At 35.5% G+C, this 70,456-nt stretch overlaps 5 protein-coding genes across 10 annotated transcripts in view; 3 read left to right on the plus strand and 2 right to left on the minus strand.

Annotated features, from left to right (window-relative positions):
• The first annotated feature begins 2,948 nt into the window (after window positions 1-2,948).
• Window positions 2,949-6,802, plus strand: LOC136818049 (uncharacterized). The gene is made up of 7 exons (XM_067074412.1): window positions 2,949-3,334; window positions 3,610-3,871; window positions 4,150-4,495; window positions 4,751-4,978; window positions 5,354-5,500; window positions 5,815-5,963; window positions 6,497-6,802. Exons 1-7 carry the CDS (start codon window positions 3,012-3,014, stop codon window positions 6,659-6,661), a joined length of 1,620 nt encoding a protein of 539 aa, XP_066930513.1. The 5' UTR covers window positions 2,949-3,011; the 3' UTR covers window positions 6,662-6,802.
• Window positions 6,803-7,521: 719 nt separating this feature from the next.
• On the plus strand, window positions 7,522-12,342 carry LOC136818052 (small ribosomal subunit protein mS26-like). The gene is made up of 4 exons (XM_067074414.1): window positions 7,522-7,722; window positions 8,365-8,543; window positions 9,037-9,160; window positions 11,998-12,342. The coding sequence occupies exons 1-4, from the start codon at window positions 7,543-7,545 to the stop codon at window positions 12,256-12,258; spliced, it is 744 nt and encodes a 247-aa protein (XP_066930515.1). The 5' UTR covers window positions 7,522-7,542; the 3' UTR covers window positions 12,259-12,342.
• Window positions 12,246-13,638, minus strand: LOC136818050 (G-protein coupled receptor 26-like). Its single transcript, XM_067074413.1, has one exon. It carries the CDS (start codon window positions 13,440-13,442, stop codon window positions 12,357-12,359), a length of 1,086 nt encoding a protein of 361 aa, XP_066930514.1. The 5' UTR covers window positions 13,443-13,638; the 3' UTR covers window positions 12,246-12,356.
• A 2,594-nt stretch (window positions 13,639-16,232) lies between these two features.
• On the minus strand, window positions 16,233-48,309 carry LOC136818053 (uncharacterized). 5 transcript variants are annotated; one of them, XM_067074418.1, is made up of 30 exons: window positions 48,198-48,309; window positions 36,160-36,426; window positions 35,857-35,988; window positions 35,530-35,577; window positions 35,153-35,231; window positions 34,727-34,754; window positions 34,300-34,376; window positions 33,635-33,871; window positions 32,221-32,498; window positions 31,790-31,954; window positions 31,042-31,354; window positions 29,699-29,889; window positions 29,241-29,417; window positions 29,093-29,125; window positions 27,604-27,726; window positions 26,369-26,514; window positions 25,275-25,714; window positions 24,562-24,675; window positions 23,756-23,861; window positions 23,424-23,497; window positions 21,073-23,022; window positions 20,554-20,745; window positions 20,253-20,348; window positions 19,721-19,768; window positions 19,379-19,423; window positions 18,909-19,016; window positions 18,106-18,448; window positions 17,694-17,783; window positions 16,990-17,093; window positions 16,233-16,623 (listed from the first exon to the last, which is right to left on the minus strand). In XM_067074418.1, the coding sequence occupies exons 2-30, from the start codon at window positions 36,384-36,386 to the stop codon at window positions 16,249-16,251; spliced, it is 6,339 nt and encodes a 2,112-aa protein (XP_066930519.1). In that variant the 5' UTR covers window positions 36,387-36,426; window positions 48,198-48,309; the 3' UTR covers window positions 16,233-16,248. The 5 variants fall into 5 exon arrangements, with proteins under 5 accessions (XP_066930519.1, XP_066930517.1, XP_066930516.1 ...); XM_067074416.1 differs by having other exon boundaries at window positions 19,403-19,423; window positions 26,246-26,514; XM_067074415.1 differs by having other exon boundaries at window positions 26,246-26,514.
• Window positions 48,310-57,279: 8,970 nt separating this feature from the next.
• LOC136818064 (uncharacterized) overlaps window positions 57,280-70,456 on the plus strand; it is an 18,159-nt gene continuing 4,982 nt past the window's right edge. Inside the window, exons 1-20 of one of the 2 annotated variants that reach the window (XM_067074426.1) lie at window positions 57,280-57,553; window positions 58,995-59,103; window positions 60,035-60,269; window positions 61,958-63,295; window positions 63,590-63,648; window positions 63,846-63,939; window positions 64,238-64,495; window positions 64,753-64,811; window positions 65,657-65,715; window positions 65,982-66,439; window positions 66,747-66,815; window positions 67,074-67,121; window positions 67,226-67,284; window positions 67,592-67,664; window positions 68,470-68,498; window positions 68,613-68,647; window positions 68,866-68,948; window positions 69,684-69,721; window positions 70,126-70,160; window positions 70,356-70,411. In XM_067074426.1, the coding sequence (XP_066930527.1) occupies window positions 57,291-57,553; window positions 58,995-59,103; window positions 60,035-60,269; window positions 61,958-63,295; window positions 63,590-63,648; window positions 63,846-63,939; window positions 64,238-64,495; window positions 64,753-64,811; window positions 65,657-65,715; window positions 65,982-66,439; window positions 66,747-66,815; window positions 67,074-67,121; window positions 67,226-67,284; window positions 67,592-67,664; window positions 68,470-68,498; window positions 68,613-68,647; window positions 68,866-68,948; window positions 69,684-69,721; window positions 70,126-70,160; window positions 70,356-70,411 (3,457 nt within the window). In that variant the 5' untranslated portion in view covers window positions 57,280-57,290. The remainder of the gene's footprint in view (window positions 57,554-58,994; window positions 59,104-60,034; window positions 60,270-61,957; window positions 63,296-63,589; window positions 63,649-63,845; window positions 63,940-64,237; window positions 64,496-64,752; window positions 64,812-65,656; window positions 65,716-65,981; window positions 66,440-66,746; window positions 66,816-67,073; window positions 67,122-67,225; window positions 67,285-67,591; window positions 67,665-68,469; window positions 68,499-68,612; window positions 68,648-68,865; window positions 68,949-69,683; window positions 69,722-70,125; window positions 70,161-70,355; window positions 70,412-70,456) is intronic. The other variant, XM_067074427.1, reaches the window with a different exon arrangement.

Raw genomic sequence — 70,456 nt, forward strand, 5'->3', positions numbered from 1 at the left:
ACCAGACATCCAACTTCCTTAAGTCCAGTGTAGAGATTGTCCGGTGGTAAAGAAAATTCTCATTTTACACCGGACTTTCGCGTGTTGGGTGTTCGTTAAGTCCGGTGCGTCGGCAGGGTCCTGCTCTAAGCTCTAAGATGATTGACAGATTGATTGCTGCAAGTTCAATCAATCATTTCAATCAATCTATGATGAATGCTTAAGATTTGGAATAGACACAATTGCTCTAATATAAAAGTTGACCTAAGCTAAGACCGACTGACTGTCTTTTCAAAGTCGTGGTGACAGGAACCAAGCTATTTTTTACAAACTGCCTAATACAATGTTGATATCCCTCATGTTATTTTGACACCCCTCTCAATAGGTAGGATTAAAAGAAAGGTCAGAATCTCTGATTGTGGCAAAAAATATGTTTTCCTCTCTGACCCTTTATCAGCAATTCCGACCTTTTATTATTTTATTATTCCCAGGTTTAAAGAAGGGTAATTTGAATTAGGTGAGGGATGTCAACAGGGATAATGGATGACAAAATTATGGTTATATTGATTATGAGAACCAATTGATTGGTTATTGATTTAAAAATGTATCTGTGGTTTTGTATAAGATTCTCATTTCCGCACTAAGATTCCTTAGCCACTTTTCTAGCAGAAAAAGACCAGGAATTAGGGTTTGAAAAACAAGCTTCTGAAAGTTTTAGGCAATTTTATTAAAGATTATCATTACCTTTAGAAATAACCGCTTTCAATCTTAGTGTGGTAATGAGAATCTTACCTTAAGGGAAGAAATTTTCGTGGTAAACAGCTCTGGAAGTTTCGCAGTTGAGAGAATTTTTATGGTCCTAAGAAACACCTCCATAGTTTTTGACCCAAATATTTTCCAAAGCTGAAATATTCGACTTTGAATTTTCAAATTTTTGCTTGAAAACAATAGAAATTCAACGCAGAGATTTAGAGATTTCAAAGTCATACCTCAGCTTTGGAAAAAAAATTGGTTCAAAAGATTTAGAGGTGTCTCTCTGAACCATAAAAGGTATCCCTAAGCCAAGTATCAAATAGGTCAATAGGTAGGTACAAATTAAATGCCTGCCAAGGTTGATTGTATTTGATTTTGTTCGATTGAGGTAGTATTGTATCTAATACCATTTAAAAGTATGTGGGTATATACTTCACTTTTTAAACATTTTCTCAGGACCCATTTATGAAGTAAAAAGTTATTCATCGTTTGAAAAATATATGAGAGCTGAATAATCGAAAACATTAAATGTTTTTTAAATATTGAGAAATTATATGAAGAAAAGTGAAAGAAGATTGAAAAATGAAGATTCTTACTTCTTGCTTGCGATGACACATTTGAACATGAGGGTTTTGAATCTCTCTCTCTGCACAAATCTGACAAATTTCCAAATTTTATCGTATCTTACTAAGTTAAAAATTTACTCGAACCCTATGAAGTAGGGCTATAACACTCAAAAATGACCGAAATATAGCAAGATATATAATTTGAGTTTTTAAAATTTAGGCAAACTTTCACTTTATTTTCGATATTATTTTCTTTTTTGTGTAGTCCCTGAGTGTTTTTTCGCCTGTCTGAGTTTTTGTCCCCAAATTCGGAGTCATTTCAGATATTTTCTGGCTGGTCTTTTTGGTATTTTTGCATTTCTATCTATATATCCAGTGCCTTAATATTTAGCAGATTTATTTTGACGAAGATAATTTTTCTTTAAAGTCCGTCTCAAAAGTATGCGTATATGTCCAAGAATATCTTAAAGTTTTCTTGGTATATACCTTAAGTTTTTTGACATTTTCACAGCCCTCATTCATGCAATCTGCAATCCAGATTTCCGTATCTTTCTGGGATAAAAGTAGGTCTAAGACGGTCAAAAATGACCAAAAATAGCAAGAATATCCAACTTCAGCTGACTTCAGTCGTTTCATATTATTATTTCGTTCTATGATCTAATCTATATCATCTATGAATAATCGTGCACTGTGCGAAATTTTCGACTCTATCTAAGTCGTCTTGTTTCTGCTTTCGATTGTCGTCTTTTTTGTATGAAATTTGAACTTTTTGGTAAAATGTTGTGCTTGTTCAAGGATTATCATATGTTTATGCTTGATTTTGTCAACCTCATCTAGTTTCATTTTCATGATGCTATGTTTGTTTCCTTTTTTTGATTTCACGGAAATAAAGTTAACTTCGAGTATATTCCTGTGTCTTGTTTTTTGGAGTTTGTTGTCCAAAAAAGGAATACTTAGAGGTATGTTGGATACGAGACGTGTACGGGAATGAGCAATTATAGCAGTTATTTTTAATGCGTTATATAATTGATTTGTTGGTCTCATTAAAGTGAAACTAAATTGTTTCCTTTTATGTCGTGTGTTTATGTGTAACAAACCTATTTCTTTCTTTCATAGTATGATGGGTTGTTGGTTGATGTTGAGATAAGAGACAACCTCTATCATATAAACTGTTGATAAATATACTTTAATGGAGGGTTCGTATGGTATTAATAAAATGATCAATTGAATGATGGGTTCACTTTCCATATTTACATAACAGTTTGTTTCGTAACAGACTTGATATATAACTCACTCATAGGTCCATAATTTTTTATTGTCCATTCCTTTTCACATTATTAAAAAATGAATTTTTGTTGTGGATCTTTAGTGTGTTGTCTGTTAGAGTGTTTTAGCGTGTCTCTTTAAAAATACTTTGTTAAGAACTTTCTGTGTCACCTTGACAACTTAAGGTAACACTTTGTATTTTTTGGAATGTACTTTCTATCGTAAGATTACATTAGTGATGAGGAAGAAAAATAAAGAAGTAGAATTTCTTTGCTGTACACTTTTTGTCAAGTTCTGATTTGATGATAGATGTTTTAGTCTTATGAGTTAGAGAATGAATGGCTTAAAAATGCTTTTTACTGCCTTTAGTTTCTCTAGGAAAGGGTAAAGAAACCTTTAATTTTCTCTATAGAATTTACCAGTTAAAATTAATAATAAAGCAACAAAATGTCGAAACATATTCTGATTGTGCACGGCTTCTTACTCAGTGGAACAGGCTCCAATATTTACAGTTGCAATGTAGCAATGCAATGGAAGAAACAAAACCATGCTATCACCATATTCTGCCAGGATCCTGATGCTGGGACTTATGATTGGGTTGACGAATTCTACACCAAGAATGACGAGTTGCCCAAAGAGCAAGTGGCTCCTGGTAAAGTTCGTGTCATTTTGCCAGACATTGCTGACCTTCTCCCCGTTTATCAATACGATGAATACAAAGGATACACCACTAAAACAATCCCTAACTTCACTGATGAAGAGATCGAAAGGTATTTTGTATAATGTATTCATGATATTCATTTATACTTTAAACGAAGCGTCCGTAAAAACACTTTTTTCAAAGTAATATGGCAAATGCAAGGTGTCTGTATAAAAAAGAACCTTTCGGCCTGAATGTCGCAATAGTCGCTGCTTCAAAAATATATTTTGCTTAGTTGTGACAAAGTTTGTATGTAAACTAGCCGGCATGCAAATGAGAGGACTAAATAACTAATAGCTGAATAACTCGCCAAGTATACATAACTTATTATTCTCGTTTATACAGACATATCAACATGATGGCAAAGGCAGTCAAAGACGTCTGCACACGATGGAAGGTTGATAAAGTTTTGTCTAACCATGCTCTCTTGCAGCCTATCAACGTCAAAAGAGGGTTAGAAGGCCTCGACATTCCATTCGACATCAAAATCCATGGCAGTGCTATTACCTTCATCTTAAAGAAGTTTCCGAAATATATGCCATACGCCGTTGAAGCTATAGAAGCTAGTAATAAAGTCATTGCTGGAACCCAACACGTTGTTGATCAAGTAGGTTTTCAATAGCTCGTAATCCCATTGTGTTTTACTCCTATAGGTTTGGTTCTCCAGGGTTTGAGGCCCGAATTAGTTTCCCTTGGTGTGATATTTGGTTAGATCTTCGTTTTCATAATATACAATGAGTTGAGTAAATATTACAAGAGCAAGAGAGAGCATTCTCACAATGCTCGCCAAATCTATTGACGTTCGCCATTGTAATGAATATAAATTTGTTTTAAACAGTTGTTAAAATAAGGCTGGATGTGAAAAACCCTTTTGTTTCGTTTTAGGTGTTATCAACTTTCCCAGACATGGATCTTTCAAAGAAGTTGGTTATCGTCCCCCCAGGTATGGACCCTGACGTTTTCGACCTTTGCACAAGCATCGACACAAACAGCAAAAAGTTCTTACAATTGTGTGAAAAACATGTTAACGCCGACGGAACAGGCCGTGACGCTTCAAAAGTAACCTTACCAGAGAAAGGAAACACGACACAAGATTTTCATAACAAATTGGTGGAAATGTCCAAAGATTGTAACCAACGTGTTGTCGATTCAGACATTTTGAAGAAATTCCCAACCATCGCTGAAGATGAACCTGTCCTGATTTTCTTCGGAAAATTCCTTTACACTAAAGGTACATTTTTGTTTATCCATCATATTGGTACTTCAGTTTTTGAGAACATTTCCTATAGCTTACTAGTAGAATTTTAAAACTGTTGAAGTCGTACGTTTTCGCACTTTTATATAGATTTGAACGAATAATTTTCACGACAACCGTATTTCTCACAAAATCCTGAATTTACTTTATTGAACTCTTAACATTAACTTGTGGCATGAATTTGTAGTCCTTCTATATTGACATTGAGTTTTTGAAAACCTTTTAATCCAGGTATCGGTGAAATTTTGATGACGTTTCCAACAATGGTCAAGAAATATCCCAAGATGCGTTTGATCTTGGTTGGTTTTGGTATTTACAGAGAACACATCGAGATTATGATTCGCTCAATGGTGACAGGAAACAAAGAATTATTCAAATCAGCTGCTCACTGTGTTGATGAGCTCGGCTGCTCTTTCCTTGAATCGTCTGTAGATATTGATCAGACATTCCAAAAACTTGGTAAGGAGTCCTGTTTTTTTAGAAATTGAAACGAAGCTTATTCATTCTAATGATCGTGGATTATATGATATGACCACTTTACAAGTGATATAACACTTTTCAATAATTGGCTAAATACCTTCAGCGTAGTAAATTTGAGTTAAAAAAGAAATAGCCTTCAAAGTAAAACTACTGGTAAGACAGGGTTTGTAGATTACCCTGTCTCAACATATTAACGGCTTTCATTCATTATGATGAAAACTGTCTATATGGGGACTAACAGGTTGATGGATGGAGCTCCAAAGTCATAGTGTTCTTCTTAGCCAGTCAAAAACTACAAAAATATTGAAAATAACCTTTTTCCTGATAATCTCTTGTTTCTTTGTTTTGATATAGATCAAGAGCAAGCAGATCGTATCTTGGTGACAGGATGTTTAAACCACAAAGAACTTGGTTTATTGCTTCCCATGGCATCCATTTCCCTCGTTACATCTAAAGCCACCGAAGCTTTCGGAATGGTCTCCGTTGAAGCCATGTCTGCTGGTAAGTGCGGTTCTCAAGGGCCAAAATAATTCATTTATTTGAACAAGTAACATTATAGAAAGGAAGCTTGCCAATGCGAATGATTCCTTTCTATATTTCTGTAAAAGATAGAAAAAAGTAAACCAGGACCGAGGCTATTGTTCTTTTAGAGAGTTTAATCATAGTGTCTCAACCTATCGCTAATCATCTTTTCAAATCCGACCTTTTTATGTGTCACTTCGTTGATGAAATACAGCGCGGCCACTTCTCTCTCCTTTCCTGAGTAATGAAGACGGTAGGAAAAATTTAAACTCCCCCCGATTTTCTTTTTTCAGGTGTTCTGCCACTCTGTGTATATCATTCGGGTATCAAAGATGTTTTGGACAAGCTAAAGGAGACAGAACCAGAATTGGAAGATTTACTTCATTTACCAGTGGAAAGTGGAGGTGATTACTCTGCAGCCAACGGTGCACATCTCATTAAGGTAAGATCTATCCAACTTTTAAGTATTTTTCTTCAAAAATCAATACCATCAGATGCCTAATGAAAAATGACGGGTTAAAGATTTTCTTCTAAGTAGTCCAAATGAAGGCATAATTAGGCTACTTCCAAAAAAATATTTCTTTGAAAGTTGAAAATATATTTGAAATATTGATTGCTTTCGTTTTCTAGCATTTCTTTGCACTGAAACCCTTCATATTGATAAAAATGTATCAAGGCAATATAACCAGAAATTTCGCGCGGATAAATTTTAGCGATCTGGCGATTCGGCGTAGGGAAAATAGGGAAAATTCGCTAAAACGCTAAAATTACTCTCGCTAAAATTTCTACGATTAAAGTAAAATATTTAATTGATGATAACGGAGGCTTAATCAGGCACCTGAGAGCAAGAGAGAAAGAAAGACAAATGATTCTGTGCAATTTAATTGTGTAGCTAATTATCTGTGCAATGTTGAAGATAGTATGATGATCAAAACCCTCTTAACTCGCTTTACTAATTCAACTATTCCAATCTAGATTTTACCGGAAAGAGTGTTTGCAGCTTTGGAATACCTATACCCTTCGTCTAAATCACGTGACGATCAATTGGCCAATAGACGTGAAGTTGGTCAAAAATTACGTAAAGTTGCTTGCGATGTTTGGTCTTGGGATGGTATTTGTACTACCCTAGCCAATTTGTAAAATTGAAGGAATTGTTTCAGTCCTGTTTTGTTTTGTTTATTTTTTTGAGGTGATTGTGTTTTGTTAATGAATGAGTGAATGAGTGAATTATTTATGTGATGACGATTTGAATTATCTGATATTTCATTGATTGATTGATTGATTTATTGATTGATTGATTGATTGATTGATTGATTGATTGATTGATTGATTGATTGATTGATTGATTGATTTGATGATTGATTGATGATTGATTGATTGATTGATTGATCGATTGATTGATTGATTGATTGATTGATTGATTGATTGATTGATTGATTGATTGATTGATTGATTGATTGATTGATTGATTGATTTGAAAAATAAATAAAAGTTAAATTCTCCAATCAAATATTGAACTGATATCTCGGTTAATTTTCTTTATACTCGAATGCTATGTATTTGTCTAGTATTTGTCTTTTGTAATTTTCAAGAATTTATTTAGGAAATTTACTAATTATATTTATTTACGAATTTTTTAAAAAGTAAAAAAACATTATTTTTGATAATTATTTTTATTTCCGCATGCTTTAGTTTGAATTTGTAATAGTAGTGGAAATAAACATTTAGAAGCTACAGTATGTTTCATAGAATTACTGAAAAAAAATCATTTTTTATTACTGTATATACTGTAGTCCGTCCATTTTCACCTGGATATAGTTTTTACAGACATTTTGTTTTTTTTTCGATCGTGAATACAAAAGGTTTGTCCTTGAAAGTCAGTAACGATTATTCAGGTGAAGGTACACGGACTAGACATGTGCGTTTTAGTTGTGTATACTGAGTCTACAGTTATTATTTTCTGATTCATCTAATCTATTTACATTCTATTTTCCAGAAACTAAATAAATAAATAGAGAAAAATGTTATGTAGAAATAAATTGGGATTAACTTGTCGTGCGCATGCGCGTATGATATCTACGTCATGTTGTCGAATGAGACGGAAGCCGAAACCTGAACGTGACATGTCCAAACGGAATTTACAAGGCGAGGCATTGGAGGAAAGGTTAAAACGAAGAGAAGCTGACATTATTCGGCAACAGGTATTAGCAGCCTTCTTATCCCTCACTATTTAGCTTCCATGACATTCAAAGAAAAGTGGTTTTTCATATTTGGAGACGATATTTGTTTCAAAATGTTTCAGCCTATCAAGGAAATGTTTATTGTGCATAACTTGGATATACAAAACGCTGTCTCACAGCCTGGTAGAAGTTCTAGTGTTTTGAGTTCAAAAACGCCAATGGGGATGGTTGTGGAGTGCAATTTATTTACATTGAATTTTGAATGGGGGTGAAAAGTCAATTACCATGGAGCTGAATTTGTAGGGTATTTTCCCACCAGGGATGAAATTAGGCCAAATTTTCCCGTAGGTTTGGGTTTCCACTGGGTCTGTGACACAGGGGTGTATAATAGGTTGGGGACTGCAAATTAATAACCCTTTAATTAATCAAGGGATCAGTGGTGTAATGGTCGTTGCTCTTGACTCCCGTCTGAGAAGTCCGAGTTCAATGCTCACCGTATTACCCTGATTCACTTAGCAAATGAAAGAACTTCTTTCGCCCGGGTCAACCAATACCATGTGAGGGAATTCGGGTACCCCTACCCCTACCTAGACAAGAGTGTGGATTCCAGGTATTGTGACATGCGATCTATCAATAACTTAAGAGCCAATTTTTTATCCATAGCCATACAAAGAAGCAGTAGCGCGTGTGGTACATCGTTTCACACAAGAGATCGAATCGGAAGAACGGAAGAAACACGACGTTCAAGGTGAACTCGTGCAAAGAGAGTTGGCTGAACGTCAGCAAGCTCTACAAAATCTCGCCATACTCTCCAAAAGCAATGAAGAATTGAAATTAAAAAGGTATTTTTGAGTATTTTTTATGAATTAGATTCGGGTGGTTTTATTGTGGTGATTCTTTTCACATACGAGAGGAGGGACGAAAAGGGACAACATGGCACGAGTTATTGAAAGAATATTACGTATAACTTCAGTGCTTTTTGATTTATTTTAAACAAAAGATATTGTGATTTCTCACCAATCCAAACCTACGCCCTTTCTTTGACTACTTTGAAGGAATTTTCTCGTAACCCCCTATGCCTGCCTAGGCTTGATGATTATGTTCTCGGATATAAATCGTTCATTCACTACAACCCCTACACTTTTTATTGAATTACGCTGATCCCAGCTTATGTCAAAGAACAAGGTCTCTTTTTCTAAATATTCCAGATTTTTCTTTCTGGTATTTATATGAATCTCATACCATTTCAATTTCTTATATTACTTGAAACAAGAACTAGTAGTTCTGAAAATTCCAACAATAAGTTAACGTTGGTTTAAATTTGTTGATTTCCAGGGAGAAGCAAAGTTTGTTAGACGAAGAGAAACTTCGTTTACAAGAAAGAGAAGAAGAAACAAGACTAGAGCAATTAAAAGCAGAAATCAAAGAACGAAACACCAATATCGTACTAAGAGTAATCGTGAGTAGATTGCCCTTTTTTGTTTCCCCTCAATTTTTTTTTGCCCCTTTCTTTATCTGTAAGGGCTAACTGAATTAGGGGAAATTATCCCTGTTTCTTTGGACAAATATTTCAATATTTTTGTGGGAAACTTGAAGCTTTTGTTTGCTATATTTGGGACCCAATTTAGTCTGTGATTTCATAGCTACTATGTTTTGAGCAACCTTTGGTCCAAGTAGTCTTCAATTGTATTATATGGTACTGCCCTCCCTTTTTTATAAAATGGGGTAGGAGTTGAAGCCATCTACTAAATAAAAGGGCTCCTAAACATCTTTTTAACAGTTTCTTATAAAATTCTCCCAGAAACAATATTAGGAGTAGTACTCACACTAGAGTCTGCTAAATTGCGTGGGTTGCGTGGGTGCGTGGGTACGTGGGTCGATATTTTTGCGTTGGTCATTTTTTTGCGTGGGTGCGTGGGTCAAAATATTTTTTGCGTGGGTCAAAAATTTTGCGTGGGTCAAATTTTTTGCGTGGGTCATATTTTTTGCGTGGGTCAAATTTTTTGCGTGGGTCAAATTTTTTGCGTTCATATTTTTTGCGTGGGCCATTATTTTTTGCGTGGGTCAAAATTTTTGTGTGGGTCAAAATTCTCTCTGTAATTCGAAAAAATGCCTTCCCTTGAAATTCGAACGGGTCACATCCAAAATGTTGGATGTGTTTTACATAGCACGTTTTGGTTTATTTTGTTTATTTTGCATAGCTGTACAGTTCCGTACTTTCTGAATAACAATATGGTGAATTAGTTCCAATAAACGAGGTCGGAAAGAACTTTTCCAACAAAGGAGTGTTGTTTTATAAGAGGAAGCTTTATAAAATCTTTTTGGAAGCTTTATAGCTTCTTATAGCACGCTTTAATCTTTTGGGTTTCCTTTGAGTGTTAAAGAACAAAGCAAATGGCGACAAAATCTGAAAATTTTTCTACAAAAGTTATATTCATTAGGCGACCGATTATTAAACAATTTAATCGTTGTCAATTATTTCGTCCACCCCACTTGTAATTTCTTTGATTTAAGTACATTAAAGGCCAATTTAAAAAATTGGACGAAATAAAGACGCTGTACTTTTTTTCAAAGCAAGAGAAAAGGGAGGAAAAAATTCCATAGAAAGAAAAGAAGCGGTCATATCTCATTTTTTTGCTTAAAGTTATAGTGTTTATTTCCATGACACTGGAATCCTGAAATATAGCATGCTAAAATTCAAAAGTGTGATCCTGAAGTGTGTCTACAAAAATTAGACGGGTGTGTGTTGATTCTGTATAATGTTATAGTAAGTAAGTGCAGCTATGTAAAATAAACCACAAGGTGTTACTACATAAAAATTGTGTGCCTTTGTTTAGTTTATAGTAGATATATACACAACACATTTGTGTATAAGATAACTTGAAAATTTAAATTTGACAAAAAAAACGTCTTAGCTAACTCGAAAGTTTTAATTTGGTAAAAAAATCGAGTTAGCTAAAAAATCACCAAAAAAATAGTGACTCACTCAAAAATTTTGACCCACGCAAAAAATATTACCCACGCAAAAAATAATAACCCACGCAAAAAAATATGACCCACGCAAAAAATATGACCCACGCAAAAAATTTGACCCACGCAAAAAAAATTGACCCACGCAAAAAATTTGACCCACGCAAAAAATATTTTGACCCACGCACCCACGCAAAAAAATGACCCACGCCAAAATATTAACCCACGCAAAAATATTGACCCACGCACCCACGCAACCCACGCAATTTAGCAGACTCCTCACACTAGACAGCGCTTGCCAACACATGGTATTTGTTCATTATATTAGAGGTGTTTATTCATGACGTAACATTTTGAGGTGTCAATTTTTATGGCAAGGTCGAAATTTTCCAACTCATAATTTTATTTTCAAACAATTCCAAATTGCTGCCATATTATGGTGTTGACGAGTGTCTCCGTTGTTTAAAACTTTAAGTCATTATACTGGAGTTGTGCACTGAATGATTTGTTGATTTCATTGATTTGTTGAGTCATTTGAAGGACTTTTTTTGAAATCGTTTTAAAAATGACCTTTGCACACCAATTTAAAAAAAGTCTTGATCCTGTCATCATTGATTTTGATATGTAATCTGTAACTTGTTTGTAAAGTTTCTTTACAAGGGCTTGTCTTTTGAGCTTTACCGGATCTTTAACCTCTTGATAGTTTCTCAATCAAATGAAACACCTCTGCGTTTCTTTCTCAATGTTTCATTATTTCGAGGGATGAGAAAGAAAACTTTATAAGAGATATTATTTTGTCGGATGGTCGAGATATCCTGCAGGCAGATGGTAATTAATGAAACATTGTGTCTCTCATTCAACCAACAATATCATGAAGTGTTTTCACGTAATGGATCACGAAAAAATAAAACTAAGATATATCTTTGACCTCGCCAAAACAACTCCTACTTAAATTAAAAAGCTCAACAATAAAAACCACAATGTATTGACTTGCTTTGAATACTAAATTTTGCCGGAAAATCATTTTAAGTCGATGGTTGCACAAATTAAAAATATATTTACGTAATATAAAAACTTTAAATTTTGATAAAAATACTTTTATGGAATGACTTAAATGTTAAGAAAAACTTAGGATAATGATATAGGAGAGCTAGGCTGTCTATTTCAGATTTAATTAAGCACCAGATTCTTTGTGGAATTGCGTAAAATTGTCATGTCTATTTGTGGTTTTTTGTGATTGTTCATTAGTTTTTCCGGGTTGAAAGGAGGGGCCTGAAATTGGACCATTTTAATGGTTAATTCTTTTCTTTCCAATATCATCTTCAGGAGGAAAGCAAGTCGTTCGTTACCAAAGAAAACCTCGATCAAAAAATCGAAGAAGCACTCGAAAATCCTGTTAACTACAATTTCGCTTTGAAAACCAACGGTGAAAAGATTATTTCTACTAAACCACCTGGTAATTTGGACGGGTGGAAGGGCGCCAATCCAAGTGCGTACGCCCTGGGTGGAATACAACAAGGAAGCGGTGAGTGGAATTTCATTTTTCGATCACAAAAACCACAACAAGAAGAAAGTCAAGATAATTAATATTTTTTATAAGATAATGAATGATAGAAATGTACATACTGTTTTGCAAGAAAAATATTAAGAAAATATATCTCAAATGAAATATCTGAAATAACATGTCATTTCTTCTGAAATTGAGTAACAGTAATTCTTTGTTGGGTAACATTCTCTTGTGTTGAGATTGAACTTCTATGAATTACCATTGGTTGCACTGTATTACGCATGCGTGAACTACGTTTCGAAAAATTACTATTCAGTGAACTTTTTGAGGGTTGAAAAATTCTTGAGAAAGCTTTTCGGAATCGTTTTTGTTGTAGAAAATAGATGAATGGGTTAAATGAACTTTTCGAAAATGAAGCCCATTTTGATGCCACACTTAATGTCATTGAGATGCTTTCCAGATGGTCTGTGTTTTGTTCTTTCAACTCCAAAATACGTAAACATGCGTATGGTAGATGACAAATAACGAAAGCTCCAATAACGAATAATATTTTACTAGCTGTTCGAATTTCACGTTGACGAAAACTTTCATGTCTTGATTTTTGATTCATGTTGAATATATTCACTGGTAGTATAGCACGTGCAATCCTTCGATTGTGTGAGCGTGCAACACGAAAAATGTACAAATAAGTCGCTAAAATCACGCACAAAGATAGCAAGAAATTGCATGAAATCAGGAAAGCCGTATAAATATAAAATCCAGTTTCTTCACTGTATGAATAAAAAGTACATGCTAAGTATCTTTGATTGAATGTATACCAGTTGCAAAAGACTGGGACTAGAGAGAAAACAATAGATTGCACCCAGATGTAAATGTTACATTGCGACGCTTTACAAATTGTCATCCTAGCTTTATAAGCTAGTGGTTTCATCACAGCGGCTAGTCGGTCTAGACTGATAACTGCTAATGCTAACATCGAGGCCAGTTCAACAGACGTTCCCATAAATCCGTTTAGTTTTTGTAATGCAACGGGTGGTCTCCAAGACGCTGATACTATGGCAACGAACGAAAAAGGCATGACGAATACAAGGTTTGTAAGATCGATAATCAATAAATTAATCAAAAAGATACTAGCGATGTTTCTTCGTAATTGTCTTTCCTTTACTAATACACACAACACAACAATATTAGCTAGCGTACCAATCAAAATGATGGCTCCCAAAAATACTGCAAAAATGATCTGGTTACTCGTCTGTAACTTCATCTTCACCAGATAAGAATATATCTTCAGTTTTTCTTTTTATTGATAATCTCAAAACACCAAGACATCAGTCTAGAATATTTGTTCTCGTACTAATAAAAATTTAACCTTTTTTCATCGGGCTCGAATTTCTGCTCAAATTAAACAGCATAAGAAAACTTTTTTCGCGTTTGTTTTAACTGTTTAATATATTTGCTTCTTCTTGTTTTTCTTTGATAGAAATAGAAACGCAGGTGACATGAGGACACGACCTTGTTTCAACCCAAACAAATTAGACGGTTTCTACGGTTTCCCTCAAAGAATAATTAATTCTTGGATTACACTATTAGCTGTTCGTCTCGACGGAGTTAAAGATTTTTCTGAAAATAAAGTTTTTGATTTGCATCAAAAAGGGTTATTTTAGTGCGAAAGTTTAAAGAAAGAGAGACCCTTTTAATTTCTTTTTTCATCATTTTTTATTTTTCAATTTTCGCTTTATATTGAACCTTCTTCACAAAATATTTTCAAATTCTCCCTTGTTTTCAGTTACAGCGAGATGATCTCCGGTTTTCATTTGGAAGGACGTGGAAACCATGGGTGTGAAATGTTGTAAATTGATACTAATTGGTATACATTAAAAAGTTTTCCCTTTTCAATATAATCATTCATTTTGTTGACTATAGGATGATGGCAAGCTTGTTTCAACAGAGCGTTTATCAGGAATATCAATCTCACACTAAAAGTTCATAATTTTCAAATTTTTCACACACGTTCGATTAACTTTGATAAAGAAAGTATACTATTTTTATAAGCATATGTAATACTTTAAAGATATTCTCTTTTATGATATGGAAAGGTATGATGGCAAAGGTGAATAAACAAATTCATAACTTTCATTAAGGCTGCACTAAAAATTCTATCTTAGAAAAGTTCCCTATTTTATTTTTCAACCGACGATCAAGTCAAGAACGTTTGAAAATGGTTGATGTTATTCTTATAATAAACTGAGTGTGAGAACGTGCTTGCATCGGAGGAAAACATGAAAATATTTTTGATAAAAATTTGTCAATTGTATTTCTATAAATTATCAAAATAAAAGAATTTGTTATCAAAATCTATAAAAAATATATATATAATTTATGTTCAATAAAAAAAATTTTAAAAATATAATTGTTATTAATTTTTCATATTTATCTAATTATCTAACAAAATATTTCGAAAATTACATTGCAATTTGTAGAAAAAACTAAGAACAGTAACAAAACCCTATTAAGCTATTATGTAGGAGGACCTCCGTTTTTACCAAGGCCAATAAAATATTGATCAGCTAATTAAACGACAGTTAAACAAAATTTTCCACTGTTGAAAAATAATGACAAAAAATCAACCATTAGTCAATGCTAATGATGCGAATTTAAACCAATCCATTAAAATATTATGCTTGAGAACAGTGCTAATAGATGTTGCGACAACAGATTATTCAATTCTTCAAATACGTTCAAAATGAGCAATAATTTTTTATCATAAATAAGAGGAATCAAACGTTACCTATTTGGGAGTATCATAAAATACAAATACACGCTTTTTTATAAGAATGGTGTTTTTTTCATTTCATCATGGATATTCTTAACTTTTTTGGGAAAATCATCCTAAAATATTCTTAGGGTATTTTCTTAGGTTAGGGTCAAAATTCAACCAAAATTTAATAAGAAATACACACCTGAAGCAAAAAATGGTAACTAAACAAAATTTTCCACTGTTGAAAAATAATGACAAAAAATCAACTATTAGTCATGCTAATAGTCATAAACATCATAAACATGATGAAATTTTATCAAAAAAGCGTGTACCAGATGGTTCTCGAGACTGCACTGTGTTCATCTGAAGACCTCTGTCAGATTTCAAGAACTATGGGCCAAGGACGGATTATCAATTTACAACGGTTACACTGAGAATCAATTTGAAGCGGAAGCGGGGTTTACCACATCGACTTCAGATTTAACTTTACTTAACATTGATATTTGATGACTCGATTACACGAATTAAAACAAGAAAAGGTGTTTAAAATCGCATTGAAAAGCCAACAACCAGGACCAACATTTAAGTTTTACAATTTGGGTATACTGCAGAATAAGTAATCCCCTTTTTAAAGTTTAAGTGATCAAAGTTCTTCCGTCTCAGACGGATTTCCGTCTTACAGAAATTTTTGTCAAAGTTTTCAATCTCAGTCAGAAATGGTTATTTAGCGAGAAATAGTGATTTTATTCTCTAGAATAATTCCATCAAAGGTTTTAAAAATTGGATTCCAAGCATGTTTTGTATATACCTTGTATATACATACTATGACGTTCATATATTTTTATTTTTCAACCTATTTTAGATAGATGTATATTTTCGCTGTATGATAGGCATTTTAAGAACATTCTGAGTTGTTTTAATTAATAAATTTTAGTGCCTTTTTAGCCAATCTAGGGGTTAAAAAATCTGAAAATTTTCTAACCCTCAGCCCCAACCATGGTGGGGCCTGCAGGTGTCACTGTATACCAAATTATCTATATCAAAAAATTTTCCGTCTCACAGAAAAAAACTGCTTTGACCACTGAACAAAAATACATTTTTTTATAAGAACAATGAGGCTCAAAAATAAGAACAATTTAAGAACAATGCAAGTTAGGGGTCAAGATAGTAAAAATTAGGTATAACGCCTAAAATAAGAACAGGATAACACAATTTGAGGCTCAAAGTGACAAAAAAATAAGAGCAACCGAGCCTCAGCAAAATTATTCTTATAAGAAAAGTGTAAAAAAATATTGTTTTATTTACGAATTACCTAACTCCCATCCATACAATTGTTGTCATTAATACACGTTACCAACTTCTGTAAACCCTCATTTGAAATCGGTACGTTCTCGTCTTTCAATACATTTTCCACTTTCCGCACTTCATCAGCATCATTACCATTATTATACTTTCGTTCCCTCAAGAAGTGTTTCAATTTAGCGATAACGGCGTGGTATGCATTTCGCATAATTTTGTTATCTCCGCTACAACGTCTAGCATTGTGTATTTTTCCAGCGAAAAATTCAGCCATTATTTTTTCACGTCCGATTACTCTGAGATCACCAAACTCGTACAATGCACCTAAATCGATTGTTTCTCCGAGGATGCTAGAGGACCAGTAGTCTGAACCAACTGATATTGAACGCTATTGAAAGAATGTAAAGAATAAACGGAACTAAGTTAAGAATAAGTGTTAGATTGGACAGTAAACTAAACCTAATGCCTACCTGCGAGTAGTCAAAGTGGTCAAAATGGTCAAAGATCAATTTGAAGGCATTCTTATTCCGTCGTCATTATTGAAAATTAGTGCAGTATCATTTTGGGATCGGTGAGGGTTTTCACACCTCGAAACCTCTCTAGGGGTTATAAAAATAAACTCACCCTGAAATGAGCCAAATCACCAAAACTTTAAAAGTGTGAATCTTATAAATTTGATTAATATAGATCAGAATGAATATTTCACAGCATTTTATCACGATGAACTTAACCAGAAGGAGTTTTATCAAAATACCTCCTGAGATTCAATTGATCCACTCGAAATAAAACTTGCAACGGGATCAGCTTCTGATCGAGATGTTGTGTAAGGTGAATTTGGTTTGTCATCAATCAGTAAATCTGTAAGGAAAAAACACGTACATCTTACAGAATATCAATAGAGTTTTCAGACAGAATTTCAAGGGCTTAAAACCTTCTGGGTACATCATAACAGGTTCTACCCCTACTCATTCGCGAATAAAAATTGTTTAGGCTAGAAGCCTCTCAAAATGGTTCTTTTATAAGAAAATCGGCCTCGCAAACCATGCCCGCTTTTATAAGCAACTAAAAGCAATTATTTGGCAGGTAATTGTACTGAAATTTCTGAATGAGTTCATATTTTCAGTTTGCGACACTTAACATTGCCTGTACACAGACCAAGTGTCTACGGCGAAATTCAAAACTCATTGCCGTAGAGGGTCTGTTGTCATTGTCTTTCTCATTTTAGATTTTTCAAACCGACCGCTGCGATGGAGTGTTGATGAAAGAGGGGAGACGATGAGAGAAGGCTTGCTATTTATAAATCATACTTCATCGCAGAGGTCTCTGTATGGGAATTTTTTTATCAAACAGAAAATGCGCACAGAGTGTACTACGACGCGATGTAAGTGAGGTACACTCTGGTACAGAGTACACTTAACAAAAAACTTTCAGGGATGTGTGGCAGTCTACAAAACAAACCTTTTTCGACGTGCTTGGAAAATGGTATGCTCGATTGACTTGCATTCTTCGCTTTCTCAATGTATTTCCCTTTCGAAGCAAAGTATTTCACTGAAAGATTGAGTGAGTATTAAATCAAATCACGACTCTTTTAGTTCACTTTTTTTAAGAACAAACTATATAAGAACATTTCGATGGCCAAAATATTGAGAGCAAGTTAAGAACTCGAAAACAACACATTTCTTAGGAAAATGGACAAAAATACTAAGAATATAAAAAAATAATTAAAAATAATAAGAACATGTTAAGAACATCCGAATGTTCTTATAAAAAACGTGTAAATCATTTCAGTCTGAGAGTGATTGGTTTCGTATCTAACAAAAAAGAAAATGTCGAAAAGAAATATGTGCCAACAAAAAAAAAGAAAACTCACAGATAATCAATGCTCGTTCGTCCTCTGACTTCAGTTTCAAGCTTTGTGCCATCTTATTGCAATCGGTGAAATCACGAAGAAGTTTTCTCCCAACAGCCTTCGACTGCTCTTTTCGTTGTTTTTTGTTTCGATTCCTGTCTTCATTCAATTGGTTATAATACTGTAAAAGCTCTGCATCGTTTTGCTTGGCTTCAATTTTATTTTGCAGCCAACCTGGTGAAAGGAATTCGAGGAATTCGTAACCTTTGAATGTCTTTTGATCACTTGCACCAGTAATTTCTTTCCGTATTTGATAAAAACACTCTTCGAAGCTTGGCGGTGTTGTGGTGGAGTTGCAAGAATCCTTAAACATAAAGATTTCTATAATTATCCTTAGATTTACCCATAACATTGCTTAGATTTTTGTCCTATAAAGATTCCTGAATGGGTAATCCAAACCATGAAATTTTTGAAAGGACTTTAGTAGTAGTCTTTCAAAAAGAAAGATGATTTCAATAATTTCAAAATCAGTTGATTATGATTTGGCTTAAAAGTGACTGATATTCAAAATTTGTCAAATTATTTTTATTGGGTGTGCACTTAGACAAAAAGATGTGCTGCTTAACAGAGTACTTTTCTAAGTACTTGGTAGGGACTGATATTGTAAAGATTGAGGAAAACTTAAGCAAAATTTGGGATTTTAGTCCAGTTCAGGGTCACTTTTTTAGTAATTTTTAGTACAAATTTCAAAAAATGTGTCCATTTTCCGGGCTAACCCCGTCAGTCGGGAAGAGTAGTACCGTCGGTGATTTTCCCTTACTTACGTTGCGTCCCCTATGATTAAGGTTGGATAAGTATTTTTTCAACAGCTCACGCAAAACTGGTGTAGATATTTGAGAGCAAAGTATGTCTAACAGAACGAATATCGGCTTCTGAAAAGAGAATAATACAATTCAAAACAATCCTATCCTTATAAGTTATTCTTTTTTTATAATTTCATTATGGTGATTTTTGTAGTGACGTATCTGTAGTACAGTAAATAAAATGTAAAATCCAAGAGCAGTTCCTTTAAGGCAGCACGAATCCGCCCTGTCTGTGTTTTCATAAAGGGTAACTCTCAACTTAGGTAGCTTCATGTCCCACAAGAAACGTAGTAAACTAGAGTCTCACGTATAAAGAAGCGTTGAACGTGCCTCTGACTCTACGGTGATAAATTTCTAAATTTTCGGGTCTATATACAGACAACCCATACACTACACACAGAATCCTACATTGACTAGATAAAAATTCTCACGGCAGCAATCCACAATTTTCCTACGTTTTTCATTCTCCGCTCCACCTATACCGAAAAGAAAAGAGACAAATTATTGGAAATCATCTGATATCATAAAAAACAATTGCCTTTCATCTTTACCAGAGATTTGATTAACTCGTTTGATTCGTAGAGCCACCTTTATTTAATATAAAACATTAAGAAACCTTCGCGTTAGATGTCGAAAAGACATCAGGGTTTCCTGGTGCTCAGAGGGAAATACTTTATAGTGGAACAAACAACAATAATGCCTTTCAATTGAAACTTTATCCTTTCAAAGATAAAACTTGGCCTTTGCGAGGAATGAATGAACTTCTTACTTACACTTTGTTGATGATTTTGATCTTCTTCCGTTAAATATTGTTGCACCATCTAAAAAAAGATATTGTTAAAATTTCAACTTTAGGCCAATTTCTACGAAACACCCGGTATTGTTAAAAACAATTTTACCTTATTGCTGCCGTGGAGGTGTTTGGTTTTGAAAATCCATATAATTGTGCTAAGTGATGCAAACATTTCCCCTGGCAAGATATGCAAGTGAACTAATCGTTGCGACATTTTGGGCGGAGGCCGAAAATACACTAAAACCAATATTGAATCGCAGAGAGGTTCAACTATATCATATAATAAACCAAAGTCATACCAAAACTTTGAAACTAAATGTTTTCCGCATGCAATATTGCAGAGTTCTCCCCAGCGTTGCTATGGTATTCTAAGTTCCTGAATACTGGGGGGGGGAGGCAAATGAAAGAGGGGAGGGTTAAAATTCAATAACCGGGGGTAGACGTTTATTCGGGACCTTAGAGTACCTTCTAGTAAATGCTTGAAGAAAATGATGTAGTGAAAAAATTGCTACCTGAAATTGTTTTCTCAACAATTCATCAAGATGTTTGGATTTGGTTTTGGGGTCTTCATTTCCTTCGCAATAGACCATCAACTCCTTTTCCACTTTCTAAAAAGACAATCATGAGATGGAATTATGGAAAGGGAAAAGATTGGCGCAGATTAAACATATTTTTATTTTATGATATCTTTCCTGACAAAGCAGAATATAAACCAGAATTTCTCAATATTTGTTCGCTCCTTAACTCGAACAAATTTGTGCTCCCGTGCGTGTTCGAGTTATGGAGAGTCCGCTGTAAAACATAAAGGTATACCTCGACAATCAATGTCCAAAGTTCCAGAACAACTTTCTCTAGGATATCTTGATATAAGTAACTCTTGAAGACCTTCAGTTGGTTCGTCATAAACATTGAACAAGGTGACATCTGTGCAACAAATTCTTTCGATGTTTCGTGTAATTTCATGCAAATCAATCGGTCGAAATGTTTGGTGTATATAGACATCGCCTGAATAAATTACATGACAATTAGTTATCCCATATTGTTACTATAACATAAATACATATCGTTGAGGTAACCAATTTAGAATATAACCACAATATGTAATCTTTGCGTGAGATGAATTTTGCACTAAAAATATCAGTCAAACTGAGTTCTCGCTTTTCCAATTCCTTAGCCAAACCCTGGGGTATTTTTCATAAAGTATTAGTAGCCATTAAGAAAGACGATTCTATTACACATTTTCAGGAAAATATGAAATCTTAAAAACTTGTTTTTCATTTTATTGAAGTCGCATTTTATTATTTATTTGAAGAATGTATTAAGAATTCTTACCCTTTCAGCTAGCATCTTGATTTGTAAATTGTAGACAAATTCCATGTGTTCCTTGCATCTTTGTAATGCAGGAGCAGTAATGTTTAATAAGTCTTTACCATCACAATCAGTTTTCCCTGGATCGGATTTAACGTTGTTTTCTGCAAAGCTAGCATCTTTGTCTCTCCTGTGTTCGCCATTTTCTGAAATGGTTGTGCTACTTCCGACTACACCGTTGATATTATCTGCTTTGGGTTCGCCAGTTGCTGAAATGGCTGTTCCATTTTCGACTTCGCTGTTGACATTATCTGCTTTGGATTCGCCATTTTCTGTAGTGGTTGTGTCATTTTCAATTTTGCTGTTGACATTATCTGCTTTGGATTCGCCATTTTCTGCTTTGGTTGTGTCATTTTCGACTTCACCGTTGACATTATCTGCTTTGGATTCGCCATTTTCTGCAGTGGTTGTGTCATTTTCGACTTCACCGTTGACATTATCTGCTTTGGATTCGCCATTTTCTGCTTTGGTTGTGTCATTTTCGACTTCACCGTTGACATTATCTGCTTTGGGTTCGCCATTTTCTGCTTTGGTTGTGTCATTTTCAATTTTGCTGTTGACATTATCTGCTTTGGATTCGCCATTTTCTGCTTTGGTTGTGTCATTTTCAATTTCACCGTTGACAATATCTGCTTTGGATTCGCCATTTTCTGCTTTGGTTGTGTCATTTTCAATTTCACCGTTGACGTTATCTGCTTTGGATTCGCCATTTTCTGCTTTGGTTGTGTCATTTTCAATTTCACCGTTGACAATATCTGCTTTGGATTCGCCATTTTCTGCTTTGGTTGTGTCATTTTCGATTTCACCGTTGACATTATCTGCTTTGGGTTCGCCATTTTCTGCAGTGGTTGTGTCATTTTCAATTTCGCCATTGACATTATCGGCTTTGGGTTCGCCATTTTCTGCTTTGGTTGTGTCATTTTCGACTTCACCGTTGACATTATCTGCTTTGGATTCGCCATTTTCTGCAGTGATTGTGCCATTTTCGATTTCGCTGTTGACATTATCGGCTTTGGGTTCGCCATTTTCTGCAGTGGTTGTACCATTTTCGATTTCGCCGTTGACATTATCGGCTTTGGGTTCGCCATTTTCTGCTTTGGTTGTGTCATTTTTTATTTCGCCGTTGACAATATCTGCTTTGGGTTCGCCATTTTCTGCAGTGGTTGTGTCATTTTCGACTTCACCGTTGACGTTATCTGCTTTGGATTCGCCATTTTCTGCAGTGGTTGTGTCATTTTTTATTTCGCCGTTGACATTATCTGCTTTGGATTCGCCATTTTCTGCAGTGGTTGTGTCATTTTTTATTTCGCCGTTGACATTATCTACTTTGGTTTCGCCATTTTCTGCTTTGGTTGTATCATTTTCGACTTCACCGTTGACATTATCTGCTTTGGATTCGCCATTTTCTGCAGTGGTTGTGCCATTTTCGATTTCGCTGTTGACATTATCGGCTTTGGGTTCGCCATTTTCTGCAGTGGTTGTACCATTTTCGATTTCGCCGTTGACATTATCGGCTTTGGGTTCGCCATTTTCTGCTTTGGATGTGTCATTTTTTATTTCGCCGTTGACAATATCTGCTTTGGGTTCGCCATTTTCTGCAGTGGTTGTGTCATTTTCGATTTCGTCGTAAACAATATCTGATTTATGGCCTTCTTCAGATGGACTTTCCAAATCGAATTCATTTTTTTTTGAATCGAGTTTTCCATTTTCTCCCTCCTTACTGATAAATATTTCTGGATTCACGATGACATCTTGTTCATTGAAGCTGGCGCTTTTTACTTTTCCATCAAGTCTTTTGTTTTTTCCAGGTTTGAGGTATTTAGTAGGATCAACGTCCATCATTTGGAAGGTTTTATCTTGTAGGAAGGGCAGCAATTCAATCAGTGAATAAACATCGTTAATCCGGTAAAGCATCTACCAAAGAACAAGAAAAAATGATCAAAATGTCAAGTTACGATGTTCTTCGAATGATTGGAAAATCATCTCGAATATCTTAGTGTCTAATAATTGTCGAACTTGTTAACCTATTTGGCTTCGATGTCTTTTACATCACTCTTACTAGGCTAAATTGTAAAACCAATAAATAAGCTTACATTTCATCCTACCCCAAGGTTTCGGGAGGGCAGAGAAAATGCTTCTACTCTATCAATTAGTCGTCTAGCATGCTAGACTAACAGAAGGACAGAGATTTTTGAATTCTACCTCAATTTGAGAATAAAAAGACAAGAGTATGATATCTGAAGTAAAAAGTCATGGAAAAATTTGTTGCTCGTTTTTTTAAAATAAAATAATGTATTAAACCTTTACACTCTCACCTCTTTAGTAATAACTTCAAAATATCCATACGATTTCTCCAACAGCAACGTGATGAACACGCAATCTTTCTTCACTGAAAGATTAATGAAGGAGAAAATAATATGATAATTTCGGGCATTCTATATTCGGGTGAACTCTTACAAGAATACCAAACTTTTTACCTTGAACTTGAACAAGCAAGTCGATGATATTGGAACAACCAGATGGTTGTATGTCAACAATATCATCATCAGAGTTGACACAAATATAGTCTTGTGAATAAGATTATATACTTGAAATTTCGAAACCAATCATTTGATGTAATCAAGATAATTTGAAGTGGAATATTCACCTTCTAAGCCAGGTTTTTCCAGATTGTAACCTAGAGCATGTCTACATCCTTTGATTGATGGCTTTTTCATGTTTTCTGATTTATGGATCATCTTATGGCAAGGATCCTGTAAAAGAAAAGAAAACACATTGAGAGGCGCAGATCTGAAATCAAGGTCATAATATTTGAGAAAAAAGGGAAAAGGCTCAGAATATAGCCTGGATGTCTACCAGCCTCTCCCAAATTGAAATATTCGATTAAATTAAAGAGATAGCCGAAAATCGACTTTCTCGCCGGAACTTTAAATCTTGAAAAACGTTAAAATAACCGGAATTCTCAATATATTTCAAAATAAACAAATCCAGGCAGCCCCGAACATAAGGATGCACAATGCAACGACTTTTAAGGTCGTTAAAAATATTTAAAATGTCCAATGATCTTTGCCAGATTTTTGCTTGGACTTTGTTAAGATTCTGTTAGCCAAGAAAAATGGCCATTATTGAGGCCCCCAGCGGACCCTCGATTCACTCAAAATTTCCTCGAGTTTCACGCAAACCCACTTTTTCAGAAAAACATTGTCGGAAAAAATCGGGGAAATTTGCACAAATTCACCTATTCACGCAAAAATAGACCAAATTCACGCATTCACGCATTTTTTTTCAATTTTACGCATTCACGCAACCAATAGAGCCCATTCACACATTCATCCAAACCGCTGAGTTGGGGCATTATTGAATATTATCTCCCTAAAAAGAAAATACTCTGATAGAAATTGATTTAGCTTCATCACATAAAATTAAAGTAATAAAACTTTTGAAATGACTTACGGACAATGGTACATTGTTCTGTTTCTGTTCCAGATAATCTTGATAAATATCTGACCCGCAAAGATCCAAAGCCAGTAATATCGTTGAATAACTTTGAAACAGCGTATTGATATTCTAAAAATTTAACAAATGAATTGATTAAAAACCTTTAAAGATTAGAAGGTTTTTCATCAGTTCACTTGCTAACGCAGGCTTTTGATATCTCGCGTTTCGTGTTTCGTCGTCAGGATAAAAAACTCGAATTATTTTACTTATTACTTATTAGCTCTAGTTTAGACGGCCGACTTTCTGCCCTGCCTATTCTAATTGTTAGAGTAGGCAGAAGTTGGGAAAAGAGTTAGCAGCTAAAATCTTTGCTTGGAAAAGATTGAAAGAAGTCATTGCATTGACGTCAAAAGAGGGCAATGCATCGACTTTAGACAGCCAACTTTATGCCCACTTTAATTCACAATTAGAATAGGGAGGGCAAAAAGTGGGCCGTCTAAACTATAGCTTAGCCCCCTTTTTCACCGCCCGTTAAATTGAAGAAAAAAAACGTTATCCCTTAAGAACGGCGCAGTGTTGACATGCAAGGGTACTGTAAGGAGTTTGTTTATTAGAAGCATTTTTGTTTATTCATTTTGGATTACATCATCGAAACAGTAACTCTCTATTCAACGCCTTATCACGCCATTAAAAGCTGATGGCGCAAAGAGTTGAAAGGTGAATCTTACATCAAAAATATGATCACAGCTCCGTCTACGTAGGTTATCGAAATCGCTTTGTTGTTGAATTTCTGCCTCACTCAATGCACTTGATATCTCTTTCAAAGGGTAAGTATATTGACAGATATCTTTGGTTAGATTGATTAATCTGAAAACTGCGATTGTAAGATCTACAACCGCGTTTGTGACCAAGATACTGCCAGTTTCATCAAGCTCTTTGGATGCATTCTTTTTAAAGAGCTCGTCTTGTTTGTATCGTTTGTACGAGTCTTTGTTGTTGTTTTCTTTTGACGACGAAGAGAGATGAGACGAGGGCGTGTGGTTCCTCGAGGGGATTGGAGAAGACCCCGGTGAGGGTGGTGCATATGTTCGAAAAGGTGATTTACGCCCTATGTCAGCGACTGAGGGCGGTACAGATGATTTGATACCGTCGTTTGGTGATGACGAGCCTTGATAAAAAGTAGAAAGACACATATGATATGCAAGATAGACATGCAGATAATGATGTGACAATTCAAAATTCCCCTTTTGAAAACTATTGCATTACTTAAAAAAAAAACAATTTCAGCATGTGAGAAGCTTGTATTGAAAGATCGAGTGCTGTTGAGTGGTAAAAAATGAACTTGAATAAAACACTTTAAAGTGCTTTCTAATTTTCATGCGAACCAAATCGTCCGAAAAAAACTTTTTTGTCTCAAGGAGGATCTGCATGCAGATTTAGTAATACTCTCAGGCGCCTGTCAAAAGGGTGGCAAGGCTCAAGGCTCTATAGATCAATATTTAAAGGAAAGATTCATCCAGAGGACATTCCAAAAGACCGTATAATTTACTTGCACCAGAGCCTTTTTTATCAGACACCTGAAAGTATGTTAAAAACAGAACAGTGAGTGGTGTATGTGCATTTAGTTCAAAACAGTTTAAAAAGTGCGTGCGGGTGCACATGCGAAGCCGTGCAAAATGTACGTGTTTTTGGTGCTAACCACTTTGAGAAAGGTCAGATGAGTTATCCGACCCCGATCCCGATCCTTCGTCTTGATCTCCGATTTCACCGAGAATATTCGCTCTTGATCCACGACGCAGATTGTTTAAAATATTCTGCTTACTCTGCCTTCGACCAGCATAATTCCCAAATGCACTGCTTGGTGTAAAGGATAACCTTTGTTTGTTGTTTGATGATGGTCCTTGTAATCCGTTGGATGGGTTGACTGGGATGCTTTGAGTTTTAACAGGTGGCGTGTATTCCCTCAACCTGATAGTTGAAAAAGTCGAGTCCAAAGTTAGAAGTAAAGATAATAAATCGTTGTGTCGTTAAAAAAAAGCGTGTACATGAAGGTGCTCCGACAATTCTTTTTCCCCTATATTTAGCCCAAATTCAATCAATTTCATTATGGATATGAATCATCGGTAAACAGGGCTGATTGTGCTCCCATAATGGCTAAAACACTTTCAAATTTTTAGATGAACAGAAGGTCGTTATCAGAGAGTGATTGTCCTGGTTATCAACGATTCATTTTCGACCGACAAAATGCTAATAGAAGTGTTTAGAAAAGGTATTTTCCAAAGTCCTGGGTTAGAATGAAAAAGATATCCATTTGTTACCTTAAAGTAAAAAAAAAACATAATATAACCAAAAAAATCATCTCTATGGATTTCGAATCAACGAGGAATCATGTTCGATGTTAGAGGAGTATTTAGATGATGCAGGAGTATTTTCATATGCTTTAATGGGATAGATTTGGGGGGGCAATATTTTCACGATTTTGCATCTTTTACTGCCTGTTGGTTGTTGAAAGACGCATTAATAGCGCTTCTTTGATTGGGCCTGGAATTCCCGAGTTATTTTTTTTCCGAGTTATTTTTTTCCGAGTTATTTTTTTTTGGAGTTATTTTTTTGAAAAAAAAACGAGTTAAAATTTATCAAACAACTCATAAAGTTAAAGACACCAAAAAAGAGCGAGTTAAAAAACATCAAATATTTAATAACCAGAAAAAGTTCAAAAAAAACTCTCGAGTTATCAATTTTGTGATGACGTCATAATGACGTCACAAAACTGAAATAATGACGTCACATGCAAAATAACTCGGCAAAATAACTCAGAAAAATATATAACTCGGGAATTCCAGGCCCCTTCATTGATACCAGTAAACGTTTAAAAAGCAGTTTATTTGACATTTTTTGAGTTTTGTTTATAAATATTTCGCGGATGGTCCTTTCCAAATTTCCATTGGAAATAGCGCGAAATCCGAGAAATTTGAGCCTGGCGAAATTCAACCCCCGGTAAATTATAGCCTATTAAAGCTTTTGAAATTGTCTGATACTGCTGGATGATTTTTTTACCTTAAAATTTTCATTTTATCCTTTAAAATGTATTCAGGGATTTCTTTGACGAGATGATCCACCAATATAGATGAATTGACGTAAGAGATAATAATGCTGAAATTGGTTCTCCATTTCTGCTTCCTGAAATATATAAAAGATTTTCCAATAAATTTATTTTTGGTAAAAAGCACTTAGATATACTCTTTCAGCGTTCCTAACATCAGGGCAATTTTGTTTTGTTTAGGGCTACTCTCGGGTACCTAATAGCCACCCCCCGCTAATTAATCTTCCGAAAATTTTCTACCCAGGACATTTTTATTCAAACCCCCTCCCGCTTATTAGGCTTTGAAAATCTTATCAAAATTAGCCTTCAACTTCCAAAAAGTACTAAGGTTCCGAATCAACGTTCCCCGGTTATCAATTTGAATTTTTCGGACCCACCCGTTCTTATTAGGAACCCCGTTTATTTATTGTTGAGAATATTTTCAGTTATCATAAGCCGAATTTCTCTAAATAGCCTGGTTTTAGTATATAACTACTTTATTTTGGACAGTATTAGGGGTACAAATTCCACCTACCAGCAATTGCCCCCCCCCGTTCATTAAATTTTGAAAAGATTTCAACCCCCCTTCTCCCCTACGATCGGGACCTTAGAGCATACCAACGGTAATTAACGAACATCTTAACCCTTCGTGCATCTTTGGAAACGAAGATTTTGGAATCTCGATCCAATGGACTTTAAATTTCAAAGTGCTGATTACTCCTGAATTATCTATCCAATCACATTCAAATTTTGACACGTGATAGGTATTGACAATACAAATTTAAAATTTGACGTCATCAAATGTTGAATATTTTACTCATCTTCAGCATGGACTTTAAGATCTTTATGGAAAATAAAAAACCGGCATTAATTTTTTTTTCATCCTGGAAGTTTTTGTCATGGTTTAGAACATTTTTTTTTGAGAATGATGGAGAACATCTGTACCAATTTTTATGGCCATAGCCATAATTGAGGGTGGTAGATTGTAACCTCCCCCCTGGGGCTTTTTTCACTAAGAGTAAGAGTTTCAAAAAGCCAAACTATAATTGGCTTAATTAATCAATATCGCATTGGATCAAACTAGATTTTGGACAGCGTTGGGGTTGAAAAATTCTCAAAACTTGGTCAATTTAATACTTTTCTGAAGTATCACATGTTTGATATTTTCTGCATCGTTGATTTAACCCTTATTCCTTTTATGACGAAGGATGATCGGAAGCTAAAAATCAAGATTTATGAGCTTTTCAGATGAGTTCACTCATAAAAAGATTGATATGGTTAGCTATATTACGAGCTTGCGATGTCACAAAAAATATTGCGCGCTGACAGCGTGAAAGTTGAAAATGCTAATTAAAAAGAGCGCACCCCTCTAATTAGCGTCACCGCCCTCTCAAGCTAAAGAGCACTAGACCATAAAATAAAACTTGAAATGCGGTATATCAAATAATTGGTATGCCAACTTACCTTTGTCCTGGGTCTTCTTCATCTTGTGTTAATCTTATTTAGAAAGAAGAAAGAATAATTTCAAGGTCACAGCACTTGAGAAAGGAAGATGTACGAAGGGTTACTAGTCCATTTTCCTGCATACAATAAACCAAAAAATAACAAATACTTAGGTTCAATATAATCTTTCCATTCTTCATCCAGTTTTTGTAACCTCAAACTCAATCCAACCAACACAGAATCGATATGATTCACATCGGAAGGAGTTTCATAACATAATTCAGCCAAATCCAACATCAACCAATCGTAAAACGCAGTTGCGACAGTTTTCATATAACAATGGCTACTATAGAGAAAGGAAAAGTCCAAATTTGAATAATTTAGAACCATTATAAAATTCTTATTTTTTAAATACTTCTCATTATTTAACCTTGATTGTGCTACATCACCTACGTGAAATGAAGAATTGGTTCGGGTTTGCATAGGATTTTGTTGCTTATAAGTGGTAAGAGATTTGATGACTAAACTCAAAAACAGTCCCCTTTTGACGTAATGACTGAAGGAAAGTGAATAAAACGAACATTACACTTTTCGTAAATGATAATTGTGAACTAGTTTTAATAATACCTCTTAGATAGAATTTTTGAGTGACGGCATAATTCATGAAAAGAAGTCAAATTTTGTTTGCAGTTTTGCAATATCAGTCTGAACTTGGATGCTGTCATTTGAGCCTCGTTTTCACGCCGTTCGTTTCTTGAAGTGGATTCATCAAGATCCACTCTTTGTTTTTGATCTTTGTAAATATTCTCTGCTGCAGTCTATCAAAGAAATCGAACAAAATTCATTAACACATTTGGATGGAACAAAAAACGCTGAGTTTAAAAAATCTAGCAAAAGATTACAACAAAACCCATATTCTAAAAAATGTTAAGCTAATGACCGTAATCAATATTTTTAGTTGAATTTGAATTATCAAACAACAAGGCCAGCACGTGAAAGATTGAAATACTTTTTGGCGGTTAGCACTCGATTGTGACGTCTAGATTTCCTAGGGCCCCTGCGTCGCCTTTTGTATAGAGCCTTTGGTATACGCCCTCTGATTTAAGGTGCACTGCGCCACCGCCACAATTGTGTAAATAGCACTTCATAGATACGATACTATAGAATATATTCCATCAGGGCCAGACGACTCAAATTCCTGTTCTTTTCTTGTTTCCCGATCACTAATCGCATAAGGACCCCCTTTCCCCCATTAAAAAAATTGGACATCTTTCAACATCCTATTATAGATTCACTTTTAAAATTCCTGATGTGGCAGGTTGTGGTCAAAATTTGTCTAAATCAATATCATACCTGTCCAAAATAAGGTGCACCAAATGAAGACAACGCCAATAAAAAAGAAAGTTCTACAAAAATCAACCCTCCCCCCTTTATTCAATTCCTCGAGGATTTCCTTTGAAGCTTAAATATGTTCCCAATCTTGGTACGAGAGGAATTTTCCCCAGTTGGCATAAATATCAAAAGAAAAACCCATCTTACGTCCAGCCACCAGCTAAAGTCCAGCTACGTACAAACTCAGTCAAAATATAGTGAGAATTTTGGTCAATTGCTCGTTTTTAGCAATTCAAAGTTCGGACGAGAAAGTCGCTTTTGGGCTAATTGATAAATTTATTTGAGTATTTCAATTCGGGAGGGGTTTATAGACTTCCAAGCTATATTCTGAGGCCTATTGGACCATTCTTGAACTTTTGGATCTTGAGATCCTAAATTCCTTAGCCTCAATTCTAGCGCAAAAACTCAGGGTTAAAACTCTACTCTTCCAACCTAATTTAGAGCGCTTCCAAATCGTTTGTGGTTATAAGATTTCGTAGGAATTTCCCTTTTTTCTCAAATATTATGACTTCCATTGTAACCGACAAACAACGTTACATGGACATTAAAAAAATGTTGTGAACGAGCTGAAATCGTACCTTAAAGTAATTCTCCATCAAATCCTCAAGAGGCTGGTCAATTAAATGCAAATCGAATCCCGCATTCATTTTGACCAGTTTCTTTAAGATGGATACAATAGCATCAAAACCATCCAAAAAAAGATCCCTCCGGTAGATTGAAAATAACTTTTTGAAACAATATCCGATATGAGTGTTCAACATTTTCAATGATTCCCGGACCATGGTCATTTCTTCGTGGACCAAGTAATCTTTTTCACTCCTCAAAAAGACAATCATTTCTTTTAAGTTTGCTTTGAAAAATCCGAGGTACCAATCATTGTATTGGAAACGGCTAAAAGGAAAATGAAAATGAAACTTGTGTTAAATCTAAAACCTGAATGTTAACCATTCAAAAGTTTCTTTTAAACTATTTGTTTCGATCATACACAGGCATTTCTTGATAGAAACCACTGTACACCCATGATTTGAAAATACAAAGTTATATTAGTGTAATTTTTAAATCCTACAAGAATCCAGCCGATTAATTGGTGATGGAGTGGGTGGGGGAGGTTAATTTTTGCAAATTTCATTAAAACGACTGTATCCTAATTGTTGGCGAATTAAAGATTTACTAGTTTCAATTTCAATAACAGAGACCACAGAAATGTGGTTACCTTAAGTTCAACTTTTAATTCTAGGGAGAAAATTGAGATATTATGATTTTACATTTGATACTTTATTTATTCGAATTCAAATTTCTTAGTACAATAAAAGACAATTAACTTACAGTACCAAGAGTTCCAGTAGACATACTCGATGAAAAGAATCAGGAATACCATATCTCAGAGTGAATTCTTTCAAAATGAGTTTGGAATCTGATGTAAGGATTGCATGAAGAACCTGCCCTGGTAGAGCATCTGATGTGGTGTCGTTCTTTTCTCTGAGGTCGTAACTAAAAAAGGAATGAAAATCAGTCCAACTTAAATAATTTAAAAGAATTACCTTTAGATCAATGGTAGGAAAATTTAAAGGATTTAAAAAAGGTTAGGCCAGAAAAATTAATCCTTATATTTTAGGTGTGGGACCAATATCTTCCCTAGCATAAAACAAAGATGTTGAAACGAATATTTTTGTGCTAGAATTCTTATCAATGAAAATTTGTTGAAACTTTCTACACTAAAATGTAACATTAACATAAGATAGAGTAAAAGAGCTTACACAAAGAATTTTTGTAGCAGTCGTCTGTAACCAGAAATGAAATTGAAATTTGAATCATTCATGGCTTGCTTCTTTGTATCGTTCGCCCACTCATCGATCAAGCCATTGACTCTATCCAGTTGCTTTGCTTTCCATTCTTCAAAAGCTTGAGGAGTCATGAAACAATGCGTTCCATTGTATGTTGGTAAGTTGATTTCTTCTCTCCGGAAACTTGTTTGACCTGTCAAATTATTGGTAGTGATCCTTCGATGTAAATTCCTCAAATCAATTGCTAAAGCCTAAAAAGAGTAATAATCTTACATAAATTGTCGTTTACTTTTAGAGAACAAACTCAAAATAAACTTAATCCCTAGGTATTCTCTAGGTCAAAAAGGTAGAAGTTTTCTGCAAAGGAATCAGCATTCCAGCTCCTTTTCTCTGAAGATAAGAACAAACACCTAATAAATTTTGTGCCAAAAGCTGTAAAAAAGGGATATGGTGTAAATTTACCAAGGCTGAATGACGTTTCATTTCTGAAGACGTTGCATTGACCAATTTACATTTTGACGTCATTCAACCTCGGTAAATTTGAAGCCGATCTTTTAGGGCGTTAGGGTTGACATGTGTATTATAATAACCACTGACCTTTATATATATCCCTGGACCACTCCAGGGGAATAAGGCAGGTTCGTGGAGGTCAAAATGCTTGCAACGTTACAAATCATTTTCAGAAGCTCATTTTGGGCTCAAACGAAGCGTATAACTAAGTAGAATAAGATTCAATCTAGGCAGATGTTTTTTTATTTAGAAATTTTGCGTGATTCGAAAAAATCCTCAATTTTTCGCTATTTTGATGACGTCATAAAATTTGATAGAATCACCAAAATAATTTCAAATTTTCACCATAGATGGATTTCAATGCAAACTTTTAAAATATTTGTAAAAATGTTTTGAATCTCAATGACGTCAGCATTTTTTCAGGGTTTCAGTTTTTCGGCCGAAAAGTGATGACGTCATCAAATTTCAGTAAATTTTTTTATAATTCTGAAAACATTAATAAAATGCATCTTTGGTCGAAATTTGAAATTATTTTGGTGATTCTATCAAAAGTCATTGAAATTTCAATTCTTATGACGTCATCAAAATAGCGATGACCCCGCCTTTAATCCCCTGGAGCAAGCTATATCCGCCGTCTTTGATCGAAATTTTTTTGAATTGGTACCCGTAAAGAAGCCATTGTAGTGTTGAAAATTAACGTCTAACGGCGCTATATTATCAAAAGTCTTTCGAGGGAAAGTAGATCTAGAGCTCTGTATTTTCACCGCTATTGAGTAGTGCCGCCATTAGGGTACCAATTTCAAAAAAACACTGATCAAAGATTTTGGCCGGGATGGAGAAACTTGGTGCAGGGTATATAAAAGTCAGTGATAATAACCTGCTCTTCTGACATCCTTGGAAGATTGTTTCTCAGTGAACGATGGTAGTCATGAGTGATATTAAAAACTTTCTCTAATTTCGATTCCAACATTCTTGGATCAATCACCACAACATCTTCAAGGTCAATATCACTAGACAAGAAGCTACTGGTACTATTCGCTGGTGATGGTACTCTTGGACGTGATAGTTTTGTGTAGGATGCACACTTTAATGAACATTCATATAACTCCTTCTCCTGAAAATTATTTTAACCATATTTCAAAATCAAATCTTGGAAATCAATACTTTACAGGCCCAATGGGAAGATTGGTTATAGTCGTTTCTAATGAGAAAAGCTATATGAATTTCACCCAGTCCCAGAAAGTTCTTATCAGGGCACTAAGACAAAGCAATTCTAACATATTGCTGGTTGTCAACATTGAAGGCCTAACCATGTCCACACCTCACCCACATATATACAATAGACTTATTCTTAGGAGAATCTCTCAATTCTTGGATATGAGGATAACCAGTCTTGCATATCATGATAGTTTGTTAACAGACAAACTGTGGAGGTGTTAGTAGTACTAGTAAGCCTTACAATAAACTGATAACTTTTTGTGAAATAGAAATGATTCAGTTTGAAATGTTGTAAATTGTCATTTTATATTACAGGTGTCATACCATTTGTGATAAAGATTTCAATCTTCTTGTATTTTCTGTGTGTTTGTTTTTCATTTTGTTTGGCATCCTCAATGATTCTGAAATAAAAATATTGAGTTTTAACCCTATTAACCCCAAGCTTTTTTGATTCCTGCATCCCCAGAGGGGGGGGGGTAGAATCTACCACCCTCAATTATTTTTTAAGCTAGAAGAGCTATGGCCATGAAATTGGGTACAGATGTTCTCCATCATGACACAAATTCTCAGAAAAAAAAAATGATAACATCATTCAAAAAGCAATGATGTCATCACAAAATTTACAACTGTCGAAAAAAGTCAAAATATATGGGTTACAAAACTGTGCATTCAAAAAAATATTCAAAAGTTATGGAATGGTGACATCAGGTAGAAGTACACCTCTACTGAATCCAAAGAAATCATTTCTTACCTGTTGACCCTCTGCGGCTTCTACCAGCCTGAAAAATTAATAGAAAATGAGTTAAAATTTCATAAAATCTCTGTAAACATCTATTAAAAACGTCTATTTCAGTGCTTTCTAAACAATTGAAATTAAATCAAAAATATGTATAATACAGTACCAGTCCAGACAGAACTTACCTTACTTATAAATCTATTGATTGTGGTGAATTTCGTATGGAAGAGAGAAGGAAATGAACATTAGCAAAAAATAATGATGAAACCTTATTGGAAGTAATTTTGATGGGAAGTAAAAATTATTGCAGTTTTCATTTTTATTATCTGAATTTACAAAATCGAAATACTTTTAGCCAATTTTTTTCGTCATATCATCCATCAAATCAACCTTTCCTCAAAAATTACTTTCAATAAGTTGAATGAGAGAGATGCTACTTACTGAAAGATGTGAAAAGCCTTTGGAATTTCTTGACTGTGAATCCTCTATTTTTCTAACATTCAAAGCGCATGATTTCGGGCTTTAATAGAAGAGTTGATGCGTACTGAATTATTAAGCATTAACCAATTATCATTAAATGCCTAAGAACACCTTGAACACTGAAGTTCTTATTTTGATATTCAATTTTGGAAAATAAAATTAGGCAATACAACTGAAAGTTTTTTGCGAGACGATTTGAAGCAAAACGTAGAATAAAGATATGGTTAAAATCACTAAACGTTTCATCAAAACTTTTACAAACAATTGAGTAATGGGAAGGTAATTGTATGCAGAAAAATGGACTGTTTATAAATGAAAAGAATTGAGTAAATACTTACTCAAACCCTTTGAAGAATGTATGTAGATTTAACCGATGATTACTGTGCCTAAAAAGTACGAAATAAAAATTATCCAAAGGAGGAGTCAAGCAATGCAATACAGTACAGTAGAATCAAGTGAAAGTGTCTCCAGTCAATAATATTCAATTTCCCAAATTTAAATTATTCAAAATTTGGGTTTATGGAAATATTTTATAAAAACATTTCGAAACTTACACTTTCTAGGGATCTTTGGGAAGGATTTTTTTTTTGTCGAGTTTCTTCTTATGCAAATTAAAATTTTTAGGTACTAGAAAAAATTTGATATTTGAAGGAATACATTCTTACCACATAAGACGTTCACCAATCCATGCATTTGGTGTAGCATGGTTCATTGATTGGAGCAATGATGAATTGTGTGATGTCAGTGAAGAAATAGATCCTCTTGCCCCAGTAACAGGTGTATTCCAATTTGAGAGACTGAAGAATAGACATAGAAGAATAAATAAGAAATATTTAATCTGGTTTAATCAAATTTTCTATTTCTTTTTAAAAAGACAATTTTTAAAGATGACAGCTACATGAAATATTCTAAAAAGAAAAGAAAAAATTAAGTTGAGAATGACTGTGAGAAAGACAAAGATGACTTACAATTTTTTCCATTCTTTGTTTTCAGCTACCCAAAGAGCCTCAAATACTTCCGTTAGTTTAATATGTTTCCCAATATCTTGAACATCAGAAACAGTTGCATAGTTGATCCTATCACTGAGAAGATCATTCAATTGATTGATGTATTCTGTGGATCCAAATTCTTTGATTATGTGATAAAGTTGTAAAGCCTGTAGCTGTACAATATTTGTTGTGGACGGTGTTGCCATGAGCTTGGTGCATTATTTGTAAGATCTGGTAAGATCACAGCTAGAGAAAATTATGATGAAAGAATTTGTTAACAGGTTATAGTATTACTATACTGTATATCATTTTTATTAACTAGATAATTTTTAGTTTTAACTTTAATCAAACTTTAATCGTTTGATGAAGTTTGATTATTTTGATTGATCCGGTCTGGTTTGTTGAAAATCTAACTCTTGCATCAAATTCCTGCTTTCATTAGAAAATTGAAGATGAGAAAAAGCCTACTTCTTAGGATCATGGTTTGAAACAAATAAAAGAGGTACTATGAGAGGCCACACAGGTGCCAAAAAGAAGGCTATAATTATTGGCTTCCAATAGTTTCCAATTCCAAAGATAACTGCTCTCCCCCACGGGTGCCCAACTTGTCATTTCGGCCAAAACGAGGTTTGACGGTTACAAACTTTTAGAGGGAGCACACTGCAACAGAGAGCGCTGAAATTTGGCACAGACACCCTTGAGAATAAACTCTATTGGCTTCCAATAGTTTCCAATACAATAGCATACCGCAGTGAATCTAAAAAGAGACATTGATTTTTCTGTTTGACCGAAATTCAATCCCATCACCCTTCGCGTTAACTACTCCTGCATGCAAATTACACTCAACTACAATGAAAAAGTAATGACTTTCACGACTTTTTAATTAAGACGAAAAGGATTGTGGGATTGATTTTCGGTCAAGTGTTAAAAGTAATAATTATGACGTTTGCATAACGGTGTGCTATTCCAAAAGATCACAAAAACTTCAAAAAGCAAATTTGAGAATATGAAACGAATATCAAACGGATATCAAACGAATATCAAACGTGAAACGTAGAATATCAAACCAACTTCAACTTAATAAGATGTTGACGGGGCGCTAATTGAAAGTGTCTGTAGTGTTGCAAAAATGGGCCTCAAAGGCTTCTGCAACTCAACCAAATAGAAATAGAAACAAAAAACTAGTTTTGTCCTGCTTTGGCGGGACTTTCGCTTTAGGTGCTCTTGCATGCAATATAAGTCCAAATATGGGTTTTCCATAAATTTTAAATGAAGAGAGTTTGGGCTATACTGTCTCTCGGTAAAAACATGCTTGTCTTTGTCAAAGACTTTTCGTAGTCCCAAGGCAAAAAAAAAATTGTTATCCAAGAGCAATTAAAAGGGACAAACTTTCTCTCTTTGTTTGGAACGCGTTTGAGCGACATAATGTCATTTTGATTGGGAGAGAAAAATACTAGAGAATCTGATTGGATGCAATAAAACGAGCCCCATTGAGAGTTGTTTGCAATCAGGCAGTATAGTTATAGACCTAATTATTGGTGGAGATTTCAATTTACCCCACATAGCATGGCCCTTGTGTATCCCAAAACAAGCATCGTATCCTGAAGAACCTAAAATGATAGAGTTTCTGGATCAATTCCTTCAAGATCTACATATGAACCAATACATTACCAAACCAACCCATAAGGATGGGAACACCTTGGATCTTGTACTTACCAATAATGACAGTTTGATTCTCTCCCAGAATATTCTTACGACTCTAAATAGCATTTCTCATCACTCGTTAATTGAAATGGCTACCTTATATCAACCAAATGCTACTACCGAGCCATCCCACGGTCAACCCAATCTTTCACTCTTCGACTCTTTGAACTTCTTTAGTGACGCTGTTCGCTGGTCAGATCTCGATGCCAGTTTAGAAAATTATGACTGGGATATGGAGTTCAGAAAGAAAACTCCAAATGACATGTTAGAAAGCTTCTACACAATCACCTTTCAAATTGCACAAAATCATGTTCCACCAAGAAGAGTAAAGCAAAAAAGATAGGACCCTTCTCAAAGACTTAGAACTAACTTGACACGAAGAAGACGCAGGATAAACAAGCTCTTAATTCATACCACTTCGCCTTCAAGACAAAAGAGCTAATTTCAATTGAAGTAAAGACTTCAAAAAGCTTATAAACATTCATCTCAATTTGAGGAAGATAGAGCAATAAAAGCAATCAAGAAAAACCCAAAATATTTCTACTCATATGCAAAACAATTTGCAAAAGTCAAAAACAAAATTGGACCGCTAATTGATGCTGATGGAGAAAACCTTATCAGTGATCCAAAAAAGATGGCAGATATTCTCTCCAAACAATACAGCTCAGTCTTCAGCACACCCAAACATCCTCCCCCTTCAACAACTGTCCAATCAGTGCAGATGGGAGATATCCCACTAACAAGAAAGGACTTTGAAGATATGATAGATGAACTTGATAATACTTCTGCTGCTGGACCAGATGGCTTCCCTTCAATTTTTCTAAAACACTGCAAAAAATCACTATCAAGACCTCTTCTCATACTTTGGAGAATATGCCTCGATACTGGAAAGACCCCTGAAACTCTAAAGAAATCTCTTATTGTACCTATCCACAAAGGAGGAAATCGAACTCAACCCGAAAGATATTGCCCAGTCGCTCTCACCTGACACCTAATAAAGATTTTTGAAAAGATTCTTCGAAAGCATATGACACACTTTATTGAAGAGAACGATTTATTCAATGCAAATCAACATGGATTTCGCTCTGGCAGATCATGCCTCAGTCAACTTTTGTCACACTACGATGAGATTCTATCTCTACTCGAGCAAGGCAAGAATGAAGATGTTGTCTACCTTGATTTCTCCAAAGCATTTGACAAAGTGGACTTAAACCTCGCTCTTACCAAAGTTCAAAATCTTGGTATTGGTGGAAAAATCTTGAAATGGTTACAATCGTTTTTAACCAATCGCTATCAAACCGTACTTAAGGGATGGGACTCCATCTAACCCAACACCTGTCATATCAGGCGTCCCACAAGGGAGTGTTTTAGGACCATTGATTTTCCTCATCTTAATGGGGGACATGATGAAAAAGTTCAACACTCTTCGACAAGAAGCTTTGCAGATGACACAAGACTCATCAAAGGCATAGAAATCGTTGAGGATACACAAAAACTTCAAGGAGACCTAAATTCAGTCTATGTATGGTCAGATGATAATAACATGGAGTTTTTAAAATGCTGTCAAGTTTGAGCTGCTGAGATATGGCCCAAACACTGAAGTTAAAGCTGAAACACACTACACAAGCAGTAGCAACATTGAAATCAAAGAATATGAATATGTCAAAGACCTTGGAGTACTGATGTCCAATGATTGTAAATTCAAACACCACATCAACAATGTTGTTATCAATGCTCGTAAAACCTCATCCTGGATCCTGAGAACTTTCAGAACAAGAGCAGCTACACCAATGCTCACTCTCTGGAAATCTCTTGTTCTTCCAAAACTCGAATATTGTTCTCAACTCTGGAACCCATGGCTAAAATGTGATATACAAAGTCTTGAAATGGTCCAGTGGAGCTTCATTCGAAAAATCATTCACCCGAAAAATCATACTGGTCAAGATTAAAGGCATTCAAGCTTTATTCGCTAGAAAGAAGACGTGAAAGATACATGATCATTTACACGTGGAAGATCCTTGAAAACCTTGTGCCTAATATCAACCAGTCAGACGGGTTACGACCTGTTTTCCAACCCAGACTTGGAAGATTGTGCTTTGTGAAAGCCCGAATCACAGGAACATCAGTTGCCCGTCAATCCAACATAATTTCTTATCAACCCGTGGGCCAATCTTGTTCAACTCCCTCCCTAAAGAATTGAGGAATTTAAGTGGATGCCCTGTGCTAGAATTTAAAAAGAAGCTAGACAAGTTCCTTGTTTCTGTTCCGGATGAACCTTCTGTTCTAGGTGCAACAACAAATGCTGCATCCAACTCAATCAAACATCAAATCAATAATCGGCAAGTGGACATTGGATTGTTCACCTAGTTGGAAGACCATCGAAAGCATTTCCAAGTATTCCAAGTAAGTAACTCTTCATACAAAAATTACGGAAATGCATAATTGGACTTTGTACCGTCAACTGCTTGGGACTTATCTGACAAAACATGGGACGGCAATTCAGCCACCATTTCACCGAACCTCCAAAGTCATTTAATTTGAGTTAATAAACGGTGTATTAAAAAATACACAATTTCTTTTTCGCACCAAGTAGACTTTTAAATCGAAAAATGAATAAATCTGTAGTGGGGAACACACCCAAATGTCTGGAACAAAGAAGAACAAATTAGTGGCAAAACGATGGAGCGTTTAACGTCACTTGCGCGGCAAGTTACACACTTGTTATTTGTTAATCCCATCAGGTGATATGTGGTTAGGTCGCGGGCATTCTCTAATTCTCCAATCGGCATCATCATGGCATGAACCCCCCCAGCCCGCAGGGGGGGGCTACAACCAAAATCTTCCTGAAAAAGGCTGGGGGCTGGATTTTTTTTTGAATTTCAGGGGGTACCTATGATCTCTGGGGGTATCTAACTTTTATGCAGTAAGGTCTGGGGGCTTGGGAACTATATTTTATCTTACTTTTATCTAACTATCATTATTCTTTTTAATTGTAAAAATATACAATTTTTTCATTTCTTGACATATACTCAAGTCACAGGGGGTACCAATCACAGGGGGTACCTATTAACGTCTGTTGTTTGGGGGTACCTAAAATTCAGGGGGTACCTATTTTCTTAGGGGGTACCTAAACCCCTGGTCCATGCCATGGCATCTGGTCATTTTGAATGAAAAAAAGGGTTAAAAAGGGCGCGCTATCAGTGAAAGTTATTGTGACATGTTATGACAGAAAGTATTATTGATAAACTTGGTGGAGTTATTTAATTAAAACAAATTTGTTGTCAAAGAGATTTTAACAGTAAGTGAAAATACATACAGGCCAGATATCAAACAGTCCCATGTTTCGACCAATTGTCCCAAGTTAAAGCAGTTGACGGTAGATCTGACATATTGATGTTTGTAAGTGCTTTATAGTTTTGATTCCCATTGAAGAACCATGTTCTGGTTTTCATGTTTTTAGATGCTCGTCAGTTTTCAGAGCATATCATGGTTGCCCCAAAGGAAAATTTCCAACTTAAAACTCTGCCCCCCCCCCTGACAGTTAGTCACACTAGGAAATTAAGCTTTTAGAAAAAACAACATCAGTCATCTACAGGATACATTTCAACAACAAGGATGAGAGTTACCTGAATCAAGTTCGCAAGACAATATTAATTAAAACTTGAATTTGGAAACAAAATAAAACGTGCAGCAGCCAAAATCAACCAACCAAAATTTGTCATTCAATTCCCGAGACAGAGCTTCGATTTTTAAAGCCTTGTTTATACGCTAAAGTAAAAACAATTCCGCACATGTAAATGGGTCATTGTTTAAGGTCCGGCAAAATTTCCGGGAGATAGCCTATCCGGTCCAATTTCATTAGAAAGCGCCGGATTATTTTTTCATGAATCCCTTTAGAAGTTTTGCGGCGTATTTTTTTGCTTGAGAGTCAAGTAAACGATATAGCCCTTTCGCAGCATTAATCTTTGATACGCATTTCGGCGGGACGCTAGTGTGACTAACTGCCTGACAGTGTAGCTCTAAAGCTCTAAAACAGCATCTAATAACATGAAAACCAGAATATGATTCTTCAATGGGAATCAAAACTATAAAGTGCACTTACAAACATCAATTTGTCAGATCTAACAAAATTTATAACGTCACTGTCATCATCAGTGAGGCTGGAACGATTTTTGAGGATTACGATTTTGCCAGCTTTTTAGCGATTTTTGCCTCGCTAGCCCAAATCTCGCAACCTCTTTAAGGTAAGGAAGATCGAAATTAGAGTTTTTCAGCGTTCCGAAAAAAATGCATAGCAGAAATTTTTTCATTTTCACAGGATCGATTCTCAACAACAAAATACATCTTTTGGTCTTTGGGTTTGTTTCTGACGTTTTTCCTTCAAAGAATATCGATCACTTTCCTTTTCCCCTTGATCGCGCGAGAAAAAAATTATTAGCTCGCGTTTTCGCGCGGGCGAATAAAGATAAGGCGGCAATCTTGCACTGAGGGTGCTACTAAGTTTCCGCCCTATTTTGCGCCCACGATAGAATGGTCCAAACACGGGGGTATTTCAAATGATAAACTATGTCGTTCTGTAAGTGTTTATTTTCTGAGAGATACAAATAGTATATTGAATATTATTAACTTATTTATTTAAGTATTTTTGAGCGCAAATTTAAATAGATGGTTAAAAAAAACAAACGATAACAGTTCTGTTTATTCCTCAAACCCCCGGGAAAAGTTTTTTTGCCGATTTAGCTATTTTACAAATCTCGGAAAAGAACTCCCATAGGAATTCCGATACCTAACCCGATTGGTTAATTTCGGAACGGCTTCAAGAAAGTCATAATGGCAGATACTTTTAAAAGTTTCTGAGGAAATGTGTGTAATTTTATCAATGTTGATGGCTTGTAAATTCTGTCAAGAGCCTTGTAAACATTCCAACAACTTCCATCGAAATGATCTATCACAGCTCAGTCTACCATTTTAGTGCGGTCCGAGGATTGAGCCGAGAACTCTCGCAGAGCGCCCGAACTCCAGCGCGGCACGCACCGCGGGATGAAAAACTTCAATTTGTCAATCATTTTCTCGAGCGAAGAGTGCGCGAAGCGATTCTAGCTTTACGATAGTGCCGTGGATCATCAATGGATAGTATTCAATTATCATTATCCCTTTATTTTCATTACAAGAACTTTTGCAAAATAAAGGAAAAATAGATATTTTACTGCACTATTTTCACATACTGAATTTGAAAGATCTCCTATGTGGCGTTTTTTTGCAAACTTCAAAAAACTGATTTTTGTTCCGCCTTTGCGGGATTTTGGCCCAAGTGCTTGAGTGCAGCATAGGGTACAAAGTCCAAATATTTCTATTTCTTTCTATTTCTATTCAATAATTCAGAGGGTACATACGTACAATTTCCTGAATGTAAAATAAAATGGTAATAAAATAAAATCTATCTAAATATAATAAAATCTAGAATTTAATAAAAAGGCAACCACTTTGGATTAAGAGGTAATTGAATATTGCAGAAAAAAGAACTTAGATTACTGAGGAATTTAATTGGTTACCAAAAAGAGCTACATGGCTGTATTGACATTGAAAACAAACTAAAAGGCTAAAAATGTGAACGATAAAAATATGTGAAGGATAAAAACAATTCTGAGTAAAAACATTTTATTAACTAATATGTAAAACATAAGATAAATTGAAATAAATTAGATTGCAAGGTTGAATTGAATCACGCATCACTGAAAGAATTTTGAAAACTTGATAAGACAAGACAAGATTAATTAACACTGAGATTTGAAGCAAACTTAAGAAAATAATCTATTTGAGGAAGGCCACTAATTTATCATTAAATATATCTAACGACTCAGCATTAACCAGACCAGCTGAAAGCATATTCCATTCTTTGATTGTGTATGGGTAGAAGGAGTAGGTATACCGTTGAATTGCACCTTGGATTGGCTGAAATCGAAGATCATTGCATCTCTGAGGTTTAATGGTATTAGGAGGCATGAACTTGATTCCATGGTGAAACTGGTAGAGAGATGTTAAGCGCTTGACTGTACGCCTCTGCTCCAATGTTTGCAGGTCAAGGTTCTTAATCATACTAGTTGGAGAGGCTTCTCGTTGCCATTGATTAGAAATCCATCTAGCTGATTTTCGTTGTACAGACTCTATGTGTCGATTGAGTTTTAGATTTCCTACTGGGTCCCATACTATTGATGCATATTCGATTATGGGTCGTACAAAGGTTTTGTAGCATTGGAGTTTAACTTCCTTGTCACACATTCGAAGATTTCGTTGCAAAAAATGTCGACAGTTATGAGCCTTTGCAGACGTTGTTGTGATATGTTTGTTGAATGTTAATTTGCTATCCAAGATCACTCCTAGATATTTAGCTGATTTTACCAATTCGAGATTGTAGCCATGGATTGAATATGTTTCTTCAGTTTTTTTGTGTTTATTTGTAAATCGCAGGACTTTACATTTGTCAGCATTAAACTCCATGGACCAGTCCTTTTCCCATTGGGTAAGGTGGTTCATGTCATTTTGCAGATCTCTGGCATCTTTGATTGATTTGTAAAGTAGAGCGTCATCAGCAAAAAGACTTATCTCTGAGGATGTGACTGCTAATGATATGTCATTTATATATACTAAAAACAGCAGGGGTCCCAGTACCGATCCTTGTGGGACTCCGGATGTTACTTTTCCCTCTGGTGATTCTACGCCTCTAACGAGTACTTTTTGGGTTCGGTTACTGAGAAAATCCTCTATCCAAGTCAACAAGTTGTTTTTGATTCCATAGAAGCTTAGCTTTAAAAGTAACTTGCGGTGACAAACTTTGTCGAAAGCTTTACTGAAGTCCAAAAGTATAGCATCAGTTTGCCCTTTTTCATTCAATATCTTGACTAGATCATTAACAGTTTTTACTAATTGTGTCTCACAGGATCGTTTCTTTCTAAATCCATGTTGTCGGTCAGTGAGGATGTTTTGCTGCTCTAAATGGTTGATTATGTGACTGTGAATTATGTGTTCGAGTGTTTTACATAGTACAGACGTTAGGCTCACAGGGCGGTAGCTTTCAGGGTTTGATCTGCTTTTGTTGTTGCCTTTATATAGCGGAGTAATGGTTGCTTTGCGCCAGTCATCTGGAATTTTTGATTGCTTCAGCGAAGCTTGAAAGATGAGAGTAAGGGGTTTACTTATTATATCAGCAATATGCGTTTCCCGTAATTTTTTTATGAAGAGTGTTAGGTCTCTGCCTGATCCGTTTCCCACCACAAAAAAAGCCAGAAAAACAGGTTAAATATAGCCAGTTTTCAATGAACTGTAGATATTATCAAAATTTTGCCCCTGCCCTTGAAAAGTGAGCAATCTCTGCCCTTGAGATCCCTATGCAGATTTCGGCGGCCATGCTCTGCTCTCTGAATCTCTGAAAATCTGAAAACTGGAGATCTGCTGTTTTAGAGCTTTAGACCAGACCCGATCAGTCGAACTAATCGAACCGATTTTTTAATCGAACTAATCGAACCCGATCGAACCTAATCGAACGATTAGAGTTCGATTATCGAACTTAATCGAACCTAATCGAACACTCACAATTTTTGATAAAACTCGAGTTCGATTAGTTCGATGAGTCGTCAGGTGATTAGTTCGATTAGTTCTATTAATTTCGATTAGTTCGATTGGTTTACTACGGATTAGTTCGATTAGTTCCGCAACTTGGCCAGTGTTGGGTTCGATTAGTTCGATTAGGTTCGATTAGTGCGATAAGTTAAACTAGCGACTAGTTCGATTAGTTCGATAACTTGCCAATTCATTAGTTTGATTAGTTCTACTAAGTTCGATTGGTTTGACAACTTGACAAGTGATTATCCCGGCCCGACGATGCTTAACTTCCGTGATCTGACGAGAACGGGTGCTTTCATCCTGGTATGGACGTGGAGCATGCCTGGAGTGCATTTTCTGGCTATTTATACCTTGCTCAAGGCCGACTAAGCAGTCAGACAAAGTTCACGGCGGGACCGGCTGGTCAGTCAGGCTGATTAGGCTAATTTCCCCGGTCGGACCGATTGAGGCCTCTACAGCTCTCCACAGCCCCCCATAGGCTTTCGGACCCCTTCGGATACCCTCTGCCTTGCTCTCCCTCAAAGCCAGCACCTTCCATCAGTCATCCGAAGCCTTTAGAAGGATTGGAAAGGCTTGAAACTTGGTGAAAATTGGTCAAAATTTGAAAAAAAATGAACTCCTTACGGTACCACCGCGGACGGCCCCTGGGGGTCCCGGACGGTGTGCCGGGGGGTCGGATCGGTGCTCACTGGTCAAGGGGGATGTGAGAGTACACGTTTGCATCAGTTGGGGTCCTTCAAAGTTCCTCAAAGTGCCGTCAAAAGCCGGCAAAAATTGCCAAAAACGACCTACTCAATTGAGAATGTTACACCCCTTTCTCACCAGCAAAATTCGGCCGCCTTCGGGTACCACCGTGGACCGGCCCTGGGGGTCCCGGCAGGCGTTCCCGGGAGTTCCATTGATGTCAACCGGCTATGGGGGATGTGAAGGTACTCCTCTGCACCGGTTGGGGTGCTTCAAAGTTCCTCAAAGTGTCGTCAAAGGCCGGCAAAAATTGGAAAAATGGCGAAAATTGGTCAAAATTGGAAAAAACGACTTCATTTGGGTACCACCGTGGACCGGCCCTGGGGGTCCTGGCAGCGGTTCCCGGGAGTTCCATTGGTGCCAAATGGTCAGGGGGAGTGTGAAGGTACTCTCCTGCACCGGTTGGGGTGCTTCAAAGTACCTCAATGTGTCGTGAAAAGCCGGCAAAAATTGGTAAAAATGACCTCCTTTGGGTACCTGCCCCGCCCGGTTAGACCAAATTTGGCCTCTACAGGCCTCCACAGCCTACCACAGCCCTTCGCATCCTTTCGGATGCCCTCTGCCTTGCTCTCCCTCATGACCAGCACCCTCCATCAGTCATCGGAAGCCTTCAAAAGGCTTGGAAAAGCTTGGAAAGGCTTGAAAATTTGCGAAAATTGGATAAAAACGGTACCGCCGCGCACGGCCCCTGGGGGTCTGGGGAGTCCGACCAGTGCCCACCGGTCAGGGGGGATGTGAGGGTAGACCCCTGCACCATTGGGGGTCCTTCAAAGTTCCTCAAAGTATCGTCAAAAGCCGGCAAAAATCGTTCTGGCTCGCTCCGTGCACCGATTTCGGGGCCTCCCGGACACCGAACGGGGGTCCCCAAACGGTCCCCCGGACCTGGGCCGAAAAGGGTGGCACACATGCTTTGCATATCGACTGGTTTGGATGTCTGGGAGGTCCCGGGGGTCTCGCTTTAAAGGGATTTCCGCATGCCCAAAAATCGCCATTTTGACCCGCTGGACGGCCCTGTCCGGGTCAGGACCGGGCTACCGGGGGTCGTATGGGTCGGGACTGATGCCTTGCGTCCATCCCAACCCATCAGAACATTAAGGAAGGCCGTCCGGCTTCAGGCGTGCCCTTAAAACCGGAGATTTAAAAAGTTGGCATTAACGGTTTTCCGGATTCGTTCCGGACTTTCGCCGGCCTTTGGGGGCCTTGCAGGAGCCCCCAAAGCTTGCAGAAAGTCGCGAGTTCCGGAGGTTTGCCGGGGAGTTCCAGAGGGGTCTGAAAAGTCCGGAACACCCGGATGGGGTCGGGCCACACCTTAAGGAAGGTGTGGTCCAAATATGAAGCATAACGGACTAGTGGTTGGTGAACTAGGGTCGATAGACCGTTCGGCTACTGTGGCTTACTTCCCAATTCTATGCTAAACGCCCTACTTTCACTGGCTGTGACGTCATTTTAAGGCGATCAAATCGAATTAATCGAACTATATCTTGGTCGAACTAATCGAACCATTAAATCTAATCGAACTAATCGAACTATATGTTGATCGAACTAATCGAACAAACTCGAACTTAATCGAACACTCACAATTTTAAGGAAAATCTGAAAGTTCGATTAGTTCGATTAATCGAACTCTAATCGTTCGATTAGGTTCGATCGGGTTCGATTAGTTCGATTAAAAAATCGGTTCGATTAGTTCGACTGATCGGGTCTGGTTTAGAGCTAGCCTGTCAGGCGTGATCAGGCGTTTGTATAAGTGTTGTGAAAACTTGTTGAACCGAGGCTAGACATCACGTCTGACACTCTGGCTATCCATGGAATTCCATTAGTTTTGTTGTTCGAAATAAGAAAAATTGCATGAGACTGTAAGAAAGAAACTGAAAAAAAACCTGACAACCAAGATTGTCTTCTAAGAGCCCTCTAGTCTACTCACGAATATAAGTATCAATTTAAATCACCTTAGTTCATCATTGAATATTGATTACATCTACATAAGTTTTCTTGATGATATTTCTTGTTTGTTTGTCAGTTGTGACTTTTTTCGTTTTTGCACTTTTTTGCTTTGCTTGCAAAATGAAGTCCACTTTCGTTTTCTCGAGAATAAAAATAACGAAGTGGATACTACCACGGAACTTTATTTTTGGCCTACCGTGACTTTAACCGTTCTATATAGCTGTTGATAGGCTCACGGTAGAATGTATTATAAATATTAAAAGATTTGCATATGACCCCAGTTGCCGTGGTCGAGTGGATAAAGTGATGGACATGAGGTTATGCGACTTTTTCATAAGTGAGTTCGAGCCTCACTGAAGTCCAAAGTTTTAAAAAAACTAGAATCAGACCTCAAACTTTATCTGTTTATGATCAGAAATCAGCATGCATCGACGGAAATTGGTGAAGCTCTGACTACTACCATCCATACATACCCTAAATAATAGACATCAGGGGCCAGATTACAGGTTGGTGTTGACTTGTAATGAGTATGGTATGAACTGCCGAAACTGTATGAACAATGCATTTCTTTCTTTAACCACGAAACACATGGTATGAACCCCCCCAGAGATTAGGGGGGACCTAATTTTTTTTTTACCATATTCTGGCTGGGGGCTGGCAAAATTTAATTTTTTAGGGGGTACCTATATTGCTGGGGGGACCTACAACTGCATGTGAAAGATCTGGGGGCTGGCTTTGTTTAAAATTGGGAGTAATCTTTTTCTGCTTTCAATCCCCAGATTCATTGTTTTAGTCCAACTTTTATATCAAGAAAGTTTTTAAAGTCTTCGTTTCGTGTAAAATAGCATCTTTGTTTCATCTTTATTTTATCTGGGGGGTGGGCGTACGGGTTTGACGGTGTGACGGTATTAACCCTTTTTTCTATCGGTGTTTCAGTGTTTGAAGAAAAAAGTGACGGTATTTCGGTGTCAAACATGTCATGCGGTGACAAAATTAAGAATTTTACCAAATTTTGCTGTCGGTGTTGACGGTAATCCAAGAAATATGCGTCGGTATTTCGGTGTCTGCGACCCCTGTACGCCCCCTCCTATCTGTTGATCCTTCTTACCTTAGGTCATTCTACTGGGAGGTTTTGGACATGTTCATAAATGGTGAGTAAAATGGAGACATTTGAAAAATTGCAAAAAATAGAAAATTTAGGATAATTTTGTAACAGATCAATTTTTATTAACCAAAATTTCACAGAAGCTGACAATTACCATTATCCACAGTGTGAAAGTGGTTTGGGGACTTATTATACATTCTAAGGCCAGTTATTGGTAAAAATGTAACAATTGTAACTTTTTATCATAGAATAAAAATGATGTTATTTAAATAGTTTAAACTAGCTGGATTGGCTAGGTTAATCTGTTTTCGAACCAAAAAATAATAAAGGGCAATAATGTAACATACTTCCCGGCCGAGAAAAAGGTAAAATAGTAACATCGTTGAAGAATATAAAAAATCTCTTTAAGTATAAAAAATTCAAGCTAAGAACAAATGACTTTCTCTTTTATTTGGATTTGGACTTTTACCAGTCATTACTTGTTCATAGGACATTGTTTTTTACCTCAAAAAGGCCAAGATTTTGGTAAAAAAGTAACAATTACGTGAACTTGCAAAGTTTCAGACTATAATTAACACATAGCTTTTATATAATTCAAATTATTTTAAAAGGAAATGAGGACACTCAAACTGACACTGAAAGTGAATTAGTTTTAAAATGTTTTAAAAAATAGAATATGCTTTCAGTGGTAAAAAAGTAACAAACAACATAATATTACGTCATAGTAAATTTGATATGACGAAGTTATACAAAGTTAACAAAACTAGTCATTTAAGGTCTAGGTATAAAATGTAAGCCAATGGCATTTTCTTTTGGACTTTATTCATTACCACCACTTATTTGTTCATAGGGGGATGTTTCTAATTCTAAAAAGGCCAGAAATTTGGTAAAAATGTATCTTAATCTAGAGCTTACGAAGTTTTATGACAATGACAAAAAGCTATCATAATTCCAAATTGTGCTATATATTTAAGTGAAGTTAGTTGTTTTTGAAAGTAAGATAACAATAATATGTTTTGATAAAATAGGCCCATTCGAAGGTAAAAAAGTAACAAACAGAACTATTAAATGTCAATAAAGAATGAAAAATATGTGTCATCTAATTTTTCTGTAACATACGTGATAATCAAAGTTGAAGTATTTTTGGCCACATTATCCGGCGCATTTGAACCAGTGATATTTTGTTACTATTTTATCACTTTGAAACCCTTTAATGAAGAAGCTACAGATCATTTTATCTGGATAGACATGTGGTTGCTGAGAACTCGTCTAGATCAAAGTTTAAGAGCTTTAAGCATGATAAAATTGTAACAAAAATAGAAAAAAAGGAAAAAGTGTTACTTTATTACCAATATACAACCTAATAACTAAAAATTAACATAAAAACCTATGAACTTGGTTGCTTGTGGCATCATTATTTGTCTAAAGTGATCAAATGTGATTTCTTATAGCATTTTTAAAGGTTTTCTGGATTAAAAATGTAACAGCTATGATATTTAGGCTATTATAGTGAATGTTTACTTGGGTGTTACAAAATTACCTTATTTGAACCTTTTTTCAAGTTAAATTCTGAAACAATCAAATCTTTAACAAATTTCAAATCATAATATGACAATGAAAAGTTTCAGTTTTTATAGTTTCTTTGACTTAGAGGTCCCAAAAAGTAACAATTTTCAAAACTTAAAGTGTTACTATTTTATCAAATCGTGGCCATTGATGAATAAAATTCAAAACTAACGTTACTTGAGGTCTATATTATAATGTGTAAAAATTTGGTGACCTTATTATAAGTTTTCAGAGAGTTCTAAAACTTATTATAGTCAACGCAGGTAATCGTTACGCACTTTTCAGAGAAAGGTTGATTTCGCGGCTAATTCTTGCGATTAAAGGCTAGTTGAGCTCTTTTTAGATAGCTAAAGCATTTTCCAACCTTTTTCATTCATATAAGCTATCTTCGATAAGTCAAAATTCATTAAACTACATTTTTCAACTGCGTAATGATTAGGTGCCAAATCTGCAATTATTCCGCATTTTTCCCTATCGATTCCGCGCATGCTAATTCTTGCGATTAAAGGCTAGTTGGCCGCTAGTTGAGCTCTTTTAAGATAGCTAAAGCATTTTCCAACCTTATTCATTCATATAAGCTATCTTCGATAAGCCAAAATTCATTTTTAAGCAACATTTTTCAACTGCGTAATGATTAGGTGCCAAATCTGCAATTATTCCGCATTTTTCCCTCTATCGATTCCGTGGATCGGAAAACTGTTAAGAAAACCAATTGGCTATTAAACTGTGTTTAAAAGATATTACTTGAAACAATGTATTGGCGACTTTAAAGCTTGAATGGTAACTTGAAAAGGTGCGTAATGATTGGGCTACCCTGGTAAATTTTACGCACCTAATTGATCCGCGGCTCTTGTTATTTATCACGGAATATTCAAGAAAAAACATTTGGGGGGATAAAACGTACTTGAATAGGCTGCTTCTTAGCAACAACCATTTGCGCGCTATCTTGTACCCAGATCTCCTCAGTTCAAAAGTTACTTTGTCCTTCTAAAATATCAAAATGGTATCGCTACAGCGCATTTTCTTTGAAGCAAATTTTGGCGAGCGGGAAGTCAAAACAGAAACAAATTATTGGTACAAAAGGTAGGGAAATGTTTTGGCTTTCATAATAATTTTACTTCAAGGTTAGAAACCAAGTATATCATGAAATATTGGTGATTCAAAAAGTGCGTAAGAATTAGGAGTGCGTAACGATTACCTGAGTTGACTATATCATTTTGAGGATTACTTACTTTTGGTTACTTTTGGTTGTCTTCGAGCTTCATGCTCTGGCAAGAAACTTTCTGCTTCACACCACAATGCTGCATCCATCAAACCTGAATAAGGAAGGATGTCAGCAGCTAAACAGTTTTCATGTCAAGAATGGAGTTAGAGTCGGCTCTCCTGCACCCTGTGTAACCATGAATCTGTGGCTCGTCTGGGATCGAACTGAGGTGTCTGTCTAGAGAGTTTTTGAACTTTTCGACTGTAACATTCTTCATATCTCTAATACTCTTGGGCATTGAATTGAATAATTTAGCACCTTGCACAACAAGCGTGCTATCATGTAGTTTTGAACTATGGGTGCGAACACACATCCTTCCCAATCTTGGGAGTTCCTTGAATTGAAATTTATTGTTGATGTTTGGAACCAGATTTTCAGCTATTTTCCATGTATACAGGATCCGATATCTCTCCCTTCTTCTTTGAAGTGAGTAAAGTTTTAGCTTTTTCAGACAATCCCAATAGTTTTTTGGAGTGCCAGTTATTCTTTTGAGAAATGATTTTTGGATTTCTTCTAATCTTTGGGTAGAACTGACAGCACTTGGACTCCATAGGACTGAGCAATATTCAATGACTGGAATAACCAATGATTTGTAAAGAGTAATCATTAGTTGGGGTAAACGCGAAGAGAAAGTCCGCAGAATCCAGGAAATCAAGTTTTTTGCTTTCTCAATGACTGAATTTATTTGATGTGTAAAGACAGCATCATCTGACATTAGTACTCCCAGGTCCTTCACAAATTTCTTCCTTTCGATATTTTCTCCTGAAGGGGATTTGTAGTGAGTTTGGTTTTTTATTTCTTCATCTGGACCATAGCGTAGAAGTTCAAACTTTGTGTCATTTAGTTTCATGTTGTTTTCTTCAGTCCAGTCATAGACTTTTTCTAGTTCTTTTTGAAGAATTTCAACATCCTTTGTGTTTTTGATTGATTTGGTGGCACGTGTATCATCAGCAAATGATTTCAATATACAGTACAGTACTTTTTCATCAATGTCACCAATCAATATTAGAAATATAAGAGGTCCCAATACACTGCCTTGAGGGACTCCTGAAATTACTTTCTGGGCTTTGGACTTGACACCATTTACTATTACTGTTTGATATCTTTCAGTAAGGAATGATTCAATCCATTTGTGGATTGGTCCGGATATACCCAATTGCTTTAATTTCCCAAGTACAACTGCATGATCGACTTTGTCGAAAGCCTTTGAGAAATCAAGGTAAACAACATCTGCATTCAAACCCTCATCTAATATGTCAAGAATGAGGTCGTGTTGCTCGAGAAGCTGACTAAGGCAGGATCTCCCACTTCTGAAACCATGTTGGTTTGGATTGAAAAGGTCATTGTTGTTCATGTGATTTACAATATGATTTCTCAATATTTTCTCGAAAATTTTTATCACATGCGAGGTGAGTGCAACAGGTCTGTAGTTGGCAGCCAGAGATCTGCTTCCTCCTTTGTGAATTGGTGTTATGGTGCATTTTTTCAGTTCAGTTGGAACAAGACCTATTTCTAGGCTTTTCTTCCAGAGTAAACACAGTGGAACGGATAACTCATCTTTGCATTTTTTGAGAAACATAGCTGGAAATCCATCAGGTCCTGCAGAAGATGATGGAGACAGCTCATTTATTGCTTTAACGATGGAGTCTTCTGTTATGTTAATTTCATCAATCTTGACGTTTGTTTTGTCTTGGTTAGGTTGTGGTTGTGGTTGCTTTGGTTTACTGAACACTTTAGCATATTGGTCGGCTAAGAGATCAGCCATTTCTTTGCTTCTTTGTGTAAGTTCTTCATTGCAATTCAATAGGGGTCCGATATTAGACCGAATTTTCGATTTCTTTTTTGCATAGGTAAAGAAATATTTTGAATTCTTTTTAATTGAGTCAATCACTTTGCTTTCCACGTGACGCTTTGACTCATTAAAAGATTTTTGAAGTTTTTTTCTCAATTTGTAAAAGTTCATCTTTTATCTTGTCTTTCTTGGATTTGGAGTTGGTGTGTAAAAGTTTTTTTGTAATTTTTCTTCTTCTTTTTGTAAGAGAGTGACGGTATCTCTCAGCTTTTGATTTCGTTTTTGATGTGGTCTTGGCCTTCACGGGAACTCTGCTTTCGCATATTCTGTAGCATATGTTGTTGAAGGTTTCCAAAATAACATCTGGGTCTTCAGTATCGAACTCACTTGGCCAGTTGACATATTTGAGATCATCTTTAATAGTTTCCCAATCAATGTCATCAGCAAAATAATTCAGTGTGTTGAATTTTGTGCGTGGCTCTGGTTGATCGTCGTCCAGAAAGGAGTTTTGAACTTTCAGAGTTGTTGATACTAGTACAATTTCGTGATGTGATGTGCTTTGCAATACAGGTACTGTTGTGTAGCTGTGTATTATTTGTTCGTTGTTAGTGAAAACAAGGTCTAATGATTTGTGGACTGTTACTTTTTTATCATTTCCTTTGCCCTGAAACAAAACCTTATATCTTTAGTTTTGATTACTCAATCGTTGATACATTATTATCATAGGAATTCTGAACTATCTGGCTTAACAACTGAATTGTTTGTGGCCTCTTAGGTTTTGTTACATTTTTACCATAGGTAAATTTGTAACCCTCAGTTCAAATGTCTCCAAAGTGGATAAATCTACTCACCATTTATGAACATGTCCTTTTATGTCAGGGGGTACCTAATTTTTAGGGGGGGGGCTAAATTTTCTGGGGGGACCTAGAACCCCTCTGCATACCATGGAAACATTTTCTTAATTTTAATTTTAATTTATAGAAGTGTATTTCTCAGGTCTATTGACCTCTATGAAACAATCTTACATCTTTACAATTTATGGATCTTATCATTCCATTAGTTTGTCAATTCTATTATAGAGTTTTACAGCTACTGGGCCTCTGACCCACTCTTCTTACAATCATGATATTATTTCCGTCGTAAATTTCTTTAAATAGAGTTTAGTCCTAGGACTACCTCTCACTTTCCATATATGACTCTTGTCTTTTTCTTTCGATGTTTTTTCTTTTGCTTTATGATGCCATTGCATTATTATCTCGCGTTCTTTCCTTGAAAAATCGTCTGACACTCTAAAATCATCTTTATCTAGTTTGTGGGCTGATGCAAGTATTTTAATCCTTTCTTCTTCACTCTCAAGAGTAACTTTTAATGGTCTCCATCGTTCATTTGTATACATTTCATCTTTACGAGCACCTATGCGTTCTACCTTGATTATCGTCACATCGAAACCCATTTGTGCTTTCAGTATTCTTTCTATAAAATCTTTGTCGCCAACTCCTCGTTGCTGTTCTTCGTTTTCGTGCTTGTTTTCACCTAAATCATGCACCATGATGTTGCACTTGGTTGATTTGAGCCACAATCCTCTTCATTCACTGATTTGATGAAACTTTTTATGGTCACCTCTTGTTTTTGTAGATCTTCTTTGGTGACTTCTGCATATGATTGTTTTTTTGTTTCTGTATTGTTGAGCTGTGCTTCAGATCGTTTGTTGTTCCGTTCTTTGTTGACGTCTTTTTTATCCATTAGCTTCTCGACTTTCCTTTCTAGAGAGGTTATTCTCTCGTTGAAACCTAATTTCGATCCTTGATGTTCATCTTTATCTGCTTCTTTTGTTGTGATGTGACTGCGAGCTTTTTGTCTGCTTGTTTTAATCCTCTCAAGTAAGAGTGGCGTTATCTTAACACAATTTACACATTCGAAGCGCGGGCTTTTATATTGCAGACAAATCTGAATCTGATAAGCCGGTAGCTCAGAGCAGGCTTACTTTTGGTTACTTTTGGTTGTCTTCGAGCTTCATGCTCTGGCAAGAAACTTTCTGCTTCACACCACAATGCTGCATCCATCAAACCTGAATAAGGAAGGATGTCAGCAGCTAAACAGTTTTCATGTCAAGAATGGAGTTAGAGTCGGCTCTCCTGCACCCTGTGTAACCATGAATCTGTGGCTCGTCTGGGATCGAACTGAGGTGTCTGTCTAGAGAGTTTTTGAACTTTTCGACTGTAACATTCTTCATATCTCTAATACTCTTGGGCATTGAATTGAATAATTTAGCACCTTGCACAACAAGCGTGCTATCATGTAGTTTTGAACTATGGGTGCGAACACACATCCTTCCCAATCTTGGGAGTTCCTTGAATTGAAATTTATTGTTGATGTTTGGAACCAGATTTTCAGCTATTTTCCATGTATACAGGATCCGATATCTCTCCCTTCTTCTTTGAAGTGAGTAAAGTTTTAGCTTTTTCAGACAATCCCAATAGTTTTTTGGAGTGCCAGTTATTCTTTTGAGAAATGATTTTTGGATTTCTTCTAATCTTTGGGTAGAACTGACAGCACTTGGACTCCATAGGACTGAGCAATATTCAATGACTGGAATAACCAATGATTTGTAAAGAGTAATCATTAGTTGGGGTAAACGCGAAGAGAAAGTCCGCAGAATCCAGGAAATCAAGTTTTTTGCTTTCTCAATGACTGAATTTATTTGATGTGTAAAGACAGCATCATCAGGCATAATGGACAAGTCTATCACATCTCCTACATTGTAAGGTGTCATTATCTGCTATGATGGTGTTTGTTAAACAGTTATTGGGTGTGCAATATCCATAATTTTGTTGAATTTCCTTGTTAGAATTTTCGTTGATTTCCGCCATATTGTTGCATTTTCAGGATCGTGGCAGCACAGAAAAAATTTGACGTGTGCATTCTTCTACTCATAGTTCGGAAAAAAAGGTGAAGGGGTCAATTGGGTCTTTCTTTTATCACCAATCTCCCCTTCTTAAATGATATAGCTCCTGGAAAAATACCATTTAAAGTAAAGTATTTAGCTTTAGCTTTACATTTATATACACCGTTATAAATTGGGTTTGTAAAACTGAATTTTGTAAGCAAAAGTAATTCTTGGAAATTTCACGGTGATGTATTTGTAACGGCCGGCTGACCGGTACTTATATTGAAGGTAGGTTTAAACTTTGTGTTTGTATATACCAAACCTAGGTGTTGGTCCTCACTCAATACATTTCACACACGTCTTTCACACTTTCTGTTGTAAAATGTATTATATATATCAACCCAGCCATGCCAGCCAACGCTTTTTGTAGTTTCTTGTTTCAATTTTCCTTTGTGTCTTCTCTTTTCAGAATGAATCAATAAAAATGTCTAATGAGAAATGTTCGTTTACAGTTGGTGAAAAGTTTTCTTCGTTTGAAGACCTTTTGAATAAAATTGAAAAATTCAAAGAAGACCACTCAACAGAATTGTCCATTGCTGCCTCAAGAAAATTGGAAAGTGCAGTAAATACTAAACGTCTTTCCAAAGACAAGAACATTAATAAATCTTTAATTTACTTTGAGATCAAGTATATTTGTATAGAAGGGGGAAAGTGCAAGTCTCGAAGCAAAGGTGCAAGGAAAACAAGGTGAATCTCAGATTTCAAATTGAATTTTCAATTTATAAGATAGTCAAGATTTATTCACGTATTCATTTGCACTTTTAATTCATTATTTAATTAAAAAATTTCCACCCAGACGGCTGCAAATTTTTCTTTTGTAAAATAAATTTCAGTCTAGATATTTTTCTACTGATGCGGGTCATTTACAAGAATTTTGCCCAAATTTTCAAAAAAGGTGTCCCCTGCCTGTTTGTAGTTTTTTATTCAATTGCCAACCCTAATACTAATGAAATAAACCTTTTTACAAATTTTTACAAACTATTACTTTGTTTTTGAGGATCCATTTGAGTTTTCGTTTGAAAGATCATCAGACGATGTCAGTCGAACAAATCGAATGCAGAATCAATTGAACGCAATCGATTGCCAAACGCAATCGAACATCAATCAAATATTACCACAACTTAATTGATTCGATTAATTCGATTGATTCGATCACGTTCGATTGGCTCATGAATTCGATTGATTCGACTAATTCGATTGATTCGACTTATTTGATTGATTTGACTACCTTTAATTGGCCCCTCGTTCAACATTTGGTTAATTCGATCCTTTATTTTTATCAATAGAATTTACCGATCCTTTCTTTTTATCAATAGAATTTACTGATCCTTGTTTTTATCAATAGGAATTTATCGATCCTGTTTTATCAATGCATTGATAAAATTCTATTGATAAAAAGTTATCAACCAGTCTCTTGGATCTCAGCGCTTTCAAACAGCCGCAAACCAGGAACAATGATTTTTTTAGGATGGCGTTATGAAATTCAAACGCAGGCGTAGTAGTGTGGTGGTCATCGTTCTAGACTTTCGTCCAGGAGGCCCGAGTTCGATTCTCACTGTAGTACTACGCTTCACTTGGCAAGTGAACGCACCTTCGCCCGGGTCAACCCATACCATGTGAGGAAAATTGGGTACCATAACTCTGATACAAGAGTGTGGGTAGATATGCCAGACATTGTGGTGTGTGGAGGCACTCATAAGGTTCTACGCCTGCGAGAGCAACATGCTCTCTCGTGTAGTTCGAGTGTCACTACTATGCACCATGGTATCTGTGTGTCGCGCGCACAGAGCTGGCGATGTCTGGAGAGCGCTATGATTCCTACTTGAAAAAGAGGAATTCCTACTTCGAAAGGAGTAGGACCCATTCCCCATGGGGAGGGCCTATCTATCTATCTATCTATCTATCTATGAAATTCAAAAGTGTATAGTACACTTTATTAAACAAAACACAACTCCTAGGTTAAAAGCTGACGAAAATTTAGTACTGTACAGTAGAATTTTTCTAAATTGTTCTAAAAATTGTTAAGGTGCTCAATTTTCTAAGTGCCTCTCCTGGGATGGATTGAAGATTGATCTGAATGTCTTAAATTTTTTGTTTAAAAAATATATAAATTTATTTGCTTTTATAGTACTTTGAAGAAAGAATGTCCGCTCTTCATCAGTCTTGGTACTGATAAGGATGCACAGTCATTGGTTGTCAAAAATGTTAACCTTGAGCACAATCATGAAGTCAACAGAGTAAGAAGAATTATAATTAGTGTTGTTATTATAGCAATAAATTGATAAAGGTTTGTTTGATATCACCCAATAGAGTGCTGTACCAAAAATACTTTTAGTTTATGGCTTTAATTCTTTCAATTTTCGATTCCAAAATTTGATGAAAAATCATCTCAAAGAGGGAAACTTTTTTCTGGATCACCCGGTATGTACCTCTGTGGATTGTACGCATTCAAAGTAAATATTTTTAAATATGATACTTTATTCGGATTAACTTTTGCAAATTGTGCCCTTTTTCACAAAAGTTTTATTATTCTATAATATATACCTGTGGATTGTACGCATGTAAAGTAAATATTTTTAAATATGATATTTTATTCAGATTAACTTTCGTGAATTGTGCCCTTTTTCGTGAAAGTTTGTATTGCGAAAAAAATATAAAATCACTCATTCGCAAAAAGTTTATCTCACAAACAAAATTATTAGATTTTTCCTGTTCCCGAAAGTTTATCCAGTAAATTTTTTCCCAAACTTTTGCTGTAGTTTTCCGTCTAACCTTAGTAGTTTTTTAGAATACAGCTGGAATGCTTTATGAAACTAAATTTAGTCAATGTTCTGCATGAAGATTTCTTTTTTTTCTAACTAAGTCCAAAACTTTTTCAAATAATTCCTTTATTCTCGCAAAAAAAATTAATCAATTTCTCCATTTGTGAAAGTTATCCCTTAACTAAATTTTGCAAATTCTTTACCTCGCAAAAGTTGATCCGAATAAAGTAGGTGTTATTTATATTGTTATTATTATTATTATAATATTGACATCAATGTGGCAGTCTTTGACAAAAATTATAGAAATTTTTTAACATACACTTTTGCCAATCAGGCTGAATCAAGCAGAAAAAGAATTGTAATATATAAAGATTCACAGCTGATAATGAAACTTTTCTTCATCTAGAATCTATTCAGACATTATGCTCCTCAGCGGAAACTATCTGGCAAAATCAAAGAGGACGCTATTGGTTTATTGAAAGCAAAGGCCAACAAAAAGCTTGTAAGATTAGAACTGGCAAAGAAAACAGGAAAAATTGTAACAATGCGAGATGTCCACAATCTTAACAAGCTGAGTAAGGATGTGGATAAGACTCGAAATGATTTACAAAGTGTTGTAAACATATTAAAAAATGAGTTTGGTAAGTGTTAACCATTGATCTATTATAACTTTAGACTAGGATTCAGTCTGATTTTATTTCAACTCGATCTTTTATAGATCGATACAAAAAAGTTGTGATGAATAGTAACATGGAAAGGCACTGGGCTATCTTTTCAATTGTTTGTTTAGACTTTAGGTTTGGATAATAACGTTAAAGAAAAGCTGATGTAACTGAGGGAAAACCCTTTTTCTGGCGACATGTATCCATATTACTTCCATAATAACAAGAGTTAATAAAAACTTGCTCCCTTTTATTATTAACCTTGATTTTCTTTTGTCGTTTGCCGTGTTTTTTCCCGCATTATGATATTAATGATATATTTGCTTCATTTAAATCGTAACATTTTCATGTGTGACTAGCTGCATTAAAAAGATCTTCACGATTTCTTTAAACTTTAGTCACTCATGAGAAAGATAATTTTTTTTTAAGAGTAAATACATCATAACCCTTTATGAAAACGTTGAAATTTTAAATTGGAACCAAAACAATACTAAGAATTAGTACAAAGAATTAGATCCATTTTCCTTGGAAAATACAAAGAATTTTAAATCCATTTTCCTTGAAAAATACAAAGAATTTGATCCATTTCCCAAAAATGTAGAGAAACTTTTTTGATGTTTCGAAATTTTGTCATTTATATTTTCGTAGAGCTAAATACACCTGAAATCTGTTTGGGCATTTTTTTTTTGCCTTAAAACAAACATAATATTGAAGAATTAATTGTGAAATAACTAATTAATGACTTGCCTACTATACTATAAACACAATTTGTATTGGAAAGATGCTGGTTAAGTCCAGCCTACCTATATTTATTTATGATCAATTTGATTATAACACTCATTTGGACAAGGAGTAGCTTAAGTCAAAGGCCCCAATACATTATGTTAAACATTATTTTTTTGCAATCAGTCTCTGCAGCATACAGCATTTAAACAAATCTTCATAGTTGAAGCCAATCTAACTTTTATTTATAAAATTATTTCACTGAGAGCTATTTTAAAATATTTTGCAGGGATATATTTTTGCGGATCAGGTCGAAATCATCCGCAAAATTTTATCCATTAAAGTAATGATAAAATCCAATATAATAAAATCAAAGCAAGAGCTATCTCTCTAAAAATTTTCACTTTTCTCTCTATTTTGAAGATTCTTTCACAAATTTTTCTTTGCCCCCCCCCATATTTTATTTATAATATTTTCCCCTTTTCATACCCCCCCCTTAAGCTTCAAAAAGTACTCTCCTCTTGACAATTTTCTCCATAAGACCCCTTTATAAAAGGGGGTACGGCACTATGAGTAATGCTAATGAATTGATATTTTTTATCAATGAAACTTTGAAAAAAAATTCATCAAACTAATGAAACTAATTTCATCAGAAGATATTATGAGAATAATAACCTGCAGTATCTTAAAGACTTAAAGTGCGAAATTTATAGGATCGATAATTATATGTAACAAAAGAGACTTTCAGTTCACATCAGGCTTTTCTTCTTTTTTAATTGCAGTCTAGTGACTTTTTAATCATAACGTGCGTTATGCAAATAAGAGCAGCTTTAAAAAACATTGTAATAAACCAGAACGGCAAAATTGGACAAACTGATTTAACTTAAATCTCTAGTTAATTGATGATGAAGATGTTTAAAAGACCATCTTCTTGATTTTTTAAGGTTGTTCAGTTAACTTGCACAAAGACAACGAAGATAACTTCCTCGGTCTTTTCTTTCAAGACGAGTCAATGAAAGTGAACTTTGATCGATTTCCTGAAATTTTATTTGTTGATGCCACCTACAAGGTTAACGAGCTTCGGATCCCAGCCTACATTTTCCTTGTAGAAGACTCACTGGGACAAAGTGAAGTTGTTGGTGTTGCTCTAATGGTGAACGAAACAAAGGAAAACCTCGCTTGGCTGATTGGCACCTTTGCCGAGGAAAACCCAACCAAAAAACTACGAGTTGTAATGGCCGATAAGGATATCAACGAAAGAAATAGAATCTCAGAGCTGCTCGGAGTGCCCATTTTAATTTGTCTCTATCATGCATTGAAGATTTTCAAACGTGAACTATCCACCCTTTCGCTGACCCCTAACATCAAAGATGCAGCGAAAGGTCTCTTCGAAAGTATGTGTTACGCATACACAAAATCTGATTTTGAAAGGTTTGAAAAAGAATTCCAAACGCTAGAATCGTCAGCCCTGCTTGAATACTACGATAAAAATTGGAAACCTATTTCTAAAGAATGGGTAAAATGTTTTAAGGCAGAAGCTGGAGACTTTCTTAACTCGACAAACAATCGGCTTGAAAGTTTCAATAGCAAACTGAAAACTGTTGTTGACAACCATTGTAGTCTTGAGGAGTTCGTACGTGGGTTTTTCGTTGTACTTGACGCCTTACGCACTGAAAGAGACGCAAATGTTGCAAAAGAGTTCCAAAAGCTGAAGCTTTCGCTGCCTCACGATCCGTGTGTTAAAAGTATTTACGATCATTTAACTTCGTATTCTGCTAACTTTGTATGTGAGCAGCTAGCAGCAATCGAAAAAACAACAGTACGTAACAGTACAATTAACTCGTGTGACTGTTGTTTTTATCTTTCAATGGATCTCCCATGCAGGCACATCTTTCTCTCGAGATCATTGTCAGGGTGTGTGCCTCTTTTCGATCCCGTTCTTTGCGCCGTTCGATGGTCGAAAACTTATTATCGTCAAAGCCAACGGCTGTTTACACAAACAATCAATAAATTTGACAAGTTAACGACCACTTCGTCTTCATTCCGCCCTCTAAAAGCCCTTAACTTTAACGAAAGATATAGAAAGGCAGACGCTGTATGCAAAAATATTTCGATGTTGGCTTCAGAGCCTGGAGGCACAGAATTTGTCGAGCGAATGACCCTTCTTAGAACACTTGAAGACATGTGGCGAAATGGTCAAGAGGTTCATTTACTTTCGCTACCATTGAAATCAACGGAGAACGAAAATCCTTTTTCATCTTTCTCTCAAGATCATTGTCAGGGTGCGTGCCTCATTTTTATTCTGTTCTTTTGCGCCGTTCACTGGTTGAAGACTTATTTCCATCAAAGTCAACGGCTGTTTACTTTTTCTAAATTTTATGATTTGAAAATATCCCCAGTGCGATTATCTTTTCTACAAACACACAATCACAGATTTATTTGTGCTTTAAAAGTTTTACTGACATCTCGTTTGATATGGACTAATTTGATAGAGCTTAAGATTGTATTGATTACACCATTATGTGTTAAGGGGTAATGTTAATACATTTAAAACAAAATTTTCTATGAATGTTTAGGTCACAAAGACAATACCAGTGACAAAACTTTGCCTAAAGTCCCGAAGATTCAACCCGGGGTAAGTCATAATCTATCGTCAAAATGAATTTTCTTTAAAGGAGTAAACCGATGCAATTTATATTGAGAGTTGTTTATTATTAATTGAAGAACATTCTCCAGATACAAAGATGATGGTGACAGTAAAGCCAAAGCCTGATGTTTCTCTGAATATTATTAAATGCTGCACGCAAACTGACCCTCGACTTTCTTTTTCAGAACCCAAATGTTACTGGCGTCATCAACAATTCGCCTTTGAAATCAACGGAGAACGAAAATCCTTTTTCGTCTATCTCTTCAAATCATTGTCAGGGTGCGTGCCTCTCTTTTTTATTCTGTTCTTTGCGCCGTTCGCTGGTCGAAGACTTATTTCTATCAAAGTCCACGGCTGTTTACTATTTCTAAATTTTATGATTTGAAAATATCCTCAGTGCGATTATCTTTTCAACAAACACACAATCACATATTTTAATTCGTACTTTTTAAAGTTTTACTGACATCTCGTTTGATATGGTCTAATTTGATAGAACTTGTGATTGTATTAATTACACCATTATGTGTCAAGGGGTAAAGTTAATACATTTAAAACAAAATTTTCTATGAATGTTCAGGTCACATAGACAATACCAGTGACAAAGATTCGCCCAAAGTCACAAAGATTCAGCCTGAGGTAAATCATAACCTACCGGCATCGGCAAATGAAGTTTCTCTAAAAGAGTCTTTTCATAACCAAAGCGACAAGCATATCGACATTCAAGATTTTGATGTCAGTAATGTTAAATTACCACCAAGGAAAAAGCCGAGAGGAAGACCAAAAGGACACAATTTAACAGTCATCGGAAGACAGAAGAAACGGAAATTGAATAATGGTATTTTGCATGTTGTTTTTTTAGCTAGTTTTTACCACTATATTACTTTTTCTAAATTTTATTGTTTAAAAATATCCTGATCGCGATTATCTTTTCAACAAACACACAATCACAGATTTAATTCGAGTTTTTTGAAATTTTACTGACAGCTAATTTGAAATAGACTAATCTGATGGAACTTAAGGTTGTATTATTACACCATTGTTTTAAGGGGTAAAGATGAAACACTTTTAATTTTTTTTTCTATGAATGTTCAGGTCGCAAAGATAATACGAATAACAAAGCTTTGCCCAAAGTCCCGAAGATTCAACCCGAGGTAAGTCATAATCTATCCACAAAATGAATTTTCTTTAAAAGAGTAAACCGATGCAATTTATATTGAGAGTTGTTTATGTTAAATTGAAGAACATTCTCCAGATACAAAGCTGATGGTGGCAATAAAGCCAAAGCCTGATGTTTCTCTGAATATTATTAAATGCTGCATAAACTGACCCTCGACTTTCTTTTTCAGAACCCAAATGTTACTGGCGTCATCAACAATTCGCCTTTGAAATCAACGGAGAACGAAAATCCTGTTTCGTCTTTCTCTCAAGATCATTGTCAGGGTGCGTGCATGCCTCTTTTTTATTCTGTTCTTTTGCGCCCTTTACTGGTCGAAGACTTATTTCCATCAAAGTCAACGGCTGTTTACTTTTTCTAAATTATATGATTTGAAAATATCTCCAGTGCGATTATCTTTTCAACAAACACACAAATAACAGGTTTTAAGTTGTGCTTTTTAAAGTTTAACTGGCATCTCTTTTGAAATGGACTAATTTGATAGAGCTTAAGATTGTATTAATTACACCATTATGTGTTAAGGGGTAATGTTAATACATTTAAAACAAAATTTTCTATGAATGTTCAGGTCACATAGACAATACCAGTGACAAAAATTTGCCCAAAGTCACGAAGATTCAACCCGAGGTAAGTCATAATCTATCGACAAAATGAATTTTCTTTAAAGGAGTAAACCGATGCAATTTATATTGAGAGTTGTTTATTCTAAATTGAAGAACATTCTCCAGATACAAAGCTGATGGTGACAGTAAAGCCAAAGCCTGATGTTTCTCTGAATATCATTAAATGCTGCATAAACTGACCCTCGACTTTCTTTTTCAGAACCCAAATGTTGCAGATGTCACCAACAATCATCCTGACAGATTGGTGGATCATCTATCGTAAATTTATCCTTCTTTCTCGGACTGAACGTTTCCAAATGTTTTTTCTATCAAATATATTCCAGATCTTTTTTATCAAATTTCTGTCTCATTTTATCGTTTTTTTCTATTGCGAGGCATTACTAAAAACGCATTTTCAGATATGGATTAAGATATAGATTTTGCTTTTTCCAAGGCTCTGGTCATTGAGATTGCTCATTGGTCATTTGAACTCTTTTTAACTTGTATAATATAAGTTTGCCAATTTTTTTTTGCTTTATTTTCAGGTTTATTTGTGACCCCAGTCAACGAGCGGTAATCGAGGTTCCGGGTGATGGTCATTGCTTGCTATACGCTTGGGAAATATGTCTCAATTTTTCTGAGAACTCTTCCTTGAAGCCTTCCTATGTTGCATTAAGTTCAATGGTTATGCAGCAATATTTATTAAGGAAAAAAGAATATAAGAAATTTCTGTGTGATAACGAGTTGAACGTCGATATGGATAATGAGATAAGGAAATACCTGAATGAAAAAAGTTACGGCCGTCAGATTGGCGATGAGCCGATTTTTGACTCTCTAACAAATGCCACAAATGTCAAAGTTTTTACATGGGAAAGTGCAGAAAATGGATCCTTGATACAGATTGGCCACCGCGTTCCTTCAGACAACAACTGGTCTAATGGTACGATCCACCTTCACAAAATGGGTCAGCATTACGAGCCAATCGTTGCCAAAAAGTTTCAAGGTTTGTTGGGTAGACTATTTTCTTTTTATAAGCAACCCATTGAGCTTAGGGCTGGAATTATTGCTAAGCATTTTTCGAAATCCAGGGCTAAAGTTGCTTATAAGGTCGCTTAAAAAATTTCTAATTTTAGAAGGACAGTAAAGGACTTTTTTGTATCAAAGATATTTTTTATTTGCTGTAAAAAAGGTTGCTATGGGGATTTCAGGGCTTTGTCGACAGAGGTCAAGAATTTACCTCTGAAACTCAGTGTAGGATCTCTAGGGGGCCTTTAACCAATCAAATCATTTTGGTATGTTTCTATATATAGAAATGGCAAAGTCCTTATCACGTTCACATGGAATTTCAATGCAAGAGACTCAGCGCATGTCAGAAGCCTGTAAGATGAAAATTAGATTCTACGAATCGCCTTTTTCGTTCAAATTTCTCATTAGTGTGGAAATATGATTGTACAATGGAAAACGATTTCAACCATTTCGCCCCCCCCCATATGTTAAATTCCGCTCAGAAACTATATGGACCAATTCCTGCCACCATGTGGAAACCAAGACATCCTAGTTACACTAATTTCTTTGAGCCACATTTTGGTAGCCGGAGCTAGTGCAAAAGACTTTAACTTTACATTATTATATCATAGATATCCTCAAAATGGTCGATAATGAAATTCCAAGCACCTCTGGGCATTGTAAGTTTGTTGCTTAAAATTATTAGTATATCAACCAGTTTAAAGTTTCTCTTTTCATCACTTCGGAGTGAAGTGAACTTAATGCTTAATTCTACCTTTTTTAGGTTCTATTGAAGGGAAGGATTCTCAAATTCAGACTGAAAAAAGACAAAAGACTACCTCGGTTTGTCACTAAATAATATTTTGATTTTAGTTAATTTTTAATGGAACCATAAATAACAATGCAAGTGAAGGGAACTGAACTCGATTTTGGTTCTAATTTGTTTAGTGAAAGCTTTGATTAAAACTAAACCTTAAAGCAAGATAATGTTTTATTTCAATAAATCATTATATCTCAAAGTAGCGCGCCCAATCCTAAGAAGTTAAGACGAAATTGTACCATAAAACACGTGCTTAGCAAAGTTGCCTCGTGCGTTGTGGTATATATCCTTCTGTATGAGATTAAAGAAAATCTTTTGTTCTCTTTTTAGAATGCAGAGTCAGATTATTTCAATCAATCATATAACAGTTTAGATGATCAGACACTGTTACAACACGTCGAAGGTACTTCCTCTTTTCTTTTTTATCAAATAGAACAGGTAAATCCTTGAAGTACGAAAACTAATTATCGAGGAGTTTATAGGCTTCTTTACCCTATGATGTCGAGGTAATTTCTTGGAATTACTTGAAACTTTGATAATATGTACCGGGTGACCCACGAAAAAGTTCGGACCTTTCTCGGCGTCTTGAGACCGAACAAATGTCACAAAGTGCTCGGAGTTTTGGTATTTAAAAAGTAGATATCCTAACTTAAAATTTGAGCTATCACTTTTTAAATTTGACCAGCTAGTTCTCTACTTATGACCTTTTAAACTCAAAATTCACTTTTCGGAAAGTGTAAAAAATACGTAAAAAAGAGGTATTAAATTAATGCAATAAATTAGAAAATCTCTTATAAATTGACTTATTTAACGAGTTTTATGACATTAATAATTATTAAAAACACCTTTGAAAGTAGTTTTTGTTTAAAACAAGACTAGTTTTTATCAAAATTGGCACTTTCAAGGAATTTTCTCAAAAACTGTATATCAAAAACGTCTAAAAATACCTAATTTGATACCCCTTTTTTACCTGTTTTTTACACTTTCCGAAAAGTGAATTTTGAGTTTAAAAGCTCGTAACTAGGGAGCTTGTGCGTCAAATTTAAAAAGTAACGGCTAGGATTTTAAGTTAGGATATCTACTTTCTAAATAATAAAACTCCAAGCACTTTGGGACATTTGTTCGGCCTCAAGACGCCGAGAAACGTCCGAACTTTTTCGTGGGTCACCCGGTAGCTTACTCATTATTTATCTCGAATCCCTTTTTAGGCATTGACGAGGTTGTGGCCGCATTGGAGGTAAACAATTTCTTATTACTTTGCCGCTTTGTTCAAAGTTTCTTTGTAGTATAATCTTCAAAAACGAATAATGTATTACTTGAATTATATTATTTGACTTTCTTTATTTTTTAGACTTCTGTTTTAAAATCTTCCGATCTTATCGATTTGTAAGTTTTCTTTGTCATTATGTTTTTATTATTTCTTCTGATAAGAATAAGGACATCTAGGATAAAATGAACAAATTTTGTGTTTCTGGAATACAGGTGATAGGAATAAATGTTCACCGGCCCGCAGCAAAAAAAGTTTCGGGAAAGAAAAAAGGCTTACGTATATCACAAACGCTTTAAGTTTACTGACTAGTTTCTTTAATTTCCCTATTTTACAGGAGAGATGACGTTAATTGCGAAGATGTTAATATTGATGAGTTGGACCCTCTAACGATCAATGTAACTCCACAGAAATGCTCGCGTGAGTAGAGAAATATGTACATTTCAAGTGTTATTATAACTTAGAACGCCGAAGATTTGTCCTTAAAATCCTAAAAAGGAGAGCAAAATTAGCGATTTTTAAGAAAGGATTTTTTAAATTTCCTCATGTCGGTTGGGGCCTCTACGTAGAACCCCTTTGTTTTAATGCAAAGTAATTTTGAAAACGGTGCTTTCAAACAAACTAACTAAACGTTTTTGCCACCCTTAAGGGGGTTGGGGTGCGAAATTGTTTTTCAATCTTAGGGAGGAGGGATGCGAATTTTTCGAATTAAAAAAAATCCTCCGACCCACCATAGTAGATAATTTATGACCGCTGACAAGTGTCTTTCTGAAGAACGTTTTTCTATACAAATACATTTTTTTTCTTAAACAAGAAATACATTTTTGCGCATTTACTCTTAGGATTACACAATGACAAATGACACGATCGTGAATAATAGAACCCTTTACCGCTGACTGACAAATGACATACAACATGACTGAAACAAACTACTAAGATTGATGAGATTTTTTAAATTATTTTCTATTTATAACTTTGAAATTAGATACTAGATACTTGTAGATACTTGACACTTCCACCAACCATTGAAAGTTTAGTATCTATAACGATTTTTCTTATCTAAGGTCTAAGGGCATGGAATCGAATACCATGATTTCCTTTCATATCTTCCTTAATAGAAAAAAATACGATATTGTGCTATCTTTCGTTTTTTAGTTGTTTCGCAAGATCGAGAGAATTCAACTAATCACCAAGTACGACAAAATATTGTTTAAGTTCTTTATAATGTTCACAATCAATTTCTGAATTATTTACTAATCTATTTTGAATTATGAAATTCTCAACTTCAGTTGAGCTAGAATTCGAGAACGTCTGTCTGTTTGTTCACATGAAACTATGGGGCAGCCATATAGAGCTCAAAGATTGCCAGATTTGGCTCAAATTTTGTACACTTGTTTTTTGCCTAATACCTTGGACGTTTGAACATGTTTTTTATCAACAAAATCTTGACATTGCTTGATATTAGCTAATACACTACAATTTGGTATGATTTTTAATCTAGATTTTAATGACCAAGGTAATCAGATTTCAAGGTACTAGTTTATCCTTTTTTGTACCGCAATAGATTGACTTTATTTTTAATTTTTTTTTATTTTAGAGTCTAGGGTTTGATGAAAACAATCCTTTATTAATGTAAGAAATTTTCTAACTACCTATATGAAAAATGAATATGAAATATCTAATTAGAAATTAGAGAGTATCTACTGACAGACAATTCTTGAGGGTGCACTAGATTTGAGGAAAATCGTATATATGCGGGCGAAAACTCCAAAATGGAGAGTAAAGGGACAAAAATATGTAAAAGAATTATTATATTTATTTTCACAGAGATGACAAAGTTCTTCACGATAGTTGTGGTGATGTGGTATATCAGAGGTGTTCAGGTGAGGAATAAGGGTTATCTTTAACGTTTTATTTATCGTACCGGT

The sequence above is a fragment of the Clytia hemisphaerica genome, unplaced genomic scaffold, assembly GCF_902728285.1.
Source record: "Clytia hemisphaerica strain Z4C2 unplaced genomic scaffold, Clytia hemisphaerica genome assembly, whole genome shotgun sequence".
NCBI lineage: Eukaryota > Metazoa > Cnidaria > Hydrozoa > Leptothecata > Clytiidae > Clytia > Clytia hemisphaerica.

What these genes read in the sequence shown, in the direction of transcription:
- LOC136818050 (XM_067074413.1), bottom strand. Translation starts at nt 13,442, where the DNA reads ATGAAGTTACAGACGAGTAACCAGATCATTTTTGCAGTATTTTTGGGA.
- LOC136818052 (XM_067074414.1), top strand. Translation starts at nt 7,543, where the DNA reads ATGTTATGTAGAAATAAATTGGGATTAACTTGTCGTGCGCATGCGCGT. An exon ending in CTGACATTATTCGGCAACAG is followed by an intron (nt 7,723 to 8,364) that starts GTATTAGCAGCC and finishes TTTTATCCATAG; the next exon opens with CCATACAAAGAAGCAGTAGC. An exon ending in ATATCGTACTAAGAGTAATC is followed by an intron (nt 9,161 to 11,997) that starts GTGAGTAGATTG and finishes TATCATCTTCAG; the next exon opens with GAGGAAAGCAAGTCGTTCGT.
- LOC136818053 (XM_067074415.1), bottom strand. Translation starts at nt 36,386, where the DNA reads ATGGCAACACCGTCCACAACAAATATTGTACAGCTACAGGCTTTACAA. An exon ending in CTGCTACAAAAATTCTTTGT is followed by an intron (nt 31,955 to 32,220) that starts GTAAGCTCTTTT and finishes TTCCTTTTTTAG; the next exon opens with TTACGACCTCAGAGAAAAGA. An exon ending in TTGAAGTTATTACTAAAGAG is followed by an intron (nt 23,023 to 23,423) that starts GTGAGAGTGTAA and finishes GTTCTTTGGTAG; the next exon opens with ATGCTTTACCGGATTAACGA.
- LOC136818049 (XM_067074412.1), top strand. Translation starts at nt 3,012, where the DNA reads ATGTCGAAACATATTCTGATTGTGCACGGCTTCTTACTCAGTGGAACA. An exon ending in ACTGATGAAGAGATCGAAAG is followed by an intron (nt 3,335 to 3,609) that starts GTATTTTGTATA and finishes TCGTTTATACAG; the next exon opens with ACATATCAACATGATGGCAA. An exon ending in CCCAACACGTTGTTGATCAA is followed by an intron (nt 3,872 to 4,149) that starts GTAGGTTTTCAA and finishes GTTTCGTTTTAG; the next exon opens with GTGTTATCAACTTTCCCAGA.